Here is a 54,598-nt window from a genome sequence, read left to right on the forward strand (position 1 = left end):
CCAAATTAAAAATTTAACCTAAAAACATACATTAATACTTTTTAATACTTTAGGGTTCACTTTTGGGTTTTAGAATGATTTATTTATACTTGAAATGAAATTGCTAGACGGTTAGGGTTTAGGATTGACGGGCCCTAAACCCTCGAGCCCAAACCCTAATTAATGTGACGCTTTAGAGCCGTGAGGCCCTAAAGCCAAGGAACCAGTGTAATAAAGTTAATGCTGGAACGTAAATTAACATTTGTTAACATTTTAAGGTTCACCTTAAGGTTTTAGAATGATTTATTTATACTTGAAATTAAATCAACTGACAGTTAGGGTTTAGAATTGAAGGTTTTGGGCCTTCAGGCCCTAAACCCTAATTAATGCGAGACTTTAGGGCCGTGAGGCCCTAGAGCTGATGAACCAAATTAAAAAATTAATCTTAAAAACATAGATCGATAGTTTTTAATATTTTAAGGTTTATATTTGGGTTTTAAAATGATTTATTTATACTTGAAATTGAATCGAGTGACGGTTAATGTTTAGGAAGGCCCTAAACCCTCGAGCCTAAACCCTAATTAATGCGAGGTTTTAGGGCCAACCAAATTAAAAATTTAATCTTAAAAATATTGATTAATAGTTTTTAATATTGTAGGGTTCATATTTGGGTCTTAGAATGGTTTATTTATCTTGAAATTAAATTAATTTAAAAATAATAATATTCAAAACTCAACTTTAAGTTGTGTTTGGAGGTAAAACACAGCTTAAAGTTGTGTTTTTGAAGCAAAACGCCGTTTAAACTTACGTTGCAAGGTTTTTGAGAAAGAAAAATTGAAACAAGGACATGAACGTGAGTTTAAGCACATTTTCAAGTAAAACTCCATTTAAAGTCACGTTTTAATGCACAGATGCCAGAATGCTAACCGAAGCGGCGTTTTAGTATGAACGGGAGTTTAAGCGACGTTTTGCTGTGACAGTCAGTGTCATTTTATAGTAACGTGACTTTCGGGACCTTCCTTTAAGCTAATGTGACTGCCAGGGCCAACACCCTTTTACATGATAGTTATTATGAAAATAAAACTAGGCCGAATTGAATTTTGGAGTTCTTAGCTCTTCATAGAATAACATCAATAAGCTTTGGTTGTGAGCTTATGTTTGATAAAATTCAAAGGAATGCCTTTTGTCAGCGAAAAAAAATTTCTAGCTGGTTATATCAATTTTAAACCAATGTCCAGAGGTCGTTTGGTTCATAGGTATGTGGAATCAGGTATCGGGTTTGTCCATTCCAAACCCATACCTGGTGTTCGGTTGAAAAAAATAAAATCTCAAACCTATGCCTTAGACCCTCAAGGTATGGGTTTTTGATACCTAAGCAGGGAGATGAGTATGAGATGGAGGTATAAGATGTATTCGTTTTTCATTTTTCTTGTCTCTATTTAAGTAATGAAATATTAATGTTTAATACAAAATTAAATCAATGATGCAAAAATATACAAGAACAATAATTTTATTAATATTTTTAGTTAATATAAATTAATAACTTATTTTTTATAAAAATTATATATATTGATTACAGCACTCAACCAAACACATGATATCAGATATAATACCTCAAACTCATACCAACTTAACCCGATTCCTCATTTCAACGATCACTACTCGAACCAAACCACCCCAAAAGAGTTAATAACATCGGTTAGAGCAAGTCCAATGGTGTGTTATATCATTATCTATCTCTATGTTATTGAGCAAAAATTAAAAATCATAATAAACTACTCCCTATGTCCCAGTCAATTGTATACGTTTTTTTTTCATTGTTCGACACGCATTTTAAGGTTCTTTTTTTTGTCATACATTTTAAGACTCTTATAAAACATAGGTCTCCAACTTATTTTTAAAATTTTCTTTTTTTTATAAAAATATAAATGTTATATATTTATACAAAAAAGAAAATCTTAAAAATAAATTGCATAACTATGTTTTATTGAAGTATTAAAATCCGTGTCGCGCCCCCGTCCCCCCATGTATACTATTGACGGGAACGGAGGGAGTATGAAATAAGCTCGGAAAGATTTCATCGCACAACAAAATCATTCCAAACTGTCACGTCAACATTTCCAAATGCAATACCCAGTTTGGTACCTCAGAGGCTCAGACATGACACTTTATTCGTTCCATTCAATTCTCTCCAACTCCACATTAAAGTACCAGTCAAATATTATCAAAAAAAAAAAAAAAAAATACCAGTCAAAAAGTCGACTATTATAAGAAAAACAGGAAGTATGATAATTAATTGTTTTTGCAGCATCGTTATATAAAAGCATAATTACAAAATCATACACACAAACATTTAGCAACAGCGCATTCAAAATTTTATAGAACTGGGAAGAAATCATTAATACAAACTTGGTAACTTTAACCATTGCTCAAACTTATTGAGATAAAACGGAACACAATCTCGTAGCACATGCCTCCTCTTCTGCAGTTCTAGTGATATGATATATCTCAAGAGTCATCTTTACTTTTGGTTGCTGGATTGAAAGCTTCCTGCTCTGCACACGTGAGTATTTCATGTGGTCCTGCCTGCTCACGGCCAACACCCATTAAGTCAAGGTAGTATTGGTAATGGGAGACGATGGTGTTCATGGCATCGATGTCACCTTGACCGCATACCATTTCCCCATAAAGAATATTCATGGTGGCACCGAAACCAGGAGTTCGCTTGGCTAAAGTGTCATTCTTGGTGGGCTTCCAGTTGCCGACGAAAGCATCATGTGATGAAGGCTGCCCCTTCTTGATTTCGGTCATCCACCTCCAGATTGCTGCCTGGAATGCAAGGGTAGCATTCTGTTCAATGTATTCTGGATGGTTCAATAGATCCACCTTTAGGGCCTCCCCAGCAGCGCCATAGTTGACGTTCCTGAGCAGCCAAAAAGTTATAAATATAAGCAACCATAATCTAAAGATGTCAGCAGCACTCAAACATTCTTTCTTTACCTAACAAGTAGCAAATGACCTATGAATTCAATAAGACATAAATTTCTTCGCGAACCACTATGGATACACGGGTCAGAATTTACTAAATTTTTATTAAATCTCTATTTGAGTTGCAAATATAGTTGAGACAATAGTGGCTAAATGGGCAACTCATCCTATCAATTAAGTACTCCAATATACCAGTAATAAATTCAAATCAGCTACGCTTAAAACGTAAGAATTAGGAGCACTGACAAAAGAATCAAATAATACTTACCAGTAGATAGGCAGAGCACCACGTCCGTAGTATTCAGCCCCAGGAGCACATGGGTATGTGTACTTGTATGAGTCATCACAATATGATTGGCTAGGACTTAATTCTCTGTTGTAGCACAAACCCCATGCCAATGGTCCTCCAGTTGCGACTCCATAACCACCTGCACATTAAATCAATGCCAAATCTTGCAACTTGTTTATAGATGGATGAAAATAACAAAAGATCACTAAGATATTAGGCAACAAACATATTTAAGACTGAAACTCTGAAGGCAATATAGATCGACCAAAGACTGTAAATAATTACAGACTAACTTAGGTACTGTTTGGCATTGCTGTTGCAGATAGCAACAGCAGCTTTTTGCTGAAAAACAGGTGAAAAACTGTTTGATGTTGTAATATATTAGCTATAAAAGAACAACCGGAGAGCTACTAAATTTAACAGAAGGAGGGTAAGAAGCTGAGCATAGAAAGAAAGCTCGGGTGCAATTTATTCATTCACTGATGCAAGCTATTTATAGCAAAAGATAGCACAAGAGCATTAAATGCATTGTAACATTTCTACTCCTAAAACCTAGCCTTACTATTTTACCTTTGACTATAACAATCAATTCACAACACTCCCCTTTGATTGTTATTGTACATGGATCATAGATTGCCTCATTAAAACCTTATCAAAGAAAAACCCAGTGGGATAAAAACTTTGATGAAGGAAAAAGAGTACAATCTCCCCTTGGATGAAAACATCAATCACTGAAGTTTTGCTGCAGCAGATCTTTGAGTCGACGCATTCCAATGTTACGTCGCAGCTTTGCAAATGTTGAATTTGGCAACGATTTTGTGAATAAGTCTGCAAGGTTGTCACATGATTGAATTTGTTGTACATCGATTTCACCATTCTTTTGAAGCTCATGAGTATAGAAGAATTTCGGTGAAATATGCTTCGTCCTGTCTCCTTTGATATATCCTTCTTTGAGTTGATCAATGCATGCAGTGTTATCCTCAAACATAATAGTAGGACTTCTTGTGATGTCTTGTAATCCACACGATTCTTGAATATTCTTGATAATAGATCGTAACCAAACACATTCTCTACTGGCTTTATGAATCGCAATCAGTTCCGAGTGATTTGTTGAGGTTGCCACTGTAGTTTGCTTCGTGGATTTCCAAGAAATGGCAGTACCGCAATATGTGAATACATATCCAGTTTGTGATTTGCCAAAATGAGGATCTGATAGATATCTAGCGTCTGCATATCCAATCAACTGAGATGTCGAGTTTTCCGGGAAGAATAACCCAAAATCAATTGTTCCACGAAGATAACGAAATATATGTTTGATCCCATTCCAGTGTCTGGCCATCGGAGCAGAACTAAATCGAGCCAATAAATTTACAGCGAATGCAATATCTGGCCTTGTATTATTTGCAAGATACATGAGTGCACCAATAGCTCCAAGATATGGGATTTCAGGACCAAGAACCTCTTCATCATCTTCTCGTGGTCGAAATGGATCTTTATCTGGTTCTAAAGATCTAACCACCATTGGAGTAGTCAACGGATGAGATTTATCCATGTAAAATCTGCTCAAAACCTTTTCAGTATATGTAGATTGGTGGAGGAAAATTCCCGATGACAAGTGCTCGACTTGTATACCAAGACAATACTTTGTCTTCCCAAGATCACATACGACCAGATTGTTTTAATCCATACAATGATCGTTGAAGTTTAATGGAGTATATATGACGAGGTTTCTTAAACTCGTCCATTTTTAATCCTTCTGGGATTTTCATAAAAATATCACTATCAAGTGATCCATATAGGTATGCAGCAACAACGTCCATAAGACGTGTTTCCAATTTTTCTTTTGATGCCATACCTAATATAAAACGAAAAGTAATTCCATCCATTACTGGCGAGTATGTCTCGTGATAATCAATGCCAGGCCTTTGAGAAAAACCTTGTGCTACAAGTCGGGCTTTATATCTCACAATTTCATTCTTTTCATTTCGTTTTCTTATGAATACCCATTTATTCCCAACAGGGTTCACACCGATTGGTGTTTGGACAACAGGTCCAAATACTTCTCTTTTGCGCAACGAATTTAATTCTGTTTGAATTGCGTCTTTCCATTTTAGCCAGTCTTTTCTTCGACGGCATTCATCCACACTTTGTGGTTCAGGATCAGAATTTATGTCGACATCCAATGCCGCAGAATACACAAATACATCATCGATTATGGCTTTACTTCGATCCCATAATTTCATATCATGCACATAATTTATTGAAATTTCATGATTGTTTAATCCCGAATCTTCAGGGACGGGAATCTCTTCAGGAGATAATACCACTTCAGGGGTATTTGCTTCTTCTGGAGCATGTGCCACTTCAGGGGCAATTTTCTTTGTTTTTCTTTTTCTTGGTGCAACATCTTTTGCACCGACCTGTCTACCACGCTTCAGGCGTGGCTTTGAATCTGTAACCAATTCATTTGTATTTGATTTTTGAATTGGTATATCTATTCTAGCTGGAGTGTTTACTGCAGGTATATGAGATTTTATTACATTTCTAGAATCGTTAAATGCGTCAGGCATTTGGTTTGCGATATTTTGCATATGGATAATTCTTTTAACTTCAAGTTCGCATTGACCGGTACGTGGATCTAGAAAATGTAATCCTGACGCATTCCATGTTATGTCAGGATTAACCTTATTCACATGTTTATCTCCCCCTAAGGGAGGAAACAAAGACTCGTCAAAATGACAATCTGCATATCGTGCAGTAAATAAGTCTCCAGTTAGTGGTTCAAGATATCTGATTATTGATGTCGAATCAAAACCAACGTAGATACCTATTCTTCTTTGAGCTCCCATCTTCGATCTTTGTGGTGGAGCAATAGGTACATATACAGCACTTCCGAATATCTTGAAGTGAGAAATATTAGGAATTTGACCAAGTACCAGTTGTAGTGGGGAATGTTGGTTATATGCAGTTGGTCTAATCCTAATAAGATTAGCAGCATGAAGTATTGCATGACCCCAAATAGATGTAGGTAATTTGGCTTTCAATAACAATGGTCTTGCAATAAGTTGAAGTCTTTTGATAAAAGACTCGGCTAACCCATTCTGTGTATGTACATGAGGAACTGGGTGTTCAACTGAAATTCCTACAGACATGCAATAGTCGACAAAGGTTGCAGATGTGAATTCGCCGGCATTATCTAAACGAATCGACTTGATACAATGGTCTGGGAATTGAGCTCGCAACTTGATTATCTGGGCAAGTAATTTTACAAAAGCATCATTACGAGTTGAAAGAAGACAAACATGAGACCATCTAGTTGAGGCATCTATTAGTACCATGAAGTACCTAAATGGACCAGATGATGGGTGGATAGGTCCACATATGTCGCCTTGGATCCTTTCTAGAAAACTTGGACTTTCAAGCTTAACTTTAGTAGGAGATGGCCTAGTAATCAGCTTTCCTAAAGAACATGCTGAACATGGAAGGTCATTTTTGGAAAGAACTTTAAGATCTCTAAGAGAATGTCCAGTAGAATTTTCTATAATGCGACGCATCATAGAGACTCCGGGATGACCTAATCTCTCATGCCAAAGGGTAAATGATTTTGGATCTATGCGTTTGGAAGCAATGACATTGTGTGACTCAATGGTTCTGATTTTCATCATATATAATCCTGAGGAAAGTGAGTGAAACTTTTCTAAGATTTTCTTGTTGCTAGAATTAGCAGAAGTAATAAGGAGATATTCTTTACCAGCCTCAGAAGTGGTTTCGATGTGAAAATTGTTAAATCTAATATCCTTAAAACTAAGAAGATTTCTAGTGGACTTACTAGAAAATAATGCATTTGGAATATGTATGTGTGTACCATTAGGTAAGACGAAACTAGCTTTTCCAAAACCTTCGATTATATTAGATACGCCAGAAATCGTTCCAACTTGAGCTTCGGTTTTGGTTATATGGGTAAAGTATTTTTGATTTTGTAGAATCGTATGAGTTATACCACAATCAGCAATGCATATATCTTCAGAATCCATTCTGTATATAATTAAGAAACATAATTTATTTGATAAGAACATAACACATTACATAGATCAAATAAAGCACACAGTACACACTAGTAACTATAGTAATTCGGACCATTGATGCTCATTCCTCCAGTTGATAATAATTTTATGAAACTAATCCTCAGCCTCCCACATGGGAGTTTCGTTAGACTCATTAGGACCATTAACGCTTATTCCCCCGGTTGATATTATAAGAGAATCATCTAAGTTGTTAGCGAAATTGGTTTCCACCATTTTTCCTTTCGATCTTTTAGATGACTGATATAAATCAACAAGATGTTGTGGGATATAACAATTACGTGACCAATGCCCTTCCATTCCACGCTTGTGACATAAATTGTCAGTTTTCCCTCCTTGTGGTGCCTTTCTTTTGCTCTGTGTTTCAGGTTGCCACTTCTGGTGACCAGAGCTATTATAAGGACGAAAATGCCCACGACCACGGCCTCGTCCACGGTAGCGACTATGGCCACGTCCACCTCTATGCCCTTTTCCACGTACATTCTGCTGGAATGTCGTGTTATTTACTTCTGGTAAAGGGGCAGATCCCGTTGGACGGGATTGATGATTCTTAATCACCAATTCATGATTCTGCTCGGCAACAAGGAGGGTTGAAAGGAGATCCCCAAACTTAGCAAACTTGCGCTCCCTGTACATCTCGGCTAAGTTGATATTATTGGGATGAAAAGTAGATAATGTTTTGTCGATCTTTCTTTTCTCAGTAACAACCTCACTACACATAATGAGCCTAGAACTTATTTTGAATAGGACTGAGCTATATGCCCGAACACTCTTAAAATCTTGAAGCCTTAGATTAGCCCAATCATTTTCAGCTGCAGGTAGATAAACTAGTTTCTGATGATCGAACCTATCCTTTAGATTTTCCCATAAAATAAAGGGATCCTCGACTTCTAGGTACTCAGATTTTAAATCTTCATGCATGTGGTGTCGGAGAAAAATAATAGAGGTAAAGTTTTCTTCGATCGTGGATGTGTTTTCTGCCTTTATTGTGTTGCTTAATTTCTTTGAACCCAAATGCAACTTTACATCTTGTACCCACGATAGATAATTCTCCCCAGAAATGTCCAATGCAACGAACGACAAGTTTGTAAGATTTGTCATTATAATCTTCTCAGTTCCGGCAGGGCTTCGTGCTGATAACGTGTTGTAATATATTAGCTATAAAAGAACAACCGGAGAGCTACTAAATTTAACAGAAGGAGGGTAAGAAGCTGAGCATAGAAAGAAAGCTCGGGTGCAATTTATTCATTCACTGATGCAAGCTATTTATAGCAAAAGATAGCACAAGAGCATTAAATGCATTGTAACATTTCTACTCCTAAAACCTAGCCTTACTATTTTACCTTTGACTATAACAATCAATTCACAACATTTGACAAATTATTAGAGTTGGTAATTTATTGAAGAACCGAAATTTGCCATTTTTAGTTATACAAATCAATATTATTCAAGAATACAATCAATCACAAGACAAATGTTTCTAGAAATGTAGAAGTCAGAGGAATGTGTATGCCAGCTGTTTTTGCTAGATATAAGAAAATATGAATATGTTGTCTTCTAGATTTAGCTCTAAACTTAGGGTATATAACCAAGTGAATCTATATTATATAGAGTAATTGACTAAGAGAGAATTTGCTTAGAACTGTTGGAAAAAATCTTGTAGAAAGAAAAATTCATCTCATCTCGTTTACAGATGTGTTCATCAACACAAAAGTTTCTTCGATATATATAAAATCTCTCAGGTGGAAAAATGATCTCCCTTAAAATTTTAAAAGAACTTTTCTTTTACAATTTCCTAGTTTTAATCAGTTTCCTATTCAAATATGAAGAAAAAAAAATTGAAAAATATTGTAGATTGTATTCAACCCCGCCCCTTCAACAATCTACCTAAGGGAATTGATTGTAAATAACAATTAATTGAATCCTATGTTTCAATTCTTGTCTAATTTCACAGGTTTGCCTCAATTTGATAAAAGAACTAAAACCTACGGAAAGGTTTGTGAATTGAGTAAAACTTACAGGAGGTTTTACTTCCAACATGACCGAAAAAAGCAGCAATCTCCTTCATCTGCATAAGCTTTCCACCTGTGGTACCAAAGCCAAGAGGCTCAAACTGAGCAGCTGCCAGAATGAAAGACTGGTAATCCCAGAATCCAACAGCATGAGCCACAGGCGTATTTCTCTTGGAGAAAAGCTCTTCAAACTGATAAACCTGAAACAAATCTGAGATTGTTTGATTACAACAATACTTAGACCATTGCTTACATTCCCATCCTTGACTACAAACTCTATGTCCCTTGACTTTCTTCACCAGGATCTCTTTGGAAGAATCCCCATTCACACCAACACTCAAAACCACCACAACAAACAACAACAAAACCCCCCTTTTCATTTCAGCTTCCCCTGCAACCCAAACTGAGGTTTTTTTATTTATTATACAAAATTGGATACACAATTAAACAATTAACAAATGGAATTCGTATCTAGTAATCAATGGAGGGCAAGTATTATTATGTACGATTTTATAAAGAAAATTAAGAAGGATAACTCACAGACTTAGGCTTGGTTGGTATCCGCTAGAATTATATGATGCTGCTGCTGCTATGTTACTTTAGTTTTGGTGTGATATTTGTTTCATGTAGAATGCAAGTGATGTCTTGTGTTGGATCACCTCTCCCAATCAGACTAGTTGAGATTCCAAAATCAACAGGGAAGATTCACACATCCCCACCGACACTACCCATCCGCCCTGTTTAAGCTTATAAGTTACATTTCAACTCTTTTACTCATGGTTGGGATTTTATTTATGCGAGGGACCGGGAGGGAGTAATAATTTTAGATACAGGATATATGTGAAATTGTGTGTCATCAATATTTTGAGAAAAATATTTATGTAATAAATGAAAAAAATATCTGTAATTTAAAAAATACTTCCTCCGTCTCAATTTATAGGTCCATTTTGGAAAAAAATTTGTCCCAAAATACTTGTCCCTCTCTTCTTTCAATACAAATCTATCTACTTATTAATTGTGATTTTTTTGAAACTCAACATTATTCTCATTTCTCAATACACTAAATCCCTATATTTATTGTGATTTTTTTGAAACTCAACTATATTCTCACTTGTCAATGCACTAATTAATGATACATGAGATAAGATTCTATCTAACCAACTTTTTTCTTAATATGCGTGTTTATTTCAAAATGGACCTATAAATTGAGACGGAGGGAGTATTATATCACCTATGTTATTTTATTACCATGATATATAATTCATGTAAATAGACACCTCACATTATAAGCAGGCCAGCTAAAGTGCCTTGTCAACTTTTGACGGTCCTCTTCTTTGTGTTCACTGGCGTTTTATGTTGCGGGTGTTTGGCTAGCTAACTTTTGGGCTTTTTTTACATAAAAGTTAGCTTCTGCTTAGTTGAGCTTGTTTGGCACATCAATAGAAGCACTTATACTGAGGCTTAAAAGCTGTCAAAAAACAGTGAGGAAAGCTAGTTTTTTTTCTAAATTACAACTTCTTCTAATAGAAACACTTAACTTATAAATCACAGTATCCAAACACTTCTAATAACTTATAAGTTTAAATTAACTTTTCACTTATAGTCCACTTCTTTACTTTAAACAATAAGTCACTTCTTTTAAGTTCAGCCAAACGGCCCCGTTATTAACTCCTCATTTCTATTTACAGAGACAAACTTATATTCAGCAGCATAGGAACACATCTCCTGTGGAAATTTGAAAATCAAAGAGCAAGTCCAACAATGTTCTAACAAATGTCTTATAAATATAATAAAATAATGTGTCCTAATGATTTAAGATATCATCTTAATATATCAACTCCAACAACATGCCTCATTATTGTGCCTTATTATTAAAATATTAATATATTTGAATTGTTATTGGAGGGAAATGAAAAGGAGACCCGAGAGAGGAGAGAGATGTTGTGGAATGGCAGGAAACTATTTTTTTATTGAATAGGGCATGCATAGTGGTGCCTCAAAAATAAGGAATTTGTTACATGTCCTAGTGTTTTAAGAGCAAGTCCAAGAGTGTCCTAGTTCAAGCCCCAAATATAATATAAAATATCGTGTCCTAGTAATTTAGGACATACTTTAGTAATTTGAACTCCAACAATGTGCCTTATTCTCACAATATGTCTAATATTTTATTATTAAAGACTCTCTTTCATCATTAAAACATAATATAAAAGTAGAGAGAGAAAGAGAGTGTTGATGAGAATTTATAATAAAATATAGAATAGGGCAAGGAGAGATGTGTCCCAAAAATAAGGCTTGGGGAGGTTGTCCTAGTGATATAGGGCATACTAGGACATTGTTGGATCAACTTTTTTCATCAATTGCCCTAAATTATAACTTGGGACATGAGATAGGGTATCTCTTGGACTTGCTCTAAGGCATCACTAGGACATTGTTGGAGCATTGATTTGCTTCACATGCTTTAAATTTTGATTTAGGACATCAATACAGGGCACTCTTGGACTTGCTCTAAGTACCATGATTAAAATGCGATATCTTTATATAATATATAAAATGCAAGCTTGTTTGATGCTCCCTCCGTCCCAGTCATTTGTTTACAGTTTCCTTTTTGGAATGTCCCATCATTTCTATACCATTTCTATACATTCCTAAAATAATAATTTTTAATAATATAAAACACTATCACACCAACTACATTCTTTCACTATCTTCATTTTATAATAATATAAACACTATTATACCCACTACTTTCCTCCACTATCACAAATCTATAATTAAATACAAATGGGTCCCGCCATCTTACCCACTTTTCATCTAACTTTATTCATTTTTTACACTTTTTCTTGGTCTCCGTCTCTACACCAAATGTATACAATCTATTAGCACGGAGGGAGTACCTATTACAGAGATTTTTCACTTTTTTTCTTTGCTCCAAGGAAGAGAGGAGGCTTTTACCTCCTGAAATTCTCTTAAACAAAAATAAAAAATAGAATTTACTCTCAGCCTCAGGACGGCACATTATCTACCAAGCAAACTCATAAAATCTCCGAGAATCATCTGTGTGTCATCAATAAATACCATATTTATGATTCTGAATATATTTTTTTTGTCACAATTCTAAATATATTATTAAGATCTTAACTTAATCAACACTGTCTTCATCTTTGTTGCAGTTCGGTTATTTTCAAGTAAGGTTCCAAACGGCTATATCAGTTCAACACTTCATAACTTCATAAATTACATTTACATAATCAAGCACATATACACAAACAACTTCATTCTTCTGTCGAAAAAAAAAAACTTCATTCTAAACTATAAATTATACTAACAATCAATTATATGAAATTAAACTCATATACACGAACTATATAAAATTAAGATTTTAAAATGCACAAATTAAATAATCTTATACATATCCTATATATACATACAAGTGAGATGTAATTACAGTAAAGTTCAACCCCCAACTACAAGTGTAATATGATCACCCAAAATTTTAAATTTGAAGTTGTATATACATAGATTGAAAGGTACAAGTTACTCATATTTTTAAATTGAAGTCATATATATGTAGATTGAAAGATGCAAGTTTAAAACAAAAGTAATATGGTAGTAAATACAGAAAAAAGAATGGAAAAATAGTTTTTCTGGCAAATTCCCAGATTTTAAAAGTCAGGGTTCTAACTATGCAATCAAAACTCTTGAAATACTTGTCAAAAAGTAGATTATTAAAAACAAACAAGAGTATGATAATTAATTGAATTTGCAACAACGTTATATAATTGCATACTTACAAAATAATACACACAAACTTTTAGTAACAGAGAATTCAAAAAATTTATACAACTGGGAAGAAATCATTATCACAAACTTGAACCATTGCTCAAACTTATTGAGATATAACTGAACACAATCTCTGAGCACATGACTCCTGTTCTGCAGTTCTTGTGATAAAATATATCTCAAGAGTCATCTTTACTTTTGGTTGCTGGATTGAAAGCTTCCTGATCCGCACACGTGAGTACTTCATGAGGTCCTGCCTCCTCACGGCCAACACCCATCAAGTCAAGGTAGTATTGGTAATGAGAGACGATGGTGTTCATGGCATCGATGTCACCTTGACCGCATACCATTTCCCCGTAAAGAATATTCATTGTGGCACCGAAACCAGGAGTTCGCTTGGCTAAAGTGTCATTCTTGGTGGGCTTCCAGTTGCCGACGAAAGCATCATGTGATGAAGGCTGCCCCTTCTTGATTTCGGTCATCCACCTCCAGATTGCTGCCTGGAATGCAAGGGTAGCATTCTGTTCAATGTATTCTGGATGGTTCAATAGATCCACCTTTAGGGCCTCACCAGCAGCACCATAGTTAACGTTCCTGAGCAGCAGAGAAGTTATAAATATAAGCAACCAGTACCAAAAGATGTCAGGAACCCTCAATTATTTTTTCTTGACCTAACAAAGTAATGACTATATGATTGACAAGATTTAATCCATAGCAAATGATCTATGAATTCATCAAGGCATATATAACTTCGCAAACCACCACCAATACAAGGGTCAGAGTTTACTAAATTTGTTACTGAATCACTATTAGAGTTGCAAATTTAGTTGAGACAAAAGTAGCTAAATGGGCAACTCATTCTATCAATTAAGTACCATATACCAGTAATAAATCCAAATCGGCTCCGCTTAAGAAGTAAGAATCAGAAGCAGTGACAAAGGAATAAAAAAAACTTACCAGTAGATAGGCAGAGCACCACGTCCGTAGTATTCAGCCCCAGGAGCACATGGGTATGTGTACTTGTACGAGTCATCACAATATGTTTGGCTAGGACTCAATTCTCTGTTGTAGCACAAACCCCATGCCAATGGTCCTCCAGTTGCGACTCCATAACCACCTGCACGTTAAATCATCAACGCCAATCTTGCAACTTGTTTATAGATAGATGAAAATAACAAAAGATCAGTAAGATTTTAGGCAACAAACATATTTGAGACTGAAACTCTTAAGGCAATATAGATCGGCCAAAGACAGCAAATAACATCAGTATGATGAGCAAACTGATAAATGGTTTCCACTAGCCAAAATTGACCAACAGTTTCCAATTAGGCTTTAATAATAGGGGTTTTCTCATAAATACCTAAGTTCAAAATTGTTTTTGTAAAAACACTACTATCTTTTTTAAATAATTTGCAAAAATACCAAACTTTCGAAAATATTTGCAAAAATATTGTATGCAGCCTGTTGCAACCACACGCAACCATACTTGCAACCAGCTGCAACCATATTTGCAACCCCTGCGGGGCCAATTAACTGAAGTTGCATATGGTTGCAGACCATATTTTTGCAAATATTTTCTAAAAAGTTAAAATTTGTGCAATTTTTTCCAAAAGATAGTAAAATCGCAAAAAACAAACTTAGAAAATGTGGTATTTTTGATAAATTCCCTTAATATTAGTACAGAGTGGAATTTTCGATTCAATTAATATCTATATTACTTCTGAACTACAGAGCAAATCACTCCAATGCATAAATGAACTTTAAAAAACAGCCTTATAATACGAAATGAATGTGGTTACATGATAAAAAATAATATACTACATAGTTTTCATAGAATAACTGATGAGGTATTTTAATCCTATGTTTCAATTTTTGTCTAATTTCACAGGTTTGCCTCAATTTGATAAAAGAACTAAAACCTAAGCAAAGGTTTGTGAATGAGTAAAACTTACAGGAGGTTTTACTTCCAACATGACCGAAAAACGCAGCAATTTCCTTCATCTGCATAAGCTTTCCACCTGTGGTACCAAAGCCAAGAGGCTCAAACTGAGCAGCTGCCAGAATGAAAGACTGGTAATCCCAGAATCCAACAGCATGAGCCACAGGCGTATTTCTCTTGGAGAAAAGCTCTTCAAACTGATAAACCTGAAACAAATCTGAGATAGTTTGATTACAACAATACTTAGACCATTGCTTACATTCCCATCCTTGACTACAAACTCTATGTCCCTTCACTTTCTTCACCAAGATCTCCTTTGAAGAATCCCCATTCACACCAACACTCAAAACCACCACCACCAACAACAACAACAAAACCCCCTTTTTCATTTCAGCTTCCCCTGCAAACCCAAACTTAGTTTTTTTATTTATTATACAAAATGGGATACACAATTAAGCAATTAATAAATGAAATTCCGATCTAGTAATCAATGGAAGACAAGTATTATTATGTACTATTTTATAAAGAATATGAAAGAATAACTCACAGACTTGTGCTTGCTTGGTGTCCGGTAGAATTATATGCTGCTGCTGCTGCTGCTATGTTACTTTGTTTGATGTAGAATGCAAGCGATTTGTTGTGTGGGATCAGCTCTCCTAATCAGACTAGTTGGGATTTGGAAATCAACGGTGGAGATTGACACATGGGTTTGCTGGTTGAAGAAGCCAGACTGGATTTATTGTGTGATGACGACGCCTCGCCTACTTAATTTCTTTCTCTACCGACACCGACACTACACCCCTCCACCCTGTTCAAGTTAGATTGCCCGACATTTATTTTTACTTTAAATTTAAAAATGAATACACTATTTCGATAATATCTTTCTAAACTATTTTAAGATATTTTAGTAATTTCACGACTAAATTAGGTTATTGATCACAACTCGAGCCATTTTTTTAAAAATACAAAACTAGCCATCGTGATATTATGTCACCGTGATTTAAAATCTAAAATTTATCATATTATAAAATAAATTTATATTTTATTTAAGTAAAATGAAGTTCAACGACTATGTTAAAACTATCTAACGGATCAAGAATAATATCCTATCAATTATTATCGAGACCCATCAACTATTAGTGAAGATTGAATTATTAACTTTTATGCAATAAAGCTATCAACCTATAGTTAATAAAGATATAAATAATTATTTAAACAACTTATCAACGGATGATTTAAAGCTTAGTAGTGACCAATGACAATAACTACATAATGAATAAAGACAAGTGTCAAGTCTGTAGGGGTGATCATCAAACCGCATAAATCGCAAAAACCGCTCGCATCGCACCAAACCGCACCGCGATACGTGGTTTTTAATTTTTGTGGTGCGGTTGCGATTTTTTGAAATTTTGTCAAATCGCAAGGCGCGGTGCGGGTTGCAGTTTTAATTCTACAAAATGCGGTTAAAACCGCACCGCACCGTATTTAATATATTATATAAAATATATATTATATATATGTGTATATTATATTATATTCATTAATATGCTATTTTATAACTCTATTATGTATCAATCTGGGCAGTTTTATTTTTGTATCAATATCAAATCTAGGCAACTTTAAAAAACATAAGAGCAGCGTTTCATATATATGCTCGAAGGAGTCTAGTTTGTTCTTATAATCTATGTTTTTCAAATTTGCTAAAATATTGCAAAATTTAATGTATGTCACATAGGCCCACATATATTCGTGATCTAACTTTAACTTTTATCATATTATATTCTTTCAAAAAATAATTGATTATGGACAATTTTTATAATTTAATTATAAAAATTATTTAAATATATGTATAAACCGCACAAACCGCACCGCAAACCGCACCGCCTTTTCGTGATGCGGTTTATGTGATTTTAACACTTCGTGGTGCGGTTGCGGTTTGAAAATTTGACAAAACCGCATATACGGTTTAGTTTTCAGTTTTAGCCAAAAACCACATCGTCGTGCGATCACCCTTAAGTCAAAGTTTTGAGCTTATTTCTTAAATATTTAATAAACCACATCCCCTTCTGTTATTTTAACTTTTTTTTTTTTTGCTAATTTCCGAACTTTGGTTTGTATTATTTATTTGTATAAGTTTTTGCTATATTGAAATAAAATTATTCAAATAAATACATTAAACTTGAAATAAGTTTTTTAAACTTTTATTTATTTTGAGCAATTTATTCTAAACAAAATCTTACAATGGGCTAAGAAGCGAAAAGATAAATAAAATTGAGAGAGAAATAAATAAAAAAGAAGGACATAACTTTATTATATTTTTTTAATAATTTAGACTTATATGTACAAACGAGTATTCCCTCTGTTAGGATATAATAATTTTTTGACTATTTTTTACGTATTTTTAAGAGTCTTTTTGACCGCACACTTAAAATTGTTTTTTTTAGATATATGTTTTTGTGAATAAAAATATCGGTATCATATTTTTATTTAAAAAAATTTCAAAAATAATAATTATAAATACGTGATCAAAACTTTTTAACATGGGCTGAAAGTTTATAGCACCAGCGCCAAATGCCTTTCTCCAGCGCCCAACTCAACAACAGACAAATACACGCAGTGTATTATCCTCAACTTTACACACACGCAAAAATTCATGAGCTCAGAGCGGTCATCAGGTGAAGTCCTCTGTCTCTTATAGCTGTATATATGTTCTACACACATCTTTAACATTTGCAACTTCTGCTGCAGTAATTCTCTGTTGTTTCTTCATGGTCTAAGATTGCTTGACTATATAGCTGTTGTTTTGGCCAAGTATGGCTCTACTTTTAAAGGGTTCAGTTGCTGTTACATTGAAATGTAATGGGTGTTACAGCTACGAAGATGAGTTATCTGCTTCAAAAATTCTTAACTTAAGAAACCCATGTTTGTTTTTCAATTGTTCGTCGTATTTTGGCTCAGAAATAAAAGCAAACACAAAGCGTGCAAAGCTTAGTGGCAACAACTGTGTTTTGCTTGATGGCTTGCATTCTTTAACTGGGCTTCGGCATTCGAAAATGGCCACAACCAATAACTTAGTTAGGGTTTCAAGTACAAATCGAAATGTTTCTAGCTTCAAGAATGTGCTTGTCGAAAATGAAAAAGATAATTTTGATGCTGAGTCTATGAACCAAGAATCGCCTCCTTGGGGAAATGTTGAAATAAAAGGGATTTCTGAATTGATGTGTGATGGCGGTAGTGTGGCACTAATAAAACCTCGAGGTGAAGTGGTTAAGATGACCAACACGTTGTGTTTCTTAGAGGAAACAGATGAAGAGGTCTTGTCTAATAGGATATTGAAGCTTAGCAGGTCAAATAAGGTTGTGAGTGCTTTGAGTTTGTATAGGTCCATGGAATTTTCTGGACTTCGCGCCAACTTGCATGCATGCAATTCTCTTCTCTCTTGCCTTGTGAGGAATCAAGTGCTTGACGAGGCACTGAAAATCTTTGAGATACTGAAGGAAAGTGAGATGACTACAGGCCATACATATAGCTTGATACTAAAAGCAATTGCAAATGCTTGGGGTTGTAATGCTGCACTGAATATGTATGAAGATTTGTCAGGGAATAGTTATATTAAGAAAAAATTTGATGCAATTGCGTATAACACAATGTTGTCAATTTGTGGAAAAGTGAATGACTGGGTTCAGGCTGAAAGAATTTGGAGAAATTTGAATGATAATGGTCGTACTGGAACCGCTCTGACTTACCGCTTGTTGGTTTGCATATTTGTTCGTTGCAGTCAGAATGAATTAGCGCTTGATGCTTATCGTGAGATGATTCAGAATAGCTTGGAACCAACTGATGACATGATGCAAGCTATTATAGGAGCATGCTCAAAAGAGGGGGAATGGGATATGGGTCTAAGTGTCTTCCACCGTATGTTGAACCAAGGGATGAAGCCAAATGCAGTTGCTTGTAATGCTTTGATTAATTCGCTTGGGAAAGCCAACAAGGCCAACTTAGCTCTAAAGGTTTATGGTATTATGAAATCCTTGGGACATATACCTGATGCGTACACATGGAATGCAATACTTGGTGCTTTATACAAGGCAGAGGAACATGCCGATGTTCTTCGTCTCTTTCAAAATCTTCAAGCTGCAAAGAAATCTAAAATAAGTTTACACATGTACAATACTGCTTTGATGTCTTGCAAGAGACTCGGAGCATGGGATAGAGCTTTGCAGCTACTGTGGCATATGGAATCCTCTGGCTTACCCATCTCAACTGTATCATATAACCTTGTTATCGGGACTTGTGAGGTTGCAAGAAGGCCAAAGATTGCATTACAAGTATACGAGCGCATGCTTCATCAACATCACACCCCAGATCTGTTTACTCTATTATCACTGATAAGGAGTTGTATATGGGGTTCTCTTTGGCATGAAATGGAGCAAGTGCTTAAAGTAAGTTGACATCTGCTTTTTTGTATGGATATATTTTTCATAATTCACAGTCTGGGCTTTCTATAAAATAAACTTTTGTTTTCTTTTATTTTTTTCTGTTGGATTACAGTTTTTGTTTCTGGATGTAGTTTGCTTGTCACTCTAAGATCAAAAGGTGAAATTTGGTATCTGAAGTTTATCAAAGTAATAACCATCTGAACTATATTGTTTTCCAATAATTTGCAGCAGGTTCCGCAGAATGCATCTCTTTACAATGTTTCTATACAGGGGATGTTCTTAAGGGGCAAGATTGACTCAGCCAAAAAGTTATATAAAGAAATGCAAGAAAATGGTTGTGAACCTGATGGAAAAACTCGGGCATTGATGCTTCAATACATGCGAAAACACTCTGTTAGGCGGGCAAGAAGGTAAATTTCTCATCGTGAAACACAAAAGTATCTGTCGTCTCCGTATCTTGGCTATCTTACTTGTATCACTCATATGCCTAAGGTAACTTCAACTTGATTGATGCAGGAGGAGGTTAACCCAATGGAAAGTGTGAAAGGGACCTTGAAGTAGCTAATATAGTGATCTTACACACACCGAAGTAATATGCATATAGTAACCAGCACTTACGACTAGTTATTGCTACCAAGTGATATGTCAGGTTTGATCTCATTCATGTATCATCGTTCCCAGTTCCACATATCTTTACTAAATGAGTCAGCAGCATGAATTCGCACCACTAGTTGACCACACAAGCTTGATATTTGTAAATCCTTGTTTGTGTTGCAGTGTGTAGTTGGATTTTCTTTGGAAGGCAGTACGATGTTGCAAGAAGAGAATATCAGCATTATGGTGAAAAAAATTCCTTTGCAGCAACATACATGGCGGTCTTAAACTGAATGTAATATATAACCAAGACCGATATATATATATATACTAGTTCAGAAGCCGCGCGTTGCGGCGGCCTATAAAAATTATATTAATGATTTAATATTAATATTTTTATAATAAAACAATTTTGTGGCTGTCTATAAAATATATATTAATGTTTCGAAATTAATATTTGTAGGATAAAATAAAATTTATATTATAAAATTTTAATGTAATACCAATACTAAGAGCAAGTCCAGTGGACGAGCCCAAGTCCACTGGCAAACTGATCTTCCTGCAGGCCACCTAAGCAAAAGGTGGGTTGTTTAAAAAAGTGGCCACCCAACTCCAATGCAAAGCCCAAGTCCAACTTTTAGTAGACCCTACTTAATTAATTTTAAATAATTTATATATTGTATTTAAGTAGTAATTATAATTTGACATGATTGTTTTAAATACTTTATTTATTATATTTAAGTAGTAATATAATTTTGACATGTTCTTTATTTTAAATAAAAATTAAAAATTAAATTAAAATAAAACATGACTTACAAATTAAATGCATTACATAATAAAAAAAACAATACATTCAAACAAATTTCAAAGACGAATTTTGACGGGAATTCATTATTTTTTTCTCTTGAAAAAAATAAAAAATTTAACAAGGTGAGAAGTGTGAAAAAAAAAATATTCAGAGACTCCATATTTATAGGAGCAAATATGTGAACGTTTAATGTTTCTGCCATTTTAACGTTCAATTACTTTTTAACGTTAATATTAACGTTATACAGTTAAATTGCAGCATAAAACATATATAATATTAATAAAAAATGAAAAGGGAGACAGCTTTTACAGGAGTTGGCCAGCCCGGGAGGGAGGGCCTGACCAACTTATCTCCATTCACTCCAATGCATGCACCGAGGACCAAGTCCTCTCTCTCTCCGCCACATCACAGTTGGGTCCTTGCATTGGACCTGCTCTAATATATAAAATTGCAAAATTGGATTATAATTCATGGTGAAAAAATGAAAATAAATTTATACACGTAATTAACAATTTAAAGCACGACGAATCTTAATTTTATTTGTGTGTGTTTTTTTAAGTAATCATGTTCTTACGTTGTCACCTTCCTCCAATTTTTTTGCATTGATTGTACACAAAAACATCTAACTTAAATCCGTAAAATAGAACGAAGCGATGTGAGAGGCGCCACCTACACGCCACTCGCTTCTCCAATATATTGATTGATTGAAACCAATGACATAATGTTGGATCATTATACTGAAAATTTCTCTTGCACATATTCATCCTCGCTGATAGTTAATCACGTAATTACTCTATCAGATGGTGACATGTAATATAATTTGTAGATTGACGTACTAATTGTAACACATACCAGGTTGATTTGTACTAAAATTTGATATAATATGACATAATTTCAGTAAGATGTTTGATCCGCCTGAATTGTTTTTTTCATTAGTTCTGAATGTTCTGGGCTGACTTTGGAAACAAGGAGATGCAAAAAAATGGGAGAAGATGCATCCATACGAACTGAAGATTTATTAAAAGAAATACTCAAGACTTTAACCCCTAAGGAGTTGCCTAATGTTGTGAAGTGAATAAGAGAGTATTGAGAGATCAAGTTTATGAGTTCAATTTCGGGTTATATATCAAAGTGGCTACCCATTACGTCAAAATATCTCACTTTACCCACTCATCTCATCGGGGACTTGTTTAAGCCACTATAAACAAAAAATATATCATTTTACCCACAACACTATTTATACATTTTTACTTAATCATTTATCAAAAATCAACCATTTGTTTTCTTTACTACAAAACCACTTTGAGTACCTTCATATTTGTCTCTAGTATTTATCAAAATAATTTGGTAATTAATAAAGCAATATAGTTAGGGTGATCACATAAATATATATTCATAACTAAATATTCTTTTTAAATACATAACTATGTTGTTTTATTAATTTTGGAAATTATTTTGATAAGTACTAGAGACGATTATGAAGGTACTCGAAGTGGATTTGTAGTAAAAAAAAAACAAACGGTTAATTTTTGATAAATGATTAAGTAAAAAGGTATGAATAATAATGTGGGTCAAATGATATATATTTTATTTATAGTGACTTAAATGAGTCCCATGGGTGGTTCAAGTGAAATATTTTCCTATAATGGATGGCTAGTTTGATATAAAACCCGTTCAATTTCCAAGAGTAGCACACATTTCTTCGGGAATTAATGGTGATCACACAATCAACAGTACTAACATAAAAATCTTGAAAGGGCTCTAGCCAAACTCTTCGACAGTGTCGTAGTGCTCTGCTTAGTGCTGGAGGGGTTCGACTGAACATATATATGAATATGATATAGATGTTCTAACCAAGAGAAAGCTCTTTTGTGAGACCGAGTATGTGTTTAGGCACTCCAATACTATGTGTGTCCAATATATGATTTTTAACAACCAAATAATGAGGCCAACGACATGCTTTGGGAACAAGGCAGTTGATAGTATGACACTGTGCAGTTCACCATTTAGGTTGAGCCGTACAAAAGCCCTAGGCACAGGTGGAGAAAAATTGGCCATCAAGGGCTTTCCAGAAAGTATTTCAATCTCATAACATAAATTATCCTAAATCAAAAATTAAAATAAGAAACATAATAATGACAAACCCTGCTATGAATAATTTATCAAGTACAAACAGTAGTCATTGTTAGGAATAACCTGAATATTGATTTACTGCATTTATTGCCTGTTGTTCAAGATGAAATTCAAAAGATACAATTCACAGAGTTCTTACATACTGGGAGCAGTATAATTAATGGTAGATCCCTCTAAAAGCCTCACACTTGCAGTTGCAACACATTAAAAGTGAAAAGAAAGTACAAGTGGACTTCTTCTGTTAATCAAACATATCAACTAGCTACATATTTTTCAACTTCACACAGCCCAAAAAGGCTTTGATGCTATTTGAGCATTTGAGTTGGCCTTCATGGTATCAGCAGTAGTTATTTCAAAGTCATCGTCTTCGTCTTCATCATCATCACCATACTCCATTAGTTGGATAAGTGTATCTGAAACAGTTTAAATTACTATAACTTAGTATTGTAAGCATTTTGTAATTCAATAATGATGATAATTTTACTACATGGGATGTCTGGGAATTTCAAAATGCAGCTTCATCCAACCCACTAATACAGCATATGTAAGTAGCACTTTGATTTCAGCCAACGATTTGAACATTTTAATCAAATTATGTGCTCACTTCTCAGTATGGTTCTATACTTCTATCTGTAAAACAACAAATACAAGAGAACATGTACCAGGAACAACTTTAGATGTCGTTTTATCCTGATCATGGTTATCCTCTGGGATGTTCATGATGGGAGATGTACCAGACTTAGGAGGCGTCGGTGGAGGCATCATGCTCCTGGAAGGCGGCGGAGGCGGCGGCATACTCTTAGGAGCGGGTGGTGGGAGACCATTGGCTGCTTGCTGGGTCAACTTCTTTGGTGATGGCATGTTTGAAACATTTCTCACATCAAAATTTGATGATAGACGTTGCTTTGAAAAATTTGGATCCTGCAACATATTTTGTACAAAAAAATCCAACAAAATCCTTTAACAGCTCAACTCAGTTATGATTTATTAGTAAAGCACATCAATGGCAGTCCAAAAATCTTCTAATCAGCAATGTAATTATGTGGAATACTAATAAATATGATTCTAAATATGCATGTGTTGTGTTATATCGTGGGCATACACAACACCACAAGTCCGCAAGTGACAGACATGAAAACTATAGGACCGGAAACTGGAGTGAAAACCTAAATGGGATTTACAGGAATTTGTATCAGCAGGAACCTAGGTTGGCAGTGCACTTGAGAAGAAAACTTTGTACAATGATGACGATGGCTTAAATCTTCTATCATACTTTCACATCTTGAATAGAACTATAATACTAGTTAACTATGCATGCAACAAGCATAAAATAGTAGTAACGTAACTAATTGTGAGAATTAATGCAGGTGTCTGGTTTTGTAAGTCCATGCAGGTGACTTGTAAGTTGTAACACAATTGCACAGAATACATGACTTGTATACATCCAGATAATAACATCAAAGTCGCAACAGTCATTTCCCACAGCTCCGCATTGCAAAACCCTGTGAAAATACAAACTCCCAACATAGATGTCCAGTATCAGCCTGTTAGCTTCATAAAGGTCAGAGAAAATACCTGGAATACAGTGGCAAAGTCAGAAATAATATAATAAAAAAATAAGAATAATAATTTATTCTGAGGGTGATAAGATAGCATATAGGGAAACCTCTGTCGATTGCAGGTCTTGGGTTCGATTCCTCAAAAATCATCTCAGAATGGATACTACTCTAGTATTGATAATATGCTACAATTCTAATGATAACATCTTTTCTTTCAGACGTTGGGAAGAGGAAGACACTTCATGTAAAATTATCAAAGAAGCAATAAACCACCAATTTACCAACAAAACCAAACTTGAATAGATAATTGTGTGTTAAGTTTGTCTCATAAGAACATCAATAATTATAACAACAAAGAAGTGACAAGGTTTATTTCCACCTACTCAGCTGCAAAGTATGTATACAAGAATTCCCGCAGTATTAAACATCCCTCAATATGGTATCCCTGATTGCAGCTCTTCATAAAATCGATTTACAATGTTCATACTGACCAAATGTTACCCCAATACCCTTATTACATATCGAAAGCTAAAAACCTAGTCCAATCAGTGAAACTAAACATATGCACAACCAACACTCACATCAACAAATTAATATGACTGACCACGGAAGTGAACACAAGTGCTCTTATTCATTGAAACATGCCATTAATAACAAATCTTATTATGCATAAGAACATGCTACTGCAGGATGTTGCACAACTGATTCATATAGGACGAATAGTATTCTTTTCTAGGAAGGAAAAGTTTTCCTAGAAAACCAAGAGAAATGTTTTTAATAATGACCAAACATACCAGTACATCACGCTAATAGAGCAGGTCTGGGAGGGTAAGATGTACGCAGCCCTTACATGTACTCCAATTCAAAATATTAGACACATTGGTTTATATTGTTATACTTATACTCCATTCATTCTCAAGGTGAAAAATGCCAAATTCCTGTTCCACCACTGTATCTAGAATACGTAATATTAGTTAATTAACAATTTAAAGCTTGCTATAGCCGTTCCCCAGTTCCATAATAACCAGTGCATTGTACACATCTCAAGTTCTCTATAGCTTTGACCAGAGTGTGACAACATCATGAGATCGCTATAAGCAAAGAGTGTTCTGATATTAGATCATCTTCAACAAGAAGGCATAAAGACACTGTTGCCTTCGGTTCCTTTATTTTGGGTTGAATAAATGATATCTTCTTAATCGCAACATGTGCCACTCTTGCAAAGCATTGAGTCATCTTATAGATACCATATTATGTAATCCTTTAGCGATACAATGCGAAAGTTAACTGTGGGTGGTGGTAAGTGCCAGATCACGACAACTCGTTATATAAAGGGACTAGATCTCATGGGCCAACATGTTGTTACAAATGGACTAAAAATGTACATGGTTAGAATGTTTACTGCAAAGATCAGAAAGTTATATTACTGAGGGACTTTTTGCAACACGTCATTCTCTCAGTTTCTTGAAGCATGCTGATCGCAATACCTACAAACTTATGTCAACGAGATATACTTACAAGCTGAAAACAGAATACCTGGTGAGGCTTTGCAGGTCCCATTGAATTAGCTGGCAACTCTTGGAACTTCCGTTTTTGTCTCCTTTCCTTTTCAGAAGAGTGATCTTTACTTGAGAAGGAAGTTGGACTTGCTACGGCTGCTACAGGAGAAACCTTAGAAGTCATGGGAGAGGCTGAATTTTTAAGGGCCAAGGCAACTTGGTGGAAAGGAGTGGCTTGTGGATATATCCCACCGTAGCCATTATAACTTGTACAACCACTCACAGATGGCTGAGGATAGCTCCCTATGTTAGGTTGAATTTTCCCACAACTCATAAAACTCGCAGGCTGTGGTATACACCCTTGAGAAAGGAATGTCATACCCACAGGCACTGTAGCTGAGGGACTTACTGGAACTGGTACAAAGCTCGCAGTTGAAATGGTGGGTGGTACAGCAGCCAACAGCTGCTGCGGTGGGGGCACAGCACCATAAACTTTACATGATGAGACCCTGTATCCAAATTACAAAGGGCAAGTGTAAAGAAACTGCTTATCGACTTAAGCAGAAAAAATTTAATGCAACACCAGAATATAAGAAAAGCACCATCTATAACGTCTATCAATCCTGTAAATCCGTAAACTAATGACTTCCAATGACATTGTTAACACTCGCCCTCTCTGTCTCTCCCCTTCTGTATATAATTTGATTAATCATAATGCTCGAGTAAACTTAAACTACAATAAGTAAAGTGAATAAAGGCACTGTACTAGATAGTATTTATCCTTTTCGAAGTTGGTCGATTATGTGTTTTGCTGGAACCATTTAATGTCCCTCTTTGTCCATCATCATATTTATTGTTGCATCCATCCCCTTTTTTATTGAGCTTCCTTTAAAACTTGTTCTGGCTTTAGATTCCACCTAAAACATAATCAAAACCCTTCAATCCAATCAAGAACAATAGATTTGTTTTGAATTTGCTGCCACTGTACCATGGTTACAGTATCTGGTTTACTCAATATAGGTTCTCTTCAAAACCTTTCTGCATCTTACCCTCCGCGTTGTTTATCTTTCTTTTTTTTTGGCAGAAGATATTTTGGAAACTCTTGGATTCTCCGTGTTCTCTAACTATATTCATATTAGATAAACCCCATTTTGAGACCACATAATTTGGTTCTCCGTCCTGATATTTTGTGAAACTTTAAGCAAGGTATGTCTAGGTTGTGATTTGTTTTTTACTTGATACATTACTGCAGTTACATAACCATAAGAAGACTAGTTTATGAAAGATCTTTTGACCTGATTCTAACAAAAAATGGTTGCACAGAACAGTTGTACAGAATTCGGAAGGCCAACTGGAAGAAAATAAAATTCCATCTTCTAAAGCAATCTACTAATCAGATACTTTCAGAACTATATACTTACATTGCAAGACCATGGTTAAGGTTTTAAAAATGTTATTACCACCAATAAAAATGTATTGAAGTAGGAGAGATGCCGCCTTCTACTTAAAATCACCAACTCCACTTCATAATGTGGCCAGTACAAAAAAAAATTTACAAAATCAATTACCTGGAGGCCCCACACTCGGCACAAATTGTATCCAAAAGATTTTCAGCCAAAAGCTTTGCATGCTCAAGACCTTTTGAATTACTGCATGATAATAGCAAGTGCAATGGTTGCTGTCCTGCAGAAAAACCATGAGAACATTTCATGTAAGGTGTCATTTTCTTGTTAGCCAAAATATACATGTTCCCAGGTGGTCATATGGCACACTACCTTCACCCTGTACGCTTTCAGGATTTCCAGAACCACGTCCTCTCAGTAATACAGTTGCTCCTGTTTCATTCACAATGTGATTTACATACTGATCCTGCAAATACAAAACCCAAAAGCAGCAGCAAAAAAAATCTCTCCCAATCATATGGAGATGTCAGAGAGAAGCTTCAAACATTAGAATTCCCATCTCTGTTAAAGTTTAAAATGAACTAAACAACAGAATACATAATTCAAAAAAATAGAAAAAAAAAAAGTGGTCCATGATACAATATAGATGCATTTTAGGACATTTAAGTATAGAACAAAAATATTCAATGGAGAGAATTGAAAACCACTTTAATTTGAGCTCGTATAGATCCCAAGATTACATAAAAGTTATAAACAGGGCCCAACAGAAATTTCTAATTTCCCCTCCCAAAGTATCCATGATAAAAAAAATATAAAAACAGGTCTCAAAAATATATTTGGACCTAAAACGGTAACAAAAGGAAAAGAACAAATTAACTCTAGTAGGGGATGTTTTTTCCACCCAATTCAACCAGCATTTCATGTCAACCCAGAGAGGCACAAAGAGAATATACACCTTGCTGAAAACATCATTTTGAAAATCAATCATGCAATAAAAAGATATAAAGAGAGAGTGGAAAAGAGCAGCTCACATTTGGTCCACGTATTCGAGCCACAATGTTTAATGAAGGGTCTGGTTCAAAACCCAGGTACACACGCGTGCTTAGTGGCTGAGTTGCATAAATAGAACGAACGAACTGTTGAGTATAGGTCAAGTGTCATAAATGTACAATCTCAGCAAGAATACTCACTACCTTTGTTCCACTATTTAATGAATCTTGTTTCAACATTTCATCCACCATAGCAGCTGCTTGATCAACTGCCTTTATCCGGTCCGCTGTTGTTTCCAACTGTGTAGCAAAGATTGAGAAGGGACACAAACACTAATTGAGTATCCATGTTCAAGGTTATTAGTGAGATAATAGGAGAAGTAGGTAGCGGAGAGATATGTCCCTCTTTTACTCTTTAACCATCAGACTAGCAATAAAGGTTTTTTACAATCAGCAAACAGTAAGCCAAGTATCTCATTATTCTCACTGAAGTTCTACATTTATGTTTGTACATAGTTCGTAGGTATTCTTATGTTTACATATCAGCATTTCCTATGGGTGTGATGTGAGTTCATTTTAGCCTTATCTGTATGAAATCAAAGAAATAAAAAGCAATGTCAGTTGATGAACACTGAAACCTTCAAAACTATAGAATGGCCAAATAGTTGAGATGGTATTACATGGTCAGTCACAAGATGACCAAGTCTAACTTGCATCATGCTCTATATCTGAAAAGCAACCTTATTGAGCTTGGCCTTTTAGCAGAAACTTCATACTTGCGTAAAAAAAATTAGCAATCAACGTTAAATGTTTACTTTCTAGAGGAGCAATGCAGAAATAGTGAAAAGTTCCATATCAACCAAAAACCTAATAGTAGTCTACAAAGATTAAGGCGAAGAAGTATGAGTAGGATTCAGTTGAGGCTTTGGAGAACTGTGGGAACTGGGAACTAATGGTTCTGCACTTTATGATGTACCACTTCTGCAAAATTTGTTGTGCAGAACCTGTGATTGTAACAGGTTCTCCAGTATCATTTGAAACAAAACCATACAGACAGACAGACAGACACACACACACACACACACACACACACACACACACACACACACACACACACACACACACATATATATATATATATGTGTGTGTACTATGAAGATAGCTACCTTATTCATTAAACATCAAATGGAAAATATCAACCAGATAACAGGCATACAACCTATAAACAATATATAGCCCCAAGAACGCCGTTAAAATCTAAATTCATCATTTATCTGCTCAAAAAATAATGACGATAAACTACATACATGAGCTCCAGCAGAAATGTGAAGATATAAAGGTTTTTCACCATCAGTTGGTCCATTGGGTGGTCTATATTTACCCCTGAAAAAGTGCATATGTACAAGTTAACAATAAAGTATATTGTAACAGATGGCCGTGTTGATAAAAAAAAAAAAAAATCGCTACTAACCTAGTTATTACTACAGAACCTGTACACCTCTGGATCTGCAAGATGCAATAAAAATCTTGAATAATATATATACATAAAAACCAGATATGTATAATCAACGAATAAAAAAACCGAGAAAATAATCTGCAAATTCACCTCCTCCTGGGTTTGTCGTTTGGTGAGTTTGTTCCTTATGGAAGATTCAGCATCGTTTATGACAATTTCCCGAGCTATTAACTCCTCCTGCAATTTCGTCTATACGAAAAGGTAGATAATTGTTTAGAAGTACATAATTAAAGGAATCTTAATATGGTGATACAATCTTTTTTAATGACGCCACAAACTAATATGATACATCATCACACAAACAACTCAGACAGATATGTAATCAAATCCTCATTAGAACACATTTTAAGATGCTATGATATCACTAGAATGAAATAATTATTGTTAGTCAGTCTAGATGACTGTAAAAGAGTAAAGATCTGATTAGCTGTTAGCATGTGGATAGAAAGACTTCATCATAAAGTTCAAGTTTACTTATTTTCGTGAATGATATCACTTCATCATGTACTGCCTTTTAATACACACACACACACATACATATGTAAACTCAAATTAAACAACATTTTGTTAGGAATGTCGCAAATTAGGTATCATCCTCTTCTCATTTCCGGCTTCTTTCACATTTTTCTTTTTGCATAAAAAGTTTAACTCATATGTGGTTTTCCAGTTTTTAAAGTCTCCACATTTTAGTCAAAGCATCCAACACTAAATAAGTTTGCTTATGATTGTCTTAGTGGCAGACATGGTCAAAACAAATAAAAACAGTTTTTAAGGTGTCCACATATAGTCAAAGCATCAGTAACCAAATTTGTTTTGTGTATGAGCATCCAAGTAAGAGATGTTCATGGATGTGATTACTCATAACATTCAGGATACCATGATGTATATTTTTTCCGATGACATTGTGATAGTGGGCGAGTCAAGGGAGTTCGATATAAAATTAGAACAGTTGCTTGTCGTATTAAAAGCTAAAGATTACATTAAAACAGTTCAGAAATTGAGTATCTTTGGACTAATTTTAGCAGAGAAAATAATCAGGATGATGTAGTAGTTTGTATTGCTCATGACAAGGTTCCACAAACTAAAAGTTTTCAAAATCTGGTGTCTATCATACAGAACCACAGGAAATATTGCTGAGGATGTTAGTCATCGTATTAAGGAAGGATGGCTTAGATGGAGGGGTGCCACAGGGATGTTGTGTGACAAAGGTGTACCTATGAAATTAGAGGGCGAATTCTATGAATAGCAGTCAAACCTACATTATTGTACGGTTACAAGCGTTGGCCTTTTGAGAGAAGCTCAAGGACATAAGTTACACACAACAACAAATGTGTATGTTTTTGTGGATTTGTTGGCCCACAGTAGTTAATCATATACCAAATGATGTCTTCATACGAGGTTTAAACATGGCGTCTATTTCTATGAAAATGATCATACGAGAAGGACGATTGAGATGTTATGGACATGTCAGGCGAAGACAAATAATCCTAGTTAGAAGGATCAACAACATATCGGTTAGGGGAAAAGAAAGAGGGGTAAACCAAGGAGGACGTGGGCTAATCAACAAAGCTAAAAAATGGAGGCCTTAAGTCTCACAGGTGTCATGACTTTAGATAGGCTAATTGGCGACACCGTATTGGGGTGGTTGAGTCCTGTCCTAGTGGTCTACGGTGGGTAGGTCGTACAACTTTTTATACATACTAGTATATCTTTTGTATGCGAGTAGTGTATGTTCAAACTCTTTCAATTTCCATACACCATAAACTTAATTTTCTTTCTATCCACCCTACTAAAACCAATCAATTCTTCCCTCTGTCCCGAAAGCAATTTCAAATAAAGCCTTTAACTCCTTCACAAAAACCTAAAACAGGGAGTGGTTTGACCAAAATTCTTTCTTGGCCACTGAACTCATTAATATATACTCTCATCTTAACCAACTTCAATGAGTAACATGTTTGCTAAGATTGCTCGAATGACCGGGTTGTTTAGATTGCGATATTTTACATGTTATCATTGAAGGTTAATGGTGAGGAGGTTTTGAATCTTTATAGGAGGACGAATACTATTGGAGTTTGTTCTATAAGTACATGTGCTTAAGGCTTGTTTTGTTGGAAAGGGGTTGAGTAGGGGAAGGATGTTCATGCGCAAATTTACTACAATAATTATGACTACTTTAGTGGATGTGCACGCCAAAGTTGGGTTATGCATAATGGTTGGATCATTTGGACGATTATGGTTGGTTCAATTAGATAATTTTGTTGTCTTCTTTCTCCTGTGATCTTCATTTGATCATATTGCTCTATGACCGTTGTGTTTTCATACTGTTTACAAGGTCATACAAGTTTGACTAATGGACGTTAACAAGAGGGGTACTGTAGACTGTAGTAGGCAGGAAATGACACAATAGTATACTTTACCAACTGGAAGCCGAAAGTATAAGAAGTAACATTTGGAAAAACCAATCCTACGAGAAAGCCACTAGAATTTCTCTTAATAATATCTTCGTAAGATACCTCCCTTAGCCAAGCTTGGTAAGAAAAGTTTGCAAAAAACATTATTACCTGCCTAGAGGTAAATGTAACCATACATTAAGGGATCCTCTTAAAAGGAAAAAGTATACTAAGTTTCTCAAATGTTATTTCAGGCTAACACCACGCTGGTTATAGGCCTGATGGATCCCTTTAACTACTGCTCCAAAAGGAAATATGTTTCGGAGTATGCCGGGACCATTAGAATCTAGATACCTGGAGCAAAATAGGAAATTTGAAAGGTTGCAGCTTGAGCTCCAAAGCTCAGGTTGGAGGGCAGGACTACTGGCCTATCTTGACATCTATATATCATTCATATCTTTGATGTGGGTAGACTAACGAAGTGTTAGTAAAGGAAATCAGCTAGCCTCCTAAACTATTATACACTCAAATCCACTACAAACATATTTGTTTTACCTATCCACGGTTCTCACTCTTCAAGATACAAGTGATCACGAATTGCGAACTCTCCCTTGGTGAAAATGAAAGGCAAAAATTGGCAGTCAGCACAGAAATGAACAAAGGAGGAATTTTCAGTGGCGGGATACAACTTATTGTATAATAAACATTTGGCTTCCTTCTCTTCCACTCCATCAAGGTCGTGAGTTGGACATAAGTTTAAACTCTGTTTATTATGGGAGTTTGATAGGGAAGATATTGAACACATTGTCTTCACTAGTTCATTCATTGTGGCTGCTACAGTTTGAATTTTACTTTTTTGAATATCCATTTGGATTGGACGTGTTGCAAGACAGAGTACAATGTTTTAGTGCATCAAATCCAACTTAAAAGTATCTCTAAACAATGCTCTTAAAATCTTGTATTTGACTATATGATCAAAGTAATTGTGCACTTCAATAAGTCAATGTAACGAATTCTTCCTTCAGTTATTGGACTAAAGGTCTTCAATATTACACAATCAAGCACATACAATGTACTTTCTTATTATTTCACATAACGATGCAGTGCAGATGTAAATCTGTTCATTTAACCTTCTAAACTACATCCGTGGCAGGTCTCGATAGTTCTCTTATACAGTTATACAACACATAAGTAGGCCTCTTTTGTGCATTCTTTATGCATAAAGCAAACTACTTGCAAGAGGAAGACACGTTTGATTAGACCAACATATATCCGAATCACTCTGTTACCATAGTGTATGTGCCCGAAATTGTAGCTCTAACAAGTGCGTTTACACAAATGGTACTAGAAATAAAAATGATAAAGTGAACTTGTAGCCTACAATCTTACTTGATTAATCTTTTGAACCAAAGTGACAGCATGCTGTTGCAAGGAAGGTGTCAAGAGCTGTTGAGTTGTATTTATGGCCGAAACAGCTTGTAGCATCGGAGATCCTACATTTCCCAAGGGAATAACCCCAGGTACTGCTGAGATAAAGGATTCAGCAGGTTGATCCCACTTCCGTTTTCTCCTAAAAACGAACATATATTATATCATAACATGAGATAGTATTAGTAGCAAGTAATATCAAAAATCTATACTATACTATAATAAGCCAACATGAGTATAATTTGTAGTCGTACAAATTTTTGGTTTGGTCATGTTCTTTTGGTTTAGTACTCTCTTTATATAACTAGAAGTCAACGGCATATGGAGGTCTATTACTCTTTTATTAAACAATTTCAAATACTAAAAACACTCATGTATTACAAGACAAAAACTTTATTATTATCCTCTTAAATATAATTTATAATTAGTTGAAAAAAAAGAAAATACTATTAATAACATATATTAATACTAAAAATACTTATAAATAGATGTTGCAATTCATTAATATTAAAATATTAAGATAATTTTATAATTTAAATTATAAACAATGAATTATGAATTACATACTCGCCCGTGCTTGGCCTAGTATTATTATAAGAAACAAACTGACATAAACTAGACTAAGAGAGTTAAAGTCCCTGATTTTCCTAATAATAGCCAAATTAAAGGTCTGAAATATAGTGAGTCTAGGCAATTTGATATGAAAATGCCCTAGGCATTTCAAACGGAGCCATAGGCATTTCCAAAATCAAGTTATTTTGCCTGAAAGCGTATATAGATAGATTTCTGAAATGATAATAATATATTAATATGATAATTAAATTATTCGAAAGTCATACATATAAATCATCAAGAACATTATAAATTAGGGTTTAAAGAGGGGGGGAGGGAGGGTGGGAGGGAGCGAGACCTTTGCTTGGTTGAAGAAGACTGCGCAGGGGGGCAATCGTCCTCAGTCATAATGATGAATTTGATTTGAAGAGCAGAGCTCCTTGATTTTGCTTCGATTTACTTTGCCTTCTGGTGTATCTATGTCTGGACTCTCTACCTAATTCTTCTTCCTGCCAGGAGAAACCAAATCCAGAAAATAACAAATACTACTCCCCGAGTCCCCGTTTTTTTTTACATGACAGCTTTGACTTTTGTAACACATTTTTAAGTGCTTTGACTGGATAGTTAAAAATATTATTTTTTGAAATTTTTTTTCCTAAATAAAAATTTTGATTATATACTATTATTCAGAAAAAGAAATTTTAAAAAATAATATTTTTAACTACCCGGTCAAAACACTTAAAAGTGTGTGCCAAAAGTCAAAACGTCATATATAAAAAAATAGAGGGAGTAAAATTTAAAAATATAAACCAAGACAATCAGGTTGTCCGAAAAAATATTTCAATAAAATCAAAATCAACCCAAATAAGTACTTTTAATTTAATTTCTCTTTTGCTGAAATTTCATTTTAAAAATAGTCATTCAACGAAAAATCGAATATATAAAATTTGATATTAATATAGTAATTTTTTGACTTTGATTACCCAATTACAAGTTGAGGATAAGTTCACTTATCGGATTGCAAATTTATATTAATTCAGTTAGTTAATTGTAAGTTTATATTAATTCAATTAGTCAAGTGAAAAATTTTCAAGTTCAGTAACCCAGTTGTAAATTTTGAGTTAGTTTAGTGATGTTTTAGCCTATTAAGCAATACATATATACTTAAATGTAAATCCATAATTTAATTAAACAAAAACGGAAACATACAATAGAAAAAGAATGGATCATATATGATATCATTTAGATGTTGATAGAATAGAGCCAAATAAAAACTAAACTAGATAGATCACAAGTCATTAATAACATATTAGAATAATAAACACGTCATTTTGACACCTTAATTTACAAATTTAAAAAGCATCCAGTATTCTAGATTATTATCAAATTAACTGAGATTGTCTGAATATGTAGTGTTGGTAATTCACAATACAGACCAACACAAAGCATGCATGCATGCAATTGTAGTCTAACATTTAGTGCTTTTAGAAAAAAAAAAAAAATAGCATTCTTTGAATAAAGGAGTTCTTGGTGCTTCCTTTGCTAATTAAGAGCCAATGGAAACTCAAGTAGAAATATTAAAGACTAACTTCTGTTCATGGAAAACTGAGATTTGGATCATGAAACAACAAGAGGAAAACATACAAAAAGCTTTGGCTTTCCTTAAAAAAAGCCTGCAAGCTACAGAAGATAGGCAACAAAAAATGGAGAGCTTCCTAGCTCAGTCATCTGCTGACCCCAATTTCATTCCCAGGTTTATTCAACGACTGCTGGAAGAAGAAGAAGTCATGCGTTCTAATGGCAGTGTTAGTTGGTCTACGTCGACAATGTTGCCATTTCTGAAACCCAAACTTATGCAACTAAAAGGATTCAGAGAGATTGAAAGTCCTTTCTTGAGGAAAATGTATGAAATGGTAGATGATCCGGATACAAATGAAATCATATCGTGGAGTGTGTATGGGACAAGCTTTTTTATTCGAGACAAATTAAATTTCAAAGGTCTGCTCTTACAATACTTTGGCCATGATACAATCAAGAATTTCACTAATTGTCTCAGTGCATATGTAAGTGTCAATTTTCTAAATATTTCTACGCTGTCAACATGATTTAATGTTTATCCTAGATTGATCTGCTATAACTTTGGAGCATATATATGTCTGAAACATGTTTCGTGTCATAGTAATTGAAAAAATTCATAAAACATAACCTGTCTGATGTTTATATGTCCTGATTCAAGCAGTTTCTGATTGATTAATGATTTACATCTTGCAATTGTTAAAAGGGTTTTAAGAGAGTAGATTCATTTCTCAATGAATACAAACAAGAAAAGTTTCAAAGAGGTCAGAAGCATATGCTAAAACACATCAAGAAAAGGCCCAGTAAATCAGATACCATGAGGAATTTGCTAGAAGATATGGTGGCAGAGGTGAAAAGACTGAGAGATCATCAAGACATAGAGATAAAAAACGAGATTTTTAATTTGAAGCAGCAGGAGGAGAAAAGAAAGAACTGTTTGTCATCGCTTAAAGAATGCCTTGGACACGCTAAATGCAAGCTGATACAGATTAAAGAAAGCTCTGATTCAAGGAATGTAAGTATTTTTTTCCTTCCTTGTCGCTGTACTTGCGAGAGAAGGCTGTAAGTTTATCAAACTTAATAGACTAATAACCCTGCGGACATTTTTATAATAACTTAGAGATTTAGATTTTTTTTTAAAAGTGATTTTTGTTAGTTCCAATCTGATCTAGCGTTTAAATTAATAAATTTAACTTGTCCTTTTATAACTGCACTTTTTAAATCATACTATCTGTCCTTCTTGGATACTTTCTGATAAAATCACGGATGAATCCAGAGAAAAGAAGCAAGGCCATGGCTTGATCCATTTAAGAACATTGATAAACTGAAGATGGCTATGGAAAGAATGGAAGTTGATATTATGGATTTGGAATCAAACCATGAGGCCACAGCTCATTATCTGACTGGTTTAAAAGGCTACTTTCTTACTACAGAGTCTAGGCAACAAAAGATGGAGGTTCACATGGAAAAAACTTTAAGAATTTTCGGGTTTGATGATGAAGTTAGAAAGAAGCCTAGAGCAATGAAGCCACGACATCAAAAACTAACTAGAAGGCGCAGACCAGTTTCTGCAGCAAGCTCGGTGCAGTCCACATGCAGCCAGAATACGGTTTTGACTTATCAACCAGAAACTAGCACACCATTAAATTCCAATGATATAGCATGGGCAAGAGAACTTGAGCTTGATATGAATATTGAGTCCGGGGAGCATGGATTGGCAATTCATCATATTAACGAACAAAATGAAACGAAGCCTTCTGAAACTTGTTTAGAAAATTCTAATGACATGAACATGTGGGCTAGAGATCTTGAGGACGAGTTAGCTTCTGAAGCAGAAATACATGAAACAAAGATTCATGTTTGGACAGAACATCCAAATGCTAAATTTGAATCATATAGTACGGGAAATTGTGAACATGAAAATAAGTCAGCCACGACACTACATAATGATATGATTAAGAACTCAAGTACTCAGGCACCAGATTACCAAGTCCAAGAACAGATTAAAAAAGAAAATTTCGGAGCAAGTGAAAGAAATTGTGATGATATTGATTTGTGGGTGAGTATAGTTGAGGGTGATGTTGTATTTGAGTAGAACATCGTGTAACAATTGGAAGTTAAATTTTGCTAGGCTGGCTTCCTACATAATCAGGATCTGTAGCTTCAAAACCTTGAATTCAGTGGCACGATCCCTTCAACTAGTTTCTACATCATGAATGTTGCGCTCTCACAGATGTGCCTTTCATATATTTTCCAACAAATATATCTAATTTCTTCAACCAGATTTAAAATAAGAGAGAGGATCCTGACATCCCATCATCAGTGCAAGCAATAAATAACTAGAAGTATATGTGTGGGTACAGTGTAGTCTACCCAGTTGCTTTCACTTTGTACTAGTCTGGACCATCTGCTGTCCTCATAGGTTTTCACTATCTCAGTGTTCTTTTTCCTTTCCAATTTCTATGTAACAAAACCTATTCCCTGTATTATAAGTTCCTATGTGCAAAGTGATATGTTTTCGTAATAAACTTCCTACTTGTTATTTGGCAGTTTTCTTATAGAACAGTAAATTTTCATTACTGGCTGTTACAAGAGCAGTAAAACCTGTGCTCGACTACAACAGCCAAACCAAGATGATTGCAGAGTTGCATAATGATACTCATAATTAATCCTTTTCTTCTCGATTATACGTATCATTATAAACCTATTCAAGTCAAACAAGAACCAGCAGCAGAACAATGTTAAGAAGCACGACTCAAAATACTGAACGAACATACTGTGCAATAGATTACTACAATTTACACATAATCCATCAGACAGCGCTTATATTTAAGTATTTCTCATCTATATGGAAGTCTAACTACTTAATTACCGACAATGTAAATAATTAAGCAAACTGAAAATACCAGGTCCAATGAGAACATCACCAGCACTTTGGAAGGCAGTCAGAGTGTCTGATTCTCTGTAATGTACTTAGCAGAATCATTATTATCACATATAAAGTAAATGGAAGGGAACTTGAATTTTAGTATTCCTACAATAAACCTTCAGTCCGTACCAATTTAGAAATCTCTGTAATGTAAGTACTTAACAGAACTATTATTACAAAATATAAAGTTAATGGAAGAAAATTAATCAAATATCCTGGAATTAACATTCAATCAGTAGAAATCCTGAAATAGTGCAACTCATACTTCTAAGTTCTGATTTAACAGTACTCTTGAAGACATTTCTCCGTTTCTTAGTTCTCAATGAAATCTCATAGAAAATTCTATAAAACCATGTCACCAGATAGGGATGCTGCAGAAAAGGATCAAGTGCACCAATCAGCATCACACAATGCAATTAAATGAAGAGTGGATTTGATTTGCGGAACAAACCAACATTCAATGTGTCGCCTTTAAGATGTTTTAGAACATGCATTGCCATTGCATCATAAAGATGAGATGTAGCATGAGATTGAAATCAGGATCGCGGAGTTCAGGAAGCTCTTCAGCACTAAGGTGCATGCCTATAGAGAAAAGGAAATGGAGGAGGTGAGTGGTGGCCTTATGTGTATCAATAAGCATGTCCCAAATATACTTTCTTTGGCTTCACGTATAGTTTAAACTGTTCTGACTTCTGAGAACTTAAATTTTTAAGAAAGTACTTAAGGTCACCTTCTTTAAAGGTGGAACTTGATGCAACAATGACTTGATATGATTAATTTCTTCTAACTCGATGCAGTGAGCCAGCAACAGTAAACCGACAATTGCTGTTAATAAATCAAGGAGACGGTTGTTTCATAGTTAACGAGTCATACGTTATTATTCCATCCCAATTCTCAGTCACGATCCAAACGCTCACTACAACAATGTTATACAAAAAAATTATTTTGGCCCTATATTTGTGCCATAAAGTAAGTGAAGCCCATTTAAACTAATCGGAGTTTTGGGCCGTTCATCTAATTTTTGTGATGTGTCACGTGGCTTCTTTTTGTAATATCCAGGGTTCGTCTGGTCGAATTGTCCTGAACTTGAATTTTGAATGATTGCTGAATTCTTAGCGATATAAATATAAAAGAATATATGATTTAGAATTTTCTATTATTTATTTTTTTAACATATTTTAGAAAATTTTAAGAATGGATATTTCCAAAGAAATTAATATTATGAACTAAATGTGGAATCTCTTCTTGACACTTAAAGTGAATATTATTAATTAAATATTTAAATAAAGCTGTAACAAAATAATGGGCAAAGTAAGTCCCGTGTGAAGAAAACGATAGGCTAAGGTATTATGTTTATATTTATTTATTGTTGTGCACTAAGCCGGGAGTCTGCAGGGAAACGGCGGGAATACTGAGTGTAGTCGGACTGTGTAGATCATTAATTCATTAAATAATCTTCAAGTGGAGTAGTTACTACTTGACTGCTACATTAGACTAGGGGTGATTGCGGTCCGGTTTGGTTCGGTTTGGAGGTAGAACCGGAACCAAACCATACATTAGCGGTTTTTTAAAATCTCAAACCAACCCATGACCCGCAAACCAATTAACCCGGACCAAGCGGTGCGGTTTTTGATGGTTCGGTTAAGCGGATTGATCGGTTTATAACTAAGGCTTATAATCAGAGATGAGGATTCATGAATAATATTAGAAAATAAAGTATCATTTTGTCTCCATTTACACAATTTCACATAGTTAAATTAAAATAAAAAATTTAGTCTAATAAAATGCATAAACTTGAATATTCGAAGTCGTGAATTACTGAATTGATATGACTCGTAGTTGGTATTGATAAGTTAAGTACCTAAACAACAACCTAACAAGTATAAACTAAAAAATTAATATATTTATATAAAATTAATATTTTGTATATATATAATATTAAATATTTATATTGTATATATAGAAATATGCGGTTCGGTTTTATAACGGGTTGGGTTAATATAAAACCGAAACCAACCCACAAACCACGGTTTTTTAAATTAGTCGAACCGAAACCGTAAACCTCATTTCGGTTTCGGTTTGGATTGGATTAATATCGGATTGGGTTATGCGGATTTTGCGGTTTAAACCAGACCGTGATCACCCCTACATTAGACCTTATACTTATTGAATTAAATAATCTTTAATGTTAGTAAATCTTAACTAAATTTTATATTTTGTGTATTATATGTGTTGTTATTAAAAAAATTTCATGATCAAGATAATCTTGTTTATAAATTTATATTCGCTGTTCTGTAATTTTTGAATTTGTTGTCTCGTAATTCTGATCATCAAAAAACCTTAGCTAAAAACTGAGTTGACATACTAAAATTGAAAAATATAATCAATAATCTTCAAAAAATCACACTCCAACCGTAACCACCTATTGTCTATAATTTTTAGCTAACCTCTTATGATTATATTTATTGAACCTTATGGGCATGCAAGAAATCTATAAAAAAATTACACATCATTTATTAATGTATTAAACTCATATTTTCTATTTTTTTAAAAAAATATCCTATGTTGTGTTTATAACAATCTAAATATTAACAACATACTATTTTTATATTATAACCAATCAATATAGTTAATACAATCGAAACATAATATCTTATAGGGCTCAACAAATTTTATATAATATTTTACGCATCCAATTTATCCGACGATTATATCCAATCTCGTTGAAAATGCTCTTACAGTGTATATCGATCTAGCAGGTTTATACCAAAGTTTTGAATTAATAATATAATTTTATTATAAAAAAATATTAAAAATTTGAATTAAATAAATATGCTTGATATATAAAGATTTTTATTAGGGTGTCTATCCTATGTTTCTCACTGAACCCCTCCGACACAACCCAATACTTTTTTTTTTAAAGGCAAACCCAATACTTAATAAACGAGTATGAAGGGGAAACAAAATGTGCGATTAATTAGAAATCCGACATAATATTTTAAATTCATAAACTATAATTTAAAAATAACATAAGTTATTCTTATTATTTCGTAAAAAACTGGTTTAAATATAAGCGGATAAAAAGCGGAAACAACCGCAGAACAGAGTAGAGATAAAGTGAAAAAGCCAAGGAAGAAGCTGCTCGCTCCCTCCACAGCTAAAGGTTAGTGATGGAAATGAGAGACTTTTTTCCCTGAATTTTTTATTATTTTGAAGTAATTTACAACACTGGTAACATGAGAAAACTTGAATCTTTGTCTTGTGCCAACAGTTATGATGATATACACTTGGATTTTATATTCAGTATACATCTTCTCAAATTTCAAGGATGCTCTGCTGGATTCTGCAATTACAAACATACCCAGATCAAGAAAGACAACATTAGTGTTGTATGTGAATGAGTTTGGTGCACAAGGAGATGGCTTCACTGATGACACTGAGGTAGCTAGCTGCTCAACCTTACTAATGTTCTTGACTGTGTAATAAAAACGGACCATGTTTGTTTCGAGGGATTATAATCTTTTTATTATTATCATCTTATTTTAACAAATGTGAAAAATTATAATCCCATGAATTCATATCCCAATCATCGTTTTAGTTCATTTACATGGGATTTGTAGCCTTGTAGGAATTAATCAGAAAAGTGATTATAGTATAATCCCATGGGATTGTAATCATCTAAATTTAAAGAAAATAATGTAGTTATTCCGGGATTGATTCAACATGTCTCGTTTCATGTGAATATATTTAGTTAAGTTTAGATTTCTAGAACAGAGAAGCAGATTTATTATGTACTTAATTTTTCATTCCATATAGGCTTTGGAAGAGATCTGGAAAGTTGCTTGTTCTTCATCTTTAAGAGCAGAAATTGTAATCCCCTCACAATATTCAGTTTTGGTTCGACCAATTCAGCTTGCTGGGCCTTGTCGATCCCGGGTGACTATAACGGTATGTACTAAACTTGGTTAGTTCAGCATCCTTTATTTTACTAATATAAGCCTCTTTTTGTTGTTTTACTAGTACATTGCTCTTGTGCATACCTGAATTTGCAATTTAAACTCTAATTAGGATTTTACTTACTACGATTTTTTGCACCTTGTACAGATTTTGGGCAGCATATTAGCCCCCAAAAGCCCTGATGTTTGGGATGGTCTTAATAAACAGAAATGGATATATTTCACTGGAGTGAACAATCTTCTTGTACAAGGGCATGGTGTAGTTAATGGGATGGGCAGGGAATGGTGGGTTAGATCTTGCAAAGTTAACACGACAAATGTATTGCTCTATTATTTGCCAATGGTTTTTCGTATTGTTTTCTTCTCTTTATCTAGTTTTATTTATAACTAGCTTCGACGCTTTCTTTTGGCAGCCATGTCAGCATGCTCCGACGGTTAGTTCTATTATGTTTTTGGAGCAGCATATTTGCTTTTACTTTTATCTGGACAAAGTGAATCTTTTTACCACGTATGCTGATTGACATTGATGCAGGCCATGACATTTCATAGATGTGAGAATCTGAAAGTTAGAAATCTTATGATAATAGATAGTCAACAAATGCACATGGCTTTCACTAGTTGTGTTAAGGTTGTGGCGTCACGATTGAGAGTGTCAGCGCCTGTGGCTAGCCCCAACACAGATGGGATCCACATAAGTGCTTCTACTCGTGTCGAAGTTAAGAATACCATCATACGTACTGGTTGGTTTTATTAATTAACTTCATTATTCTATTTACCATGTAAGAAATTTTAATCGGGTTTAGCATGTACAGTATAAGTGTTCTACTTCTACTGCACTTTTTCCTAGATGGAGGAAATTGGATCTTTTAACTGGAGGATTTAATCTTTTATGAGTTATTTAGGGTTTTTTAATGAGAGGAAAATAACTGAAACTACATAGAGGCTGTAGAAATCTCTTTCCAGAACTAAAATGACTAAATTATTTTCTCTACTTTGTAACAACTATTTTTATGATGATAACTGTAGTACCATAACTCGAATCACAGTACTGAAAAGGGTTAAAGTGGTTAGTATTATTGTAAATCCCATCCTTGATGTTTTGTGTTGTTCTGTTTTATCTAAAAGAAATCATTTCTTCTAGGTTTCTTCTGTATTAGAACCACTTTTATACTGAATGCTTCACAAATTTTCTGCAGGAGATGATTGCATTTCTATAGTGAGCAACTCTTCACGTATTCGTGTTAGAAACATCACTTGTGGCCCTGGCCATGGAATAAGGTAGACTATTATGATATGATTTCGATAAGATTCTGTATTATATTACCTTACAATTTGACCTTTATTGGTAGCATTGGGAGTTTGGGAAAATCAAACACATGGTCTCAGGTGCACGATGTAAGGGTGGACGGAGCTCATTTTTTAAATACAGAAAACGGGGTGAGGATAAAAACATGGCAGGTACAATAACATCTCTAAGAATTAGGCAATTAGTGGAATCATTATCTTCACTTAATAAGTCTTTTCAAGTAAATTTGTTCCTCACCCAAATGCACTCAGTTCAGTGAACTAAGTAAAACTATATATTTGAAATAAACCCCTTCTTTCCATGCTCCCGCACTATCCAATATTATAATTTCCAGGGAGGTAGCGGTTTTGCCAGCCAGATTACATTTAAAGATATTTGGATGGAAAATGTTTCAAATCCAATCATAATTGATCAGTATTATTGTGATTCGCGGTCAGCATGTCAAAACCAGGTGCACATCCTTTAAGTTTTTGTTTCAACTGAAATTTTGTTATTGTGATTCTTTCAGAGATTTTTTTTTAATGTATTTTTTTATATTTTTAATTGGTCAAATATTCAATTGTCTGGAAGTCTATTTAACTGATGACTCCAACCTCTTCTGATTATGGGCTAGAATAGTTTGAACAAACATTGTTATATTAAATCTTATTATAGCTTTAATCCGAAAATGCAGAGAGCTAGTTACAAAAAATCAAATAATATTTATGTGTGTCAAATATTTTTAGATACTCAAATAGAGGCCTAACTTTTAATGTTGAGTGACATATGCAGACTTCGGCTCTTCTGGTGAAAAATATATCATACATACACATCAAAGGAACTTCAGCTACGGAGAATGCTATAAGATTTGCTTGCAGTGATACCTACCCATGTCAAGGGTTATACCTGGAAGATATACAACTTGTACCAGAGTCTGGGGGTGTATCAAAGTCATTTTGTTGGGAAGCTGAAGGCTCAAGTTCAGGTCAAATATACCCGCCTCCTTGCTTTTCATGTGGAGGAAGCTTTATTGATCAGAAAGTAAGGTCTGACCCCATGCTCAAATCTATCTGAATATACCGCAGTTCCACTCTATGCATGCTCTGAGCAATGTGAGCAATCTACTAGCGCTTGAACCACAAAGGTTAGACTGTATATAGAACGACCCCAATGAGTATTAGGCCAGCTAGATTGTGTTTCTTGGTTTTGTTCATGGTACATATATCATGCAGACAATTCTGATTTCTGATTGAATTCACAGAGCTGTGATTTGTGGCTTGGCAAATTTAGATGCAGTCGTGACAGCAACAACATACTGTAATGTGCACAAGTACAGGAACTCAAGTTGAAGTTGATTGAACTCAGTATCTTGAACAACCTAGAGTAGAGTCAGAGATCTGTGAAAAACTAATGAGGCGACTTCAAAATTTACAAGCTGCTTTATATATTTTTGTAAAATGAAAGTATTATTAGATTATATTAGATCTAACAAGTATAACTTTGCTAAACATGCAATTTCTCTATAACCAGATAGCACCTCAGCAGTCACTAATTAATAGGCACAATCACAACACAAAAAATATATCCCTTGTCTGCTACATAATACTCCCTCGGTCTTCTTATTCATTTACACTTTATTTTCCCAACTGGTTGACACGAATTTTAATGTGCATATAAAGTATAGGTTCACAATTTTCTTAAAAAAAATTTCTTGTTACGTATAAAAATTTATACATTAAACTTTTATTCAGAAGAATAAAAAATTAAAATAATTTATCAAATTATATTTTGTGAGAGTCTTAAAATGTGTATTGGGTCCCGTTTGCTAATGTAAACAAGTACAAGCCTTAAAATAATCGGTTGTTCTCATGAATAGACAATTAAATCATAGTTTGAAGATAATGTATATACAAATACAAGTACTCACTTCATGCATTCTCGTTGAATTAGCAGTACCTTGTTTATCATGCCCTGATGGAGATATCGCTTGAGCTATCAATCTGAACTGCGATTCCATACAAAATTTCATCAATCAATCAAGACCCCCGCTTACAATCAAGAAGTGAAAACAAACCTCTCACTGGAGAGAGTAAACTGTTAGGTATCAGCCCATTACAAGGTAACATGGACTTTGGTGATCCAAAATATATAAGGATAATAATTGTATGTTTAGACAATTATTATAAGATATGTCTTGGTCATAAAGATAGAAGACCCAGTTGAAATTGGATTCTGATTTGAGTTAGAAATCAGAATTGGATTAGGATTATGTGTAGCTGTTTTAGAATTAGATTCTGATTTGTCTAGTTTGAGATGACTATATATACATAGTCATATTGTGTTTGATAGGTGTGCTCAAGATGTAGACTTAGGTATTGCTTGCGGGCGGATACTTGAGTAGTAGGCTTGAGTATCTAAGTTTGGTTGGTTGTATTATTGATAATTGTTTTGATTAATAATACAAGTTGGGACATGGGTTTTCCACGTCAAATATATTGTTTTGTGTGTGATTTGCATTAGAAGTTGAATCTCGTGTTTTTATCCCTAACATAAACAACCTGAAATACAAGCTAAAAATCAAAATAAAAGTAAACTAAAAGTAAGTGTTAATAAAAAAATTTAGATCCGATAGTCGAAGCTACAAGAAAGGTGATTAACTCTCAATCCGATAAGCTACGCTTAAATCGAAGAAAAACATAAACCTAAAGCTCCGATGATGTATATCTAAAAAAAATAAACCAACCTAATCAAAAGGATAGAAATCCTCCCCGGAGAGGAAGATAAACAAATCAAACAAAACAAATGAAAGAGTTTGGAGATTTCCACCGATGAAAGCCAATAGAAGCCCCTGAGATAATAAAGGCGACTACCTCAAGAATAGAAAGAATTTTAGGATATTTCAGACTCATAAGTTACTTAATATTATATTGTTAAAGATAAAAATACGATATTCAGCTTCTAATGTAAAAGGCGCACACACAAATATGACCTAAAAAACCCACAGCCCAACTTGTATTATCAATCAAAAGCATTATCAATAATACAATCAAACTAACCATAATATTGAAAGCTAACAATACTCAAACATAAGCTTTCAGACGATACTAAATTACATCTTGAGTACACCTATTAAAAATAACTAACCCCACTCAGAATCAAATTCTGAATTCAACTTGATCAGAATCCAATTTATATTAGGTTAATACCCAAAAATCCTTCCCGTATTTTATGACCAAAACATACTTTTATAATAATTGTCTAAACATATAATTATTATCCATACGTGTTTTGAATTACCCAAGCTCTTTAACATTTTAATGAGATGATACGCAACAATCTTTGTCTTCAGTCCAGTACAATTTTATAACTAAATCGAGAATCACCATCAAAACTCAGACGTCCATCCGGCAATGCCTCCTGTCAAACAAGAATAACCCGTCAAACAAGAATAAACCCTTCTCATTCCTACAAACTTTGAGTGTTACCAAATTTTACTTTGATGAACTCCAAATCACCGTTTTTCATAATAATAGTATATCCATCTACAAAATCACGTTCATCAATCATGAGAGCTCTTTCATCTGATGAGTCACTCGATCCTTTCACAATCTTCCGGGTTAAAATCGCAAGGATATTGATGGTGGGATCTTGACTATGTAATGAGTTCACGTTGGAATGGGCACGGGGGCACTTCGGGGTCGGGGCTCATGTTCATCAATCACGAGAGCCCTTTCATCTGATGAGTCACTCGATCCTTCTCACTATCTTCCGGGTAAAAATCATAAAGACATTGATGGTGGGATCTTGACTATGTAATGAGTTCATGTACACCGGGGCACCTCGGGGTCGGAAAGGTGAGCTCTTGCAATATTCAAAGGCATTTCTTCCAAAGCCTGTGAAGGCATTTCACACCAATGTGAAGTTTGTTACACATGAACTAGGGTACATGTCACGGCAGTTTTCACTGGCATGCCTATAGGCATGTATTTTACAAAAAGGCATGCCCAAATGGCATGCCATTTTCCATTAAATATAACAAAAACTGCTGCATCATTACAGAATTGATACTAAAGTGCACTTACAAATAAACAAAAGTTAGTAAATATTAAGAACAGAACTTAGTACAGTACTAACTTATATTAGTAGTTTATCTAATATTTAACTATGAAGTTGGACTATATTTAAAATTTTCAATATTTATAAGATATAATATTTATATAAATTTTATTATTTATATAAAAAATTAGTAAAAAAGCATGCCAAATGGACAAAATGCATGCCTAGGGCATGCCCAGTCTGGCATGCCCAATCTGGCATGCCCGTGCCGCTGTGACATGAACCCTAACATGAACTGAAATAAGAAGTTTTAAAACCATTTGTTTGCGAGTATTATTTCCTAACACCTGAATCTTGAGGAGATTATATCAAAGGGGTTGAATACAATTTCCACGTCTTTTTCTGTTATAAACCTTGTCCTTTGATTTATATAATTCATTTTTTAGTATTATCCATTGTCATATATAAATATTATGTTAACAAAATTGGACAATCTCTTATCAATTAGACACCTAATCAATAATATAACTGTCATCCTTGATTAATTACAGAACTCTTATAATCTAGTACTCTCTCCGTCCCACCAGACTTTTTACGCTACTTTTTGCCACGCATTTTAAGAAACCTATAAAGTATAGTTCCACAATGTTTTTTTTTAAAATCATGAAAAAAAGTTTGACGTTTAAATTTTTATTCAAAAAAAATATAAACTAAAAAAACGTTATTCAACTATACTTTATAAGAGCCTCAAAATACGTGCAAACAGTGAACGTAAACATCCCGGTAGGACGGAGGGAGTATATACTAAATTGGGGGCATTATTCTAATATAGTAATAAACGACTTCAAATTTTGTTTCATGTTTCCACGGGTTCATTAATATAGAGTAGCAAACAAGGTCGACTAAAAATGACAGATCTTTTTAGTGTTTGCAGTTTTGAGAGTCGACCTCCAAGATTTTAGCCGCCACTTCTCCGCTCTTCATCCTTCATCCCCTCTCCTGATTAATCATCTTCGCTCTTCCATCTTCTCTTATATTTATCAGTTTTATTAATAAAACCAATATCAAATTTTTTTGGGTGAGTTTTTGTTGAGTACCTTGTCATCAAGGTTGTGGCCATCTTTTTGGGATGTTTGTGTTTGTTTTGATATTTCTGTGTGTCTTGTTATGGATTTTGGTAACGTTTTTAAGAAGGTGTTACATGATATTTTGAGTGATCCATATGGCTTGTATCAAATATGGCACGGTGGTAAATATTGCAAGAGCTCACCTTTCACGACATAATATTATTCATGTTTTGGGGTCATTTTTTGATCCAATATCAGTGGATGTAATTGATAATTCTGAACATTGGGCTACAGATGCGGCTGCTTATGTGAATGTCGATTGTGATGCTACTATGTTCACAACTGATGTAGGTTATATTGTTCGAGATTTGATTGTGATACTTTTTGGTTCAAAGAATTTAAATATTCTATTTGTTAAGTGATCTGAAAACAAAGCGGTTATCTGTTTAGCTCGTTTTTTGTTTCTTAATCGGGTTGTAATTGACAGTTCGAGAGTTTGTCTCGGCTGGGTTTTGGTTATTTATTAAATTATTCGCATTTCATCAAAAAAAATGACAGATTATTTATCCTATTAAAGTGCTCAATTTTTTGTCTCATAAATCCTACTTTTAGTATGTCAAACAGTTTATTATATATATATGCCAAACAGTTTATTATATATATATATATATATGCTTTTAATTTATTTATTAGAGGCAAAAATTTAGGTTGTATTTGGTTGGAATGAATGAAAATGGAAGAAATCTTTAGGATGGAATTTGAATTAGGCTTAATGACCCTTTAACCCTCAAAGTTTGGATGGATGTTTCGATGCGGCCTCGATGTTTTAAATCGTTCGATTCAGCCCTTAAAGTTTCACTATTATACCTTTTAGCCCTTTTTTCAAATAACGCTATATAACGGAGGGTAAACTTGACAATCCATATTCAGGGTAAAGTTTTGGGGTACCTTTTAACCCCTAAAGTATACATCTCATTCCTTTTAACCCTTAAAGAATACATTAAAATACATTAGATGTTCCTTTTAACCCTCGATGTTTAATGCCCTTTTAACCCTCACGCGTGAAATGTCAACTTTGTCCACCCCGTTATATACCGGTATACGCCATAAGGGCTAAAAGGTATATTCGGAAAATTTGGAGTGTTGAATCGAACGACTTTAAACATCGAGACCGCATCGGAACATTTATTTAAACCTCGAGGGCTAAAAGGTCATTAAGCCTTTGAATTATTATTTAGTTAAATGTTGATAATTTCATTCTTTTACCATTCCATCCCTGTCACCCATAGCTAAGACTCAAACCCTCATCTTTGGGAATGAATGCTTCATTCCTTGTTATACTTATTTTCTATCCAAATCTTATCATACAAAATTTACACTTATCTCTTATTTTTTTTTCCAAAATCCTCCCTCCTACCCTCTATTATTACCTTTTATTTTCCCTCATTACATTCCATTCATCCCAACCAAACATAAAATTATTGCTTAGTTTATCACAATTATCATTGCCTTTAAATTCATTTCAATTCCGAATCATTTTAAGATGAGACCGCAAAGCTAATATGAGTGGAATAGTTGAAACAAGTAGATGCAAAATCTAATTTCTTGCCCTGAACCCTTACAATTATCCCTATTTTGTTCATTTTGCGTTAAAGATAGATTTTCTTTTAAGAAGACATATTTTGTTTCTTCGATATTGAACAACAAAAACTCAGTTTGGAATCCTTGAGCTTACTCCTTTAAAAAGTAACAGTCGTGTCACATTAAAATTGGTTAGAACTGCTTTGGAGATGATCATTGTTTCGGATTTGATGTTCTCCATGAAATAATCACGAGGGAAAAAAACAAGAACACATGCATTTAAGCAACGAGAGGAGACTGAAATAGACATCTGACCCTTTAAGAGAAGGACCGCAAACGTTGTCATCATCCCCCCTTGCGCACAAGCTCACGGGATTAACCCCACACCACGTCAGATCCACCAACTCTTGAGTAACACCCTTCATCAAAACTAGAAACCCTGGACCACTAATGCTCGGAGCATCTGGACCCTGCAATCTTGGCTGTCTATTGTCATAGATTCACTCAACTTTGTACTTGTTTAACTATAGTACTTATAATCACGGGAGTCCGCAGATTTTATGTCTTTACACAAACGACCAGAATCGACAATATCATACTAACTTGACCAACATACAAACGAGCAGAATCGACAATATCATACTAATTTGACCAACATACAAACGAGCAGAATCGACAATATCATACTAACTTGTCCAACATACAAGTTAGATCCTGAAAAGTCGAAAATTCCAACTTCTTTCTGAGTTAAAAGCCAAAATGGCCGGAATCGACAATATCATACTAACTTGTCCAACATACAAGTTAGATCTTGAAAAGTCGAAAATCCTAACTTCTTTCTGAGTTAAAAGCCAAAATGGCCTGCTACTTATATAATCAAACAACTTAGTTATTACAAACAAGTTTACACAATTAACAACTCTAATTCTCTTACTAATTACGAATGCTGAAACAGAGAACACAACCAAGAGTAAAAACAAGAAGCAAGCTGAAACTTATTAAGAACTAAGAACCAAGAACCAAAACATCACCCAGCGTTCCTTGATCAGCCAGTGTTGCTAAAGGCGAACTACTGGGATCTGTTGTGGCTGTTGCAGATTAAGACGAGAGCAAGACCTGACCATTTCTCCAGCAATGGGGATGACTGGAAGATTATCACAGTTGCATATCTCCACCATGAACCCATCAGGATCATGGAAAAACAGCTGGTCCACATATATCCCTCCTTCTTCCACGCGTTGCCTCACGTAATCGATCTCCATGTCCTTGAGCTTCTTCTCCACCGCACCCATGCTCTCACACTGCATCACCCCAAACCGACGCTTGTTTTCATTAATTATAATCATTCATCAAGGAATTAAACATCTCGTATTTTATTTTAAGCACAATTAGATAGTTCAGGTGGTTAGTTTATATTCCACCGTCCCAGGACACCCCGTTCGACTCTCTACTCTATTTCAGAGAACTTGCATAAATTTCAAGCTGTGACTACGTTTTACACCAATTTACAATATTGTGCTCCAGCCACTTTTTTGCAAAATTTAAAATTCAGCCAAAATATTACAAATCGGTGTAAAACATAGCTACATCCTTCAAATTTACTCTTTAATAAATATAAACAACATAGCCAAGGACACACCTGGAAGGAGATATGATTATCCTTGGGATTGATCACTCTTTTCTTAGGCATATTTTGTGGATCTTCAGATTGCAACAAATGTATTCCTATGCCATAGCCAAACAGCCTACACATAAAAACACAAATTAAAGCAAGAATTTTGTAACAAAACAAAAAATGGGATTCACATAGGATAAGAGTTACCAAGCTCCGTTAAAATCAAATGATCCGGGTCTCCTCACAGGTGCAAAACCCAGAACATGCTTGTAAAAATCCATGGATTCTTCAATAGATTTGCAGACGAGTGAAATGTGATTCAGAGATTTCAGATGCAGGGGATTTTGCTCTGAGTTCCCTTTCATTTTGTAAATTAATAATTTCACGATGGTGATTTGGATAAGGATGAGCTATTATCACGGCCAAGAAATCTTCAAAATGGATCAGGATTATGATGATCAGATAAAAAAGAGAATGAGTAGATGAATTGATGGCTTGTACAAATAATCAAACTATATATAAATCTCAATGCACAGATGTCATTGTCTGTAGTACTCGTCTGTTTACACACAATCATCAGAATTGTGTGTGTACACGTGGTCATCATTTCTCGCCATTTTAGCGCCGAGGTTACACGTGCCCCGTTCGCTCACAATCTCTTCTGTTATAAAATTCGTACTGCTAAGAGCATTTTCAACGGTGTTGCCTATATTCGTTGGCTAAATTGGATCTGTAAGACATTATGTAAAATTTGCTGAACCTGTAAGACATTTTGCTTCAATGGTATTGGCTATACTGGTTGGCTATAATTTAAAAATAGTATGTTATTAATATTTTAAATTGTTAAAATAGAATATATCAGTTTAATATGATAATAAATGATGTGTAATCTTCCTACAGATTTCTTACAGACCTGTAGAGGTTCGACAAATATAGCCTTCCATAGGAGGTTGGCTAAAATTATAGACAACAGATTATAGTGTGGTTGGAGTGCTATTTTTTCAGAGTGTTGGGTATATTTTTTAATTTTGGAATGCCAACTCATTTTTTAACCAAGGGTTTTGTATGGTTGGAGATGCTCTAAATCGCTTCATTTCTTCGATCATTTCTTATATTTGTTTTGAATATCTGCTTTTAGTTTTCAGCGGATTAAAACTTTGACTTATTCAAATTCAAATTATCCTTCATATTCGAATTCTTAAAATCCAAACCGTCACTCACAATAATCCTATCCAAGTTCTTATCTTCCAAATCAAAAAAATTTCATTTTAATTCTTAAATCCCGACTTCTCAATACCCAAATCCTTAAAAAATTTCATCTTTCTTCTCTTCTTTAATTTTTTCCGCCATTTTACTTATTAAAAAACACCTTGATAAGATTATTTTTATCATAAAAAGTCATCATCCATTTAACTTTCGGCTTCTCAAGTTATGAATATCTTGTACCGGAAGAAAATGGAGAATGTCTTGTATTATATTAAATAATTGTTTTTCTTAACAAAATAATTATTTGATACATATAAAAAATGGATACCAGTATTCATGTGACGTGTTTTTAATAATCTTCGAGAATAACGATATTATAACAAATGAGGATTGCTTTATAAGAATATGATATAGATGTAATCACGGGACATGTTCTTTTTATTTCAATAATACTTTTTAAAAATATATTATTGGGCTTAGCATATGAAGTTGAAACAACGGGTCCAATCTTTCTTTGTCGTGTTGCAACCCACACTTTGCTATGTTCTAATGCTTCGGCTCAAGCATCCTCTCAAAAGCTTCTGATTCTCTCTAACCCTCCAAGCATTCTACTAAGAATTCTGTGTTTCATGACCGCATAAAGACATTGAAACTGGATGGCTTGCTTTAGTTCATCTTATTAGCCCACTCCACATCAACTAGCAGTCTGGTCATTCTGCTGATTTGCTCTCCAAGCTGGGCATGTCTCAGCCTGCAACTTCACCACCTCCCAACTTGAGGGTATTAAATGACACCAACTGCTGCCATGATCATCAATGGAATTCTCTTCATCCCTGTTCTTCTTAGCTTTCTGTGATCGAGTACGAGTAGAATGACGCAACATTACAATATCATGGCAGATAACATTGCAATTTGTTTCCTTCACGCTTTGGGACACATATATGGCCGT

General features: G+C 34.5%; 7 protein-coding genes across 20 annotated transcripts; 3 read left to right on the forward strand and 4 right to left on the reverse strand.

Annotated features, from left to right (window-relative positions):
* Window positions 1–2,244: 2,244 nt before the first annotated feature.
* Window positions 2,245–15,762, reverse strand: LOC108209142 (chitinase-like protein 1). 5 transcript variants are annotated; one of them, XM_064087124.1, is made up of 4 exons: window positions 15,621–15,762; window positions 9,358–9,741; window positions 3,236–3,395; window positions 2,245–2,902 (listed from the first exon to the last, which is right to left on the reverse strand). In XM_064087124.1, exons 2-4 carry the CDS (start codon window positions 9,728–9,730, stop codon window positions 2,488–2,490), a joined length of 948 nt encoding a protein of 315 aa, XP_063943194.1. In that variant the 5' UTR covers window positions 9,731–9,741; window positions 15,621–15,762; the 3' UTR covers window positions 2,245–2,487. The 5 variants fall into 5 exon arrangements, with proteins under 5 accessions (XP_063943194.1, XP_063943193.1, XP_017235392.1 ...); XM_064087123.1 differs by having other exon boundaries at window positions 15,617–15,758; XM_017379903.2 differs by lacking the exon at window positions 15,621–15,762 and adding an exon at window positions 9,891–10,158.
* Window positions 13,055–15,764, reverse strand: LOC108209592 (chitinase-like protein 1). Of its 2 annotated transcripts, none has more exons than XM_017380579.2 (4): window positions 15,621–15,764; window positions 15,083–15,469; window positions 14,088–14,247; window positions 13,055–13,724 (listed from the first exon to the last, which is right to left on the reverse strand). In XM_017380579.2, exons 2-4 carry the CDS (start codon window positions 15,456–15,458, stop codon window positions 13,310–13,312), a joined length of 951 nt encoding a protein of 316 aa, XP_017236068.1. In that variant the 5' UTR covers window positions 15,459–15,469; window positions 15,621–15,764; the 3' UTR covers window positions 13,055–13,309. The 2 variants fall into 2 exon arrangements, with proteins under 2 accessions (XP_017236068.1, XP_017236067.1); XM_017380578.2 differs by having other exon boundaries at window positions 15,617–15,760.
* A 1,847-nt stretch (window positions 15,765–17,611) lies between these two features.
* LOC108205982 (pentatricopeptide repeat-containing protein At3g29290) lies at window positions 17,612–20,512 on the forward strand. Of its 3 annotated transcripts, XM_017376128.2 has the most exons (5): window positions 17,612–17,744; window positions 17,818–19,511; window positions 19,737–19,918; window positions 20,025–20,157; window positions 20,286–20,512. In XM_017376128.2, exons 2-4 carry the CDS (start codon window positions 17,883–17,885, stop codon window positions 20,050–20,052), a joined length of 1,839 nt encoding a protein of 612 aa, XP_017231617.1. In that variant the 5' UTR covers window positions 17,612–17,744; window positions 17,818–17,882; the 3' UTR covers window positions 20,053–20,157; window positions 20,286–20,512. The 3 variants fall into 3 exon arrangements, with proteins under 3 accessions (XP_017231617.1, XP_017231615.1, XP_017231618.1); XM_017376126.2 differs by having other exon boundaries at window positions 17,623–19,511; XM_017376129.2 differs by having other exon boundaries at window positions 17,625–19,511; window positions 19,740–19,918.
* A 2,580-nt stretch (window positions 20,513–23,092) lies between these two features.
* Window positions 23,093–34,940, reverse strand: LOC108209031 (protein RIK). Of its 3 annotated transcripts, XR_010288759.1 has the most exons (13): window positions 34,738–34,920; window positions 33,789–33,969; window positions 30,100–30,198; window positions 29,965–29,999; window positions 29,801–29,876; window positions 28,698–28,793; window positions 28,536–28,613; window positions 27,877–27,970; window positions 27,670–27,784; window positions 26,139–26,610; window positions 24,390–24,618; window positions 23,706–23,964; window positions 23,093–23,456 (listed from the first exon to the last, which is right to left on the reverse strand). XR_010288759.1 is itself a non-coding variant. In XM_017379721.2 (12 exons), exons 1-12 carry the CDS (start codon window positions 34,785–34,787, stop codon window positions 23,323–23,325), a joined length of 1,689 nt encoding a protein of 562 aa, XP_017235210.1. In that variant the 5' UTR covers window positions 34,788–34,940; the 3' UTR covers window positions 23,093–23,322. The 3 variants fall into 3 exon arrangements, 2 of the variants coding, with proteins under 2 accessions (XP_017235210.1, XP_063943196.1); XM_017379721.2 differs by lacking the exon at window positions 24,390–24,618 and having other exon boundaries at window positions 34,738–34,940; XM_064087126.1 differs by lacking the exon at window positions 24,390–24,618 and having other exon boundaries at window positions 33,789–33,966.
* A 1,142-nt stretch (window positions 34,941–36,082) lies between these two features.
* Window positions 36,083–38,049, forward strand: LOC108207331 (uncharacterized). The gene is made up of 3 exons (XM_017377787.1): window positions 36,083–36,442; window positions 36,661–36,969; window positions 37,231–38,049. The coding sequence occupies exons 1-3, from the start codon at window positions 36,083–36,085 to the stop codon at window positions 38,047–38,049; spliced, it is 1,488 nt and encodes a 495-aa protein (XP_017233276.1).
* Window positions 38,050–41,944: 3,895 nt separating this feature from the next.
* On the forward strand, window positions 41,945–45,622 carry LOC108205895 (probable polygalacturonase At1g80170). 5 transcript variants are annotated; one of them, XM_064087128.1, is made up of 12 exons: window positions 41,945–42,046; window positions 42,155–42,324; window positions 42,700–42,831; window positions 42,988–43,158; window positions 43,253–43,273; window positions 43,372–43,579; window positions 44,036–44,117; window positions 44,189–44,297; window positions 44,480–44,596; window positions 44,917–45,109; window positions 45,210–45,268; window positions 45,386–45,622. In XM_064087128.1, the coding sequence occupies exons 2-11, from the start codon at window positions 42,157–42,159 to the stop codon at window positions 45,257–45,259; spliced, it is 1,251 nt and encodes a 416-aa protein (XP_063943198.1). In that variant the 5' UTR covers window positions 41,945–42,046; window positions 42,155–42,156; the 3' UTR covers window positions 45,260–45,268; window positions 45,386–45,622. The 5 variants fall into 5 exon arrangements, 4 of the variants coding, with proteins under 4 accessions (XP_063943198.1, XP_063943197.1, XP_017231504.1 ...); XR_010288760.1 differs by having other exon boundaries at window positions 44,917–45,268; XM_064087127.1 differs by having other exon boundaries at window positions 45,210–45,622.
* Window positions 45,623–50,958: 5,336 nt separating this feature from the next.
* On the reverse strand, window positions 50,959–53,060 carry LOC108209817 (glyoxylase I 4). The gene is made up of 3 exons (XM_017380947.2): window positions 52,651–53,060; window positions 52,468–52,573; window positions 50,959–52,129 (listed from the first exon to the last, which is right to left on the reverse strand). Exons 1-3 carry the CDS (start codon window positions 52,806–52,808, stop codon window positions 51,887–51,889), a joined length of 507 nt encoding a protein of 168 aa, XP_017236436.1. The 5' UTR covers window positions 52,809–53,060; the 3' UTR covers window positions 50,959–51,886.
* Window positions 53,061–54,598: the final 1,538 nt, after the last annotated feature.

This window comes from Daucus carota, chromosome 2, assembly GCF_001625215.2.
Source record: "Daucus carota subsp. sativus chromosome 2, DH1 v3.0, whole genome shotgun sequence".
Classification (NCBI taxonomy): Eukaryota; Viridiplantae; Streptophyta; class Magnoliopsida; order Apiales; family Apiaceae; genus Daucus; species Daucus carota.

Excerpts from the sequence above, each read along its gene's own strand:
- LOC108209142 (XM_064087124.1), bottom strand. The coding sequence starts at position 9,730 with ATGAAAAGGGGGGTTTTGTTGTTGTTTGTTGTGGTGGTTTTGAGTGTT. Across the intron at positions 3,396-9,357 it reads TGTTGGAAGTAAAACCTCCT|GTGGTTATGGAGTCGCAACT; the intron begins GTAAGTTTTACT and ends TTTAATGTGCAG. Across the intron at positions 2,903-3,235 it reads GGTGCTCTGCCTATCTACTG|GAACGTCAACTATGGCGCTG; the intron begins GTAAGTATTATT and ends TTGGCTGCTCAG.
- LOC108209592 (XM_017380579.2), bottom strand. The coding sequence starts at position 15,458 with ATGAAAAAGGGGGTTTTGTTGTTGTTGTTGGTGGTGGTGGTTTTGAGT. Across the intron at positions 14,248-15,082 it reads TGTTGGAAGTAAAACCTCCT|GTGGTTATGGAGTCGCAACT; the intron begins GTAAGTTTTACT and ends TTTAACGTGCAG. Across the intron at positions 13,725-14,087 it reads GGTGCTCTGCCTATCTACTG|GAACGTTAACTATGGTGCTG; the intron begins GTAAGTTTTTTT and ends TCTGCTGCTCAG.
- LOC108205982 (XM_017376128.2), top strand. The coding sequence starts at position 17,883 with ATGGCTCTACTTTTAAAGGGTTCAGTTGCTGTTACATTGAAATGTAAT. Across the intron at positions 19,512-19,736 it reads AAATGGAGCAAGTGCTTAAA|CAGGTTCCGCAGAATGCATC; the intron begins GTAAGTTGACAT and ends AATAATTTGCAG. Across the intron at positions 19,919-20,024 it reads TCTGTTAGGCGGGCAAGAAG|GAGGAGGTTAACCCAATGGA; the intron begins GTAAATTTCTCA and ends TGATTGATGCAG.
- LOC108209031 (XM_017379721.2), bottom strand. The coding sequence starts at position 34,787 with ATGACTGAGGACGATTGCCCCCCTGCGCAGTCTTCTTCAACCAAGCAA. Across the intron at positions 28,614-28,697 it reads CATTAAATAGTGGAACAAAG|CCACTAAGCACGCGTGTGTA; the intron begins GTAGTGAGTATT and ends TATGCAACTCAG. Across the intron at positions 26,611-27,669 it reads GCCGAGTGTGGGGCCTCCAG|GGTCTCATCATGTAAAGTTT; the intron begins GTAATTGATTTT and ends ATTTGGATACAG.
- LOC108207331 (XM_017377787.1), top strand. The coding sequence starts at position 36,083 with ATGGAGAGCTTCCTAGCTCAGTCATCTGCTGACCCCAATTTCATTCCC. Across the intron at positions 36,443-36,660 it reads CTAATTGTCTCAGTGCATAT|GGTTTTAAGAGAGTAGATTC; the intron begins GTAAGTGTCAAT and ends AATTGTTAAAAG. Across the intron at positions 36,970-37,230 it reads AAAGCTCTGATTCAAGGAAT|AGAAAAGAAGCAAGGCCATG; the intron begins GTAAGTATTTTT and ends GGATGAATCCAG.
- LOC108205895 (XM_017376015.2), top strand. The coding sequence starts at position 42,157 with ATGATGATATACACTTGGATTTTATATTCAGTATACATCTTCTCAAAT. Across the intron at positions 42,325-42,699 it reads GCTTCACTGATGACACTGAG|GCTTTGGAAGAGATCTGGAA; the intron begins GTAGCTAGCTGC and ends CATTCCATATAG. Across the intron at positions 43,159-43,252 it reads GCAAAGTTAACACGACAAAT|CCATGTCAGCATGCTCCGAC; the intron begins GTATTGCTCTAT and ends TTCTTTTGGCAG.
- LOC108209817 (XM_017380947.2), bottom strand. The coding sequence starts at position 52,808 with ATGAAAGGGAACTCAGAGCAAAATCCCCTGCATCTGAAATCTCTGAAT. Across the intron at positions 52,574-52,650 it reads TTTGATTTTAACGGAGCTTG|GCTGTTTGGCTATGGCATAG; the intron begins GTAACTCTTATC and ends TTTTATGTGTAG. Across the intron at positions 52,130-52,467 it reads ATAATCATATCTCCTTCCAG|TGTGAGAGCATGGGTGCGGT; the intron begins GTGTGTCCTTGG and ends GGGGTGATGCAG.